Below are 63,645 nucleotides of genomic sequence, written 5' to 3' on the forward strand. Positions count from 1 at the left end.
GGCTTCCCTGGTAGCACTCCTCTTGCTGTGTTGTCTGGAAGTGGTGAGAGCAGGCATCCTTGACTTGTTTTTGTTGTCATGAAGACAGCCTTTCATCCTTCTTTGTAGCCTTCAGTGTAGGTTTTGTAGATCTCTGGCACTTTTTAAGGTGTTTCATTTTATTACAGTTAGGTTTGCATCCTTATGTCAGAAGGAGTTGAGCTTTGTCAGCTGGTTTTTCTTCATTCTTTCAAGTTTTCAGCTCCTTTCCAGATGCACAATGTGCAGGTATTTTCTACAATTCCTTCCAGTGCCATTTCACTTGCTGACGGTGTCCTATGAAGGACAACATTTTCCTTTCTAATGCTGATTCACTTTTAAGTTGCACATGTGGATGAGGTGCAGTGAGCTGGTTGTACACCTGTTTCATTGCATCTTAATCAGATCAGGGCACTAGCTCTTCCATTTCTAACATTTATCATTTCTTAGGGTCAGTGGACTGCTCCCCAGCTTTATTATGAAAACCACAGTGACATGTTGTGCACTATGGCCACCTACTCTGCTGGAGAGCAGAAGTGCTGGCTCCTCCTGAGTGGACTCTGATACCCAGCCCTGCTGTCCCCTCTCCTCTCTCCTCCTCATCTTTGGTGAATACCCTTGTACTTTCTGTGAAGCCAACTTGGAGCTTTGCTGTGTAAGAACACACAGTCGGTGTCTCTCTCTCTTCCTGACTTATTTCACTTAGGATGGTATTCAATAGTCCTGGCTTCGTTGCTGCAAATGAAAGGCCTAAAAGCTATTTTTGGTGAAATTAGGTTTATCTATTATTCTCATGAATCAAATGGATGGTACTATATCCCAGAAATCATCCCCAAATCCAGTGTTGTGAGACATGTGGTCTGCATTTTCTTCTAAGAATTGGTGAGGTTCACATCTTACTTCAGGACTTTGGTCCCCATGGATCTCATGTATGCGTGTGCTGTGAGGGGAGCATCTGACTTTAGGTGCTGCCATGAACATCCAGTTTCCCAGCCATTCATTCTCCAGAGATCCTGGTCCCCTGGAATGACCGTGGCCCCTTGAGAGACATCATTTCCTTCTGTGTATCTGCATGGTCCTGGGTCCCCCTGTCCTCCTTCACTGCTCTGTGTGTCTGCCTTTAAACTAGTTCTACACTCCCTTTGTTACTCCTTTAAAGCAGGTTTTGAAATCACTTTACACTTTATTTTTCTTCTTCCATTGTTGAGTTTCTTTCAATTCCACGTGAATCTTAGAATAGTACTTCTTATTTTGTATAAAAATGTCATTGATACTATGAAAGGCAGTGAATTGACCTATGGTTGATTTTTAGGCAGATTTATAATTCTTTGAGCTCAAAAATGGTAGATATTTTTATGTGTGTCATTTCTTTCAGAAATATTTTGTGGTTTTTGTAAAGTCTTCTTGGTAATTTCTAAATACTTTTACTCTTGATCTTCTGTGATGGCTTTCAGGTTGCTCGTGTTTTAGTGGATGTAAGTGTGTTGTGTTTATTGTGGTGGTGTACAGCTTGGCTTTATTTTTTAGTTCCAGGCATTTGCGTTTTCTTCTTCAGCGCATGCACAGTTTAGAATTTTCTACTTACGAGATCATTTCATGGCTTTGTTTCTAAGAGCCTCAGCCCTTCCTCCTCCCTGACCTAGGCAGGAAGATTAGGGGGAGCTGGGCTCAGTGTTTCTTTTTCCCCACAAGTTTTTGCTGATAATGTCTTGGGTGACTCAGCCTTGGAGAAGTAGTTTCCTTTGAATGTAGGCTCAGGAAGATAGAGTTCTCTGGGTGTGCTGGAAATGGCTCCTTTTCCTCCCTGTGCTGGCAGCAAAGGGCAGTTTTTTGTGATCTTGACTGTGTGAGCCTGGCAGCAGTTCAGGAGGTAAGACGTGAATTTGTGAGGACCCCTAAGAATACACAGAAAAAGTCTCTGGGCTGCAGGTCATGGTAAATTTTAGGTGTGAGGAAATACCACTAGACAGGCAGCCGTCCTGCTCTCCCCACTACCCACATCCTGCCTGACTGAGGGGCGCTGGGCCTGCAGTGGGTGTCAGTGCTCATCTGCTTGGCCTTCTCCTGGGCTTCTCTTCACCCAGAGGTGGTCCTTTCTCCATAGGCAGCTTTCACCTTCTGTCCCACGTCTGGCTATTTCCCATTTGAGTCATATGTTGATTATTCTCACTCTGGGCCCTGGTGTGTGTGTGCACGTGCTCCATCTCTCCGTGTCTCTCTCTCTCTGTCTCTCTCTCTCTGTCTCTCTCTCTACTTAGGGGCGCTTAACCACTGAGCTACATCCCCAGCTTCTTCTAATATTTTATTTAGAGCCAGGTTGTTGCCCATTTGCTCGGGGCTTTGCTACGTTGCTGAGGCTGGCTTTGATCCTGCATTTGATTGTCCTGCCTCAGCCCCCTGAGCCGCGTGCTCGGCACCCTAACTCTCTGTGTCGCATATTGTAGGTGTCTCCCCTCTTGCAGGTGTTTTCATCTTTTTATTCCTCTAATTTTAATGTTTGAATTTCTCATTCTTCATTATTGCTTACTCTTGTTATGTGAAAATGTTTTCCCTATTCCTCTAGGAAAATATTTCCTGTAAGCTTCTGAAAGTGTTTTAGTTTTGTATTTCACATCAGAATCTGTAATGAATTCATATTTTGTCTGGAATGGAGGGAAGTAATGCATTTTTTAAAAATTAGATACCAGTTTGTTTTGACTCATCTTCTGAATTGCTTGTGAATGTCTCCACTTGTATACCTTACGTTATTACTCATCTATATGAATTCCAAGGCACTGATTTTTTTTTCTTTTGTTCTCTCTGTTTATTGCTCTGCTAATTCTATGCTGTTTCCAATAGTATATCTTAGATGTTCTGTATTTATAGTCACGATGTTTAAGTGACACCAGACTATAAATAAAGAACATCTAAGATATACTATTGGAAATAGCATAAGATTAGCAGAGAGATAATTAGATAATTAATCAGAAGAAATTATCAACTTAAAAATTCATTTTCTTTCTCACCATTGCACAAACACCAAAGTGTGTTTACACAGTCCTAGAAGGAATAGCGTATTACAGACCTAGGCTAAGTGGAGACGGTGCTTCCCAGGTACAGCCTTGCACAGCATCTTACGTAACAAGATACCAAAGGTGATCATGCAGTATGTTTGTTTGTACCACCATCACTATAAACACATCAGTTATCTCTTTACTACGGATAACCATGCATATGTAGCATTATTAACCCCAAATGTCTTTGACCAAAACATAGTCATGTGGCACATGAGTGTATATTGGAAAAGCCAACAGTCTGCTGTCTACCACAGTTGGATAGGTGTTACACATTTCTTATTTTCATTTGGCTTGGAAAAGTACTTTCTGGTGATTACTAGAAATTCTGTTTGTTAAATGTCAGTAAAAGTATTTGACACTTATCCAACTGTATCTTGATATTAATCAGAATAAATTATCAAATTGTTTATTTATCACTGTTGTTGCTTACTAGTTGATTAAATTTGATGTTGAGTAAAGCACCTTAAATTCTACTTATTCTTTTGCTGTAGTCACACAGGATGAGCTCAATCCCCAGTTACCATATTGTGAGTACCTGGATGAAATGTGGTCTACTAGGGCAGTTCCTAGACTCTTTGCTCAGAGGATTCTGTTTTGGTAGGAAGGATTTTGAATTTTTTAAGTTCTAACATAATATTGGAGCAAAATAATAGAATTTCCAAAGGAAAGCAAAGTTTCATTAAATACACTCTTACACTGTGATTCAGCCTTACTGCTTAGTTCGTTGGGATCCCTCTCCATCCTTAGTTCCCCTTCCAGCAAAGATGCAACTTTTGTCAGTAGGCATTTCTTACAGTAGGTACTATCAGGACTAATATTAACTCTCTTCTGCACATGAGGTAGTATGGCTTCATTATATCGCTCAGTTGGTAGAATGTTTGCCTGGCATGCATAGTGACCTGGGTTCAATCCCCAGCACCCCCAAAAAAGGAAAAAAAAATGATGTGCAGACATGCACCCTTTGAAGACATTATGGGTGACCCAGGAGCATACCTTACTCTTTGTTCTCCACAACAAGAAGAGTATTTTTGCTCTGCTCTTAATTTTCTAAGTACTTTCATTCTTACATAAGAATTATTCTGTTTGAAGACTGAGTACGGATAGAGAATACAAGTTTTGATGACCAAGTAATGAAAGAGATATTGGAGGCCACAAAATCATATGAACATCTTGCATGTAGAGAGTAGATTCTTCATGCTGTCATTCTCTCCTGGCCTGCACTGTACTTTTGTAATATTTTAGACCTCAGTGGCCTTTGAGGATGTGGCTGTTAACTTCACCCAGGAAGAGTGGGCTTTGTTGGATCCTTCCCAGAAGAGTCTCCACAGGGATGTGATGCAGGAAGTCCTTAGAAATCTGGCTTCTATAGGTAAGAATGATAACATTTATTTACATAATCAAATGCAGATTATGTGGACTTTTATTTTTCTTCTCACAAGTTAAGAATGTGTACTTTACTCTGGGAGCAAATGAGGCCAGATGTCATTGCACTTAGCAGTATGATTCCTATGATTTAGTCTCTTTTTTTTCTTTTTTCTTTTTTTGTGCGTACTGGGAATTGAACTCCGGGGGCTCCACCAGTGAGCCACAGTCCCGGCCCTATTTTGTACTTTATTTACAGAAAGGGTCTCACTGAGTTGCTAAGTGCCTTGCTTCTGCTGAGGCTGGCTTTGAACTTGTGATTCTCCTGCCTCAGCCTCCCATGCCACTGGGATTACAGGTGTGCACCACAGCCGGGGTTGTAATTTATTCTTAAACTACATTAATTCATAATGATTATTCTGGGCCAACATTTTAGGAAACAAATGGGTGGACCAGAACATTGAAGAACAGAACACAATTCCTGGGAGAGATCTAAGGTAATTTATGCTCCCAAGAGGAAGCAGAATCCCTTAAGGGAACTGTGCATGTCTTATAACTTAAAGAACTAGCTAACAAATCAAATAAACGCAAATGAAATATTTTTATTCCTGGAAATTTTGTATTGGAAATGTGAATTTTAAGGAATAGGATTGAATTTTAGTATGTTCAATATAATTGATACGCTGCCAGTACTATTTGCTGCATTTGTGATACTACTCTTTCAGTTCTACCTGTGGGGAATCAGGGTTGCAGACTAATCAGTGCATTTACCTTCAAAGTTTAGACATGACTGTAAATCCGGACTCCCTGATGTTAGTAATGATATACTTCTAAGGCTTATTAATAAATACAAAAGAAATAAAGAGCCAACCCTTAATATTGCTTGTAACTTTTTATAGAAATCATTGTAGGCTCTGGAAAATTAAAATTAGGTACTCAGTGTGGAAAAACCTTCAGTGAGATTTCAAATTTACTTTAAAAAAGGATATTCCTACTAGAGTAAGTCCATGTGAAAGCAACTGTGTAGACACATCTTCCTGTTACTTTTTATTTTAATAGCCACATCATACCATCTGAGAATGAGGAGAGTAGAAGGAAGCCATCTGAACTTAAACAGAAGAGAAAATCTTTAACTTCTCTCACGAGTATTCAAAGACAAGTAGCAGTGCACACCGTAAGTGGACCTTATAAGTGTTTGACATGCGGAAAAGAGTTCAGTTGTTCCAGGTCTTTTCGAAAACATGGACAGTCTCACTCAGGAGAGAAACCATATGGATGTGAACAATGTGGGAAAGCCTTCTCTTGTTACTTTTTCCTTCAAACACATGAACGAACTCATACTGGAGAGAAGCCCTATGAATGTAAACAATGTGGGAAAGCCTTCACTAGTTCCTCTTACCTTCCAATACATGAAAGAACCCATACAGGAGAGAAGCCCTATGAATGTAAACAGTGTGGGAAAGCCTTCATAAGTTCTGCTTACCTTCAAATACATAAACGGATTCATACAGGAGAGAAGCCCTATGAATGTAAACAATGTGGGAAAGCTTTTAATAAGTACAGTAATCTTCACACACATGAACAAACTCATACAGGAGAGAAGCCCTATCAGTGTAAACAGTGTGGGAAAGCCTTCACTAGTTCCAATTACCTTCTATTACATGAAAGAACTCATACAGGAGAGAAGCCCTATCACTGTAAACAATGTGGGAAAGCCTTCACCAAGTCCAGTCACCTCCACACACATGAGCGAACTCATACTGGAGAGAAGCCCTATCAATGTAAACAATGTGGGAAAGCCTTTGCTACATCCACTCACCTCCACACACATGAACGAACTCATACTGGAGAGAAGCCCTATCAGTGTAAACAGTGTGGTAAAACCTTCACTAGTTCCAATTACCTTCCAGTACACGAACGAACTCACACTGGAGAGAAGCCTTATGAATGCAAGGAGTGTGGTAAAGTTTTCATTAGTTCCGCTTACCTTCAAATACATGAGCGAACTCATACTGGAGAGAAGCCCTATCAATGTAAACAGTGTGGCAAAGCCTTCAATACAGTTGGTCATCTTCATAAACATGAACGAACTCATACTGGGGAGAAACCCTTTGAGTGTAAACAATGTGGAAAATCCTTTACTAGTTCTTCTTACCTTCAAATACATCAACGAATTCATACTGGAGAGAAGCCCTATGAATGTAAACAATGTGGGAAAGCCTTCACTACATCCAGTCACCTCCACAAACATCACCGAAGTCATACTGGTGAGAAGCCCTATCAATGTATACAGTGTGGGAAAGCCTTCACTAATTCCACTCACCTTCATGCACATGAGCGAACTCATACTGGAGAGAAGCCCTATCAATGTAAACAATGTGGGAAAGCCTTCATTAGTTCTGCTAACCTTCAAACACATGAACAAACTCATACTGGAGAGAGGCCTTACCAATGTAAGGAATGTGGGAAAGCCTTCAGTAGTTCTGCTTACCTTCAAATACATGAACGAACTCATACTGGAGAGAAGCCCTATGAATGTAAACAATGTGAGAAAACCTTCATTAGTTCTGCTTACCTTCAAAAACATGAACGAATTCACACTGGAGAGAAGCCCTATGAGTGTAAACAGTGTGGGAAAGCCTACACAACATCTAGTCACCTTCACACACATAAACGGACGCATACTGGAGAGAGGCCCTATGAATGTAAACAGTGTGGAAAAGCCTTTGCTAGGTCCACTCACCTTCATACACATGAACGGACTCATACAGGAGAGAAACCCTATCAGTGTAAACACTGTGGAAAAGCTTTCACTAAGTCCAGCAACCTTCACATACATGAACAAACTCACACTGGATAGAAGTTCTGTGAATATAAACAGTGTGGTGAAACCTTCAGTTATTCATCTGCATAGACAACGAATAAACTCATACTGAAGAGAAGTCCTACAAATGAATCTGGTAAAACCTTCAGTAGGCCCATTCACCTTAAAAAATATGAACAAACTCATAAGGGAAAGAAGCCCTGTGTTTGTAAATGGGGTAATAAAGTCTTTATTTCAAAGCATCAACTCATACTAGACGGAAACCCTATTAGAGGAAAGAATGGAAAATGCCTTACATTATTAGTTCCCATTGTACGCATGAAAAAATTTGTGCTGGAGAAAAGGCCTTGAATGCAAAAAAAAAGAGTAGCAAATCATTTAATATTTCTAGTCACCTTCAATGACAAGAAAGGACTCACACTACAACAAATCTGAATGAGTATATGTAAGTTCTTAGTTGCCTTCAGAACCATTTTGCTTGCTCTGGCAAATAAACCTCCTGAATGTGTGACATTCCATTTTCCTTCCTATGCATGAAAGTACTCATAATGGAGAAAAAGCCTTGAATGTGAAAAAGGTCTGATTTCCCAGTTTTTTTGAAAGACAAAAGACAAAAAACAAAACAAAACAAAAAACGGTGAAAACCCTATGCAAGTAATGGATCTTATAATGGCATCTGGTGTTCCAGTTTTCTTCATGTTACTCAACCTTCTATTGCTGTGTCAAAACACGAGAAATTCAAGTTAAGGGGAGAAGATTTCCTTTGGCTCACAGATCACAGGTTTCAGTTCATCTTGGGGTGGCTCTTTGGTTTGGTCCGAGATGACTTAGAACACATTGTTGGAAGAGCAGAGCAGAGCTGCATATGTAATGGCAGCAGGGAAAAGAGAGAGTGGAGGAGGAGGGCACCAGCAGCCAGATACCCAGTGACTGTTTCTGTTTAAGGTTACTGTTTTCATAAGTTGTCTAAGTGCAATGGTTAAAAAAAAAAAATTAGGCAGAAATAAATGTGACACATGCTTATGAATTATGTGATTTATAGGTCTCATATATATATATATATATATATATATATATATATATGTGTGTGTGTGTGTGTGTGTGTATTTATGTATCATAATATATTTCGTTTATTTCTGAGTTAAAATACTGAATGTTTAACTGTTATCATGAGGTTGAAATTTATCCATTCTGGTTTTTTGTTTGTTTTGTTGGTTGGTTTGTTTTAATTTTGTGATAACAAAAAAGATTTGAATCTGGGGCTGGGGCTGTAGCTCAACAGTAGCACACTTGCCTGGCATGTGTGAGACATAAGATTTGATTATGAGCACCATAAATAAATAAATAAAATTATAAAGGTTTGCAACAACTACTTAAAATGTTTCTCTTTTTAAAAAAAAAAAATTGAATCTATTATTACTTGTGTCTGTTTTCACTTTAAAAATTGTTATGGGAGTGCATAGGGTCCTAGAATTACATATCCTTAAATTTTTGGTATAAGACAAACTTTTAAAGTTTTGCCAATTTCGTAGGTTTTCACTACAAGTGAGAGTTGCTGAGACTTAGAATTTCTAATTGATGGGTATGATTTTCTATACAAATTGTATGAGCATATAAAGTTGTGTTGATGCAACTATTACAAATATGAACAATTTTTAAAAATTCAAAGATTTTATGATATGGATATAAAAATAAAAAAGCAGAAGGAAAAGAGTGAAGTGAGAGGTCTAAAGGAATATGTAACTATGAGCATGTTCTTATAAGATCTATTCATTTGATGAAACAGGTTTTTTTTTTTTGTTGTTTTGTTTTTGTTTTTTAAGAAAATTGGGTGGTAGAATCAGATTTTCTCTTAAAGTAGAACTATGGGTCGGGGCTGGAGCCTGAGCGCAGTGGGAAAGCCCTGGCCTGGCATCTGTAAGGCTACACCATGTGTGGTTCAATCCTCAGCACCACATAAAAATAGATAAAGATACTTTGTGTTCATCTGCAACTAAATAGATACTAAAAAAAAAAAAAAATTTAAAAAGTAGGATGGTGGATTATTCCTGAATGAGCTATGGGCACTACGGGGCAGATCTGCTGGATTAAGCAAGTTATAGATCCAAATAAGTCATAAAACTTTAGAGGAAATTTCGAAGTATTCATGCAACATGAATTTTGTAAAAGGAATTTTCTTAGTAGCCATGTTGACTCTAAGTTAGAGGAAATTATATCTAGATTTTTCTAAAAATTTGAGCATTAATATTTTATATAAATCAGAATTAATTCACTATACTAAAAATCACATAAGTTTTCTAGACCTAGTGTTAGGGGGAAAAAGGATGGAAGATGTTTTTTAATTTGTATTTTTTTTAATTTCTGAAAGTTTTTTTTTGTTTGTTTGTTTTTAAATATTCAACCATGTCCTGGACAGTAGTTTTACAGTTTAGAGTAATATTTTCCTTCAATATAATCTGATTTTTCTTAATGTGTCTGTATTGTTCAGGGTAACTGGACAACTTTATTCGTTTTTGTTGTTGCTGTTGTCTTGCTTTTTGTTTTTGTACCAGGGATTGAACTCTGGGGCACTTGGCCACTAAGCCACTTTCCTGGCCCTATTTTGTATTTTATGTAGAGATAGGTCTCACTGAGTTGCTTAGTGCCTTGCTATTGCTGAAGCTGGCTTTGAACTCATGAAACTCCCGCCTCAGCCTCCCAAGCCACTGGTATTACAGGTGTTGCCATCACGTCTGGCCAACTTTGCTTCAATTTTTTCTAAGAGTCACATATGCCCTGTTCAATGCAATGATTTTCTTATATAACTCATAAACTTGGGCACAAATTCTTCTAGTATCTAATCAAGTTTAAATTACTTAATGTGATTCAGCTTTAAGGTTATCAGTGGGCTTCTTGTAAAGAAAATCGCCCATATTGCAGGAAGTGTTTCTGTACCTTTTGTAATTGTCCTAGGAAAACAAAGCTTTTATTTTCTTTCAAAATAATATCTTGTTTGCTTTATTATTTTAATTTCTATTATTTAGCAATATGAGTCTTGAAATAGTTAAATTTAGGGTTTTATTTTCTTTTGCATTTATTTTCTTTTAAAGTTTTTCAGTTGTTACTGCCTTTGAATGAATATGATTTCTCAATGGTTAGTGTTTTAACTACATTTTAAAACTGTTTCAACATCTTTGGCAGGACTTCCCCAGAATCCAAGTTCTAAATTAAGATTTTTTTTTTTTAACTTAAATTTGGGATATTGCTGAGACCCCTAGATCTTCTCAAATGTTTATTTTATAAAAAAGGGAAATATTAAACTAATCAGGCTAATTTGATGTGTTGAATTGTATATGAACATTTTCAAATTATATAGTAATCATAAATCCTTTAAAAGTCATATTGATATGGATATGGTGTCAATGTGAGTATGTTGGAGAGTACCTGAAGTTTCTAAATGACTGTTGGTCCTGGCCTGATATTATTATTTGGAAATGATGCATACAAAGGAAATAATTGAATTGTATCTTAATTATGAAATTTCATCCAATTTTTAACTATATATGTTCTAAGTCATTGTTATAAATAAAGTTGTTATTTTGCTTTGTCTGTATATATAAACTTTGAAATCAGATTCATGGAAATGATTGACAAGTATGCTTTCATATAGGTTTCTGATCATCTTAAGACCCATGGCCTGAAAAAATATTTTCATTACTTTAATAAAGAAACTGAGTAACTAAAATTTTTAGATTAGAAAACAGAACAAGAATTAATTATATGATACCAAATTAACTGATCATTGTATCTATATGAGTTTTATGTGAAACATTATTCTTTATGTAAATGTGTTTGTTTTCAAGATTTAGGAAAACATTTTCTCAGGCTGTTTGGAGTCTGCAGCAATTTGCTGAGTGCTGTGATCTGGGTGTGGAGTAGGCATGTCTCTAAAGGTCCTAGTTTGGCCTCTTGGTCCCAGTGTGGTGACATGGGAGGTGGTGAAACCTTTAGAGGGTCCCAGTGTTGTGATATGGGAGGTGGTGATACCTTTACTAGTTAGAGGTGCTTAGACGTTTGGTGCTGTGCCCTTGCAGGGATTAGGCCTTCCGTGAGGGACCCTGATTCATGCTCATGAGGGGATTGGTACAGGAGCTAGAGCCTGGCTCCCCCCCGGCTCATCTGGCTTCCTGGTTGGTGAGGTGACCTGTTTCCCACAAGAGCTCCCAACATTGCCATTTACCAGGGTGCAATGCAGCCCACATGGCTGGGCCAGAGCAAGCAGCATGCTCTCAAACTCTCTCAACTGTGAACTAATGAACTTCTCTGACATATGGAGAGTGAATGGAGAACATGGTGCCAAGGAGGAGGCTCTTTAATCAGACTACCTGAGGGCAGGAGGCAGCTTTGGAGTTAGGGACCAGGCAGAGGTTACAAGAGTCTGGAGATGCAGGTAGAAAAACCCTGGTGTGTTCCAAGCAGATGGTTATAGGTGGCCCTGGGGAGGGCTCAGAAGATGAGCAGACCAGGTCCAAGACCTTAGAGTTTGGAGGAGGGGAGGAGAGCAGATTGTGATGGGAGTGAGGGCTCTGCTGGAAACTGAGCCAAAGACCCCCTGGTTTCACCATGGCAGAGAATCTGCCTGCATTGTGCCCATGGCCTGAGGCACTAAGACATCAAAGGAGAGGTCAAAGCAGGAAAGCATTCTGGCCACAGCCTGGGCACCATTTGTTGTGTTTACTGTGAAATGCAGGAACAAAGGAGAGCAGAGCAGAGTCTGAGCTGAGCTCTCACTCCACATGTGGTCCCACCATCACCAGCCACTGTGATGTTCTGCCACCAAGAACCCTGACCAGAACTCAGCAATGCCAGTGCCTTGTCTCTGGACCTGAGAAATGGACCTGAACAAACCTTTTTTTCCTGTAAAGTAACCTTGCATGCGGCATTTTATTATTGCATCCAGCACAGCAGCTATGATTGTGAACCAAAGTGGAAATGTTTACTTTTCCACCATGCTTGATACTCCAAAATTCAAAAACTAAAAACAAATTCAAAGTATTCTTACTTTTTTGGCAATGCGGTTACTTACAAGAGAATTTCCTCTTTATAACAGGGTAAAATTGAAAACAATTATTTTAAAGAAATTTTCAGTGGGATGTCATTTAAATTATTTATAGATACAGAGGACAAGACTAAAATCTGTCTTGGTATACAGCTTTTTAGGCTGAATTTTATTTTTCTTTTCATGATGCTGGGGATCAAACCCAGGACCTTTTTGTGAGGCAAGCACTCTATCAACTAAGCTATATCCCTAGCCAGTCTGAAAATATTTTTTTTCAAGACCAATATGATATGTAAGTATTCTCCAAGCTTCTATGCAAATAATCTGGTAAAACTTGATAAAACTGATTTTGCAAACAAATTGGTTTTTTCTCTGAATATTTTGTGTATACTGGCTTGATGGTATAGAGAAAATTATTTCCAAAGAAAAACTATAACACCCATTGTGGTTAGTGACACTACTCATTGTTTTCAAATTTATAATACATGTGTATAGATTTGCCTAGATCTGAAATTTTTCTCATCCCCTCTAATGTAGCTACACAAGTCTCACTTTGTCCCCTGGGTTCTTTCTGTTCATATAGGTTGCCTTGAATCAGAACAACTGCACTAACTGAACTGTTATCCTTCTTTTGTTTTTATTCTATATTTTTTCCTTAAAAACTTTGTACCTATTTTCTACCAAACTTGTGCAGAAGTTCAGCTGCTAACAGCATAATGCTAGCCAGGTTCCTTCAGTTTCTCACCAGTGTCCATCAGAGAGACAAGATTGAATGCAACCTTGGTCTCCAGGAAAGCAGCCTGAGCCACTCCTTCCAGGTCCCTTGCTGTGCCGGTGTGGCTTGGATCTAGACACTGAGTCCTAGTTGACAGTCACTTGTGTCTGAAATAGGACCAGACCAACCACTGGGCAGGTCCATCCTGGCACTGGGAGACAACCAGAACCAGAGACAACACGGCTGAATGACAAGGATCTTACAGAAAGATCTTCATCAAAGGCGGAGGTAGGAATGCTGTCTGCTTAAGATGGAGTCACTTGTCTCAACCCCTGCAAAAATAAATAAAGTCAGGAGGCTATGAAAGAAGGAATCCCATGCACTTATATCTGATAATAACTGTCAACGAGAGATTGTCAGGACCACAACCTTGCACAAACCCTGCTGCAAACACCTGCATTTATATATCATCACCGTATCTGGAAATGATAAGAGATCAAAAATAAAAGGCATTTGGGCTTTTTTCTTGCATCTCAGCATCATCTCTTCATTTTGAAAACGCCTCTTGATTTGAAAGTTGTTATTCTCTTTCCTTTACCTCATATAATCATGTCTTTTTCAAAGCTCAGAGCCCCAGGGACCACCATAGGGATGATATTCGAGAGGGTTAAATCTCATTAATCACTATGAGAAAGGAAGCAGTATTAACTCCTTAAATCAGTGAGAAACTGAGTGTTAACAAAGTGACCATTGTCTCTCAGATAGGATGTGGGATAGGAATTTTTTAAAATATTTTTTTATATGTTGATGGACCTTTATTTTATTCATTTATTTATATGTGGTGCGGAGGATTGAAACAGAGGGCCTCACACATGCTAGACAACTGCTCTCTACCACTGAGCTCTCTACCACTGAGCCACAACTCCAGCCCCAGGATATGAATCTTGAGCCTGAAATTCCAAAGTCTTAAACTAATTCCTACGTCTACTGTCCTTAGTAATAACAGGACAAGCAAACAACAGCAACACCAGAGGCTGTGGCTCTAGTCAAAAGAATTTGTGTGTAGAGCAGTTTGTATAGATCAATTACTGAAAGGGAAAAACTCCCAATAACCATTTCTCACAAGAAGGAGAACACCACCAACCTCCTAGGTTTCCTTCTTATATCCCCTTCCAAGTTACTTTTCTGTCCTCCCCAAAAGTATACATTTTCTAACTTTTGAGCGAACATTGCTTCTTTTTAAACATTCGAATGAAATCATACAAAATATTCTTTCGTTTGTTTATTATGTCTATTTTATATATATTTTGAATGTGATTATATTATTATATTCCATTTAAAGATATATAATGCATTTTGTTTATTTTATGATATTCATTCTTTGTTGTTTCCTGTTTGGAGAAGTGCCAAGTATTGTTGGTGTGAGATGTCCTTGGCATGGTGAACCTGTTGAGGCATTTCTGCTGCTCACGTAGCTGAGTGGAACCACTGGTGCACGGTGTGGGGGTCCTTCTCTGGCACATACTGCCTAGGATCTGTGAAGAGGGTTGTAGCAGCATGAGCACAGCAGTGCATGAGGGTTCCCCTTGCCCTGTGTCCTCACAGCATTTATATTGTCAGTGGATTTCACATTAGCCATTGCGTAATGGCATTACATGCTAGTTGGAATTTGGATTCTACTCAAGAGTAACAATGTAGAACAAGTTTCCATCATTCTTGGCCATTGTTTCTTTTAATGAAGCACCTAGTCTAATTTTTGCCCATTTTCCCCTACGAGTTGTTTATGTTTTTCTTACTTTTTTTTTTTTTTTTTTCTTATTTAGAGAGCAGGGGTACATGTTCCATACGCTCTTCAGGTCTGATTTGGAATCGATATCCTGATATCGATATCCTTGATATCCTGGGCCCTGCTCCTCCATCCTCACTTGGGCCCATGTTCTTCTCCACTTTTCCATGGGAGAACACTCGTTTAGAGAAGGGAACTATAAATATGGGATAGAGAAGGAGAAGCAAGATTTAAATCACGAGAGAATAAGACAAAAGAGGTCAAAGGCAACCCTTCTAAGGGCTAGTTCATCCATCCTCCTTACAACATTCCCAGAGGGTACTGACAGGAGCAGGAGGGTCCACGAGTTCCCCGGGTTCTTCTTGTGCCCTAGCAAAAGAGAGACAGAACTGGGTTTCTAGTGTCTACTTCCATGGAAACCTGAAACTAAGATGAGCATACACACCCTGATATAGACAGGGCTGCAGGAGATGAAGCTGTAGGTGCCTCCTGTACAAACTGGAGTGGGTTGTTACATGGGTATCATGTGACCATAAGTGAGGACCACTTTTCTCCATTGAGAACCCACTGTGCTCTGATTCCCTAAAAAGAGTGAGGCTCTGGTGAGACAGATTGCCAGAGCTCTTCCAGGCTCCATAACTGTGAAATAAATGTCTGCTATTTGTAAATCATGTAGGCTACAGCACTTGGTTTCAGCAGCCAGAGTAAACTGAGACCAAAGTGATACCTCAGCATTTGTGCCATTGAGAAGTGAGTCACTGACCACTTGGTGTCATGAGCTACTGGGGAGGCTGCCTACCATACAGCCTACAAAGACACATGGGTCAGATTCAAACTATAGGGAGATGCATTGGAAATTTTATTGCTAGAGTATGACAATATCTGTATTTCATCTAATTTCAACCTACATCTCACTGATGCAGAAAGGAAAATAAAACCCAGAAGGGAAGTGATCTGTCCAAGATCACACTGTTGGAACCAGGGTGGTTAATTTATTCCCTACTTCCTTACACTGTCTTGAAGTTCTTTATCTCTAACATTGTGAGTTGTCTAGTGTAACACCAAACCATGAGATTTAAATTTCATCTAATGGACACTTGAATTCCCTAGGAAGTCATTCACACTGTGGTCCCCTTCATACACGCTTGAGAAATTCACACAGACCAAGCCTCATTAGTGGCTCACAGGGAGGGCCACCCAGTTACAGCTCTGGGTGGCTCTCAGCATGGTTGCTGTGGAGCATACACTGGGCACTCACAGGTCTGTTTTCTGTCTACGCTGGGGATGGCTTCAAGAACTCAAGTGTTATGAGGCTCTTCATGATGACTTTGAATACTGGTAAGTGCTGTTGATACACAGCTAACAAAACACTTTGAAATGGAGTATTACGCAGCACTAAAAAATGACAAAATCATAGAATTTGCAGGGAAATGGATGGCACTAGAGCAGATTATGCTTAGTGAAGCTAGCCAATCCCTAAAAAACAAATACCAAATGTCTTCTTTGATATAATGAGAGCAACTAAGAACAGAGCAGGGAGGAAGAGCAGGAAGAAAAGATTAACATTAAACAGATACATGAGGTGGGATGGAAAGGGAGAGAAAAGGGAAATTGCATGGTAATGGAGGGAGACCCTCATTGTTATACAAAATTACATATAAGAGGTTGTGAGGGGAATGGGAAAATAAACAAGGAGAGATATGAATTACAGTGGATGGGGTAGAGAGAGAAGATGGGAGGGGAGGGAGGGGGGATGGTAGAGGATAGGAAAGGTAGCAGAATACAACAGTTACTAATAGGGCATTATGTAAAAATGTGGATGTGTAACCGATGTGATTCTGCAATCTGTATTTGGGGTAAAATTGGGAGTTCATAACCAACTTGAATCTAATGTATGAAATATGATATGTCAAGAGCTTTACAATGTTTTAAACAACCAATAAAAAAAATTAAAAAAAAAAAGAAAGAAAATACTAATTGTTTTTTCGTCCTCTGTTCCACACATCAGATTTTATTTTGAATTTTTTTTTCACCTTGTCCTTCACATACACAAATAGGAAATGTTGAGCCTTACTCGTTTGAATCCTGATCCTCATCCTCTTGTGGCTCATGGCGTTGTCACTAACTCTGTGTGCCTCTTGATCCTCTCCAGTGTGAAGCAAGTCTTCCATGAACCTGTAAAAGATCTGCATGGTGTGACATTCCAGCCAGGCACAAGGAGACTTTGGTAGACTGGCTGGAACCATCAATTATGGTTTGGATGTGAGGTGTCCCCCAAAAGCTCACATGTAAGAAAATGCAAGAAGGTTTGGAGGAGGAATTAACTTAGTGAGTTAATCCCTGATGGGATTAATTAGTGACTGGAGGTAGGTGGGGTGTGGCTGGAGAAAGTGGTTCAATGGACACATGGCTATGGGGGATATATTTTATATCTGAAGAGTGGAGTCTCTCTTTACTTTCTTATCATCTTGTAAGCTGCTTCCCTCTGCCACACTCTTCCACCATGATGTACTTCCTCACCTCAGGCCCCAAGGAATGGAGCTGGTCTTCTATGGACTAAGACCTCTGAAATCATGAGCCCTCAAATAAATTTTCTTCCTATACAACTGTTTTGGTTTGTTCCTTTTGGCCCCGCAGTGAAATAGCTGACTAAAACACCAAGATAGGACCATCTTCAATTCCTTCCTTTGCTCACACAGGGCTTCATCACCGTCCCGTGTTCACCAGACCAGCACTTCAGTAGATGAAGTGATAGTAGTGACTGCCACCTTGTTACAGTGTAGATGTTAGGTGTGTCCTCCCAATGCTCATGTGTGACAGTACAAGAAAGTTTAGAGGTGAAATGAGTGGGTTTCTGAGAGCCTTCACCCAAACAGCAAATTAATCCCTGATAGGGATTAATGGGTGGTAACTGTAGGCTGGTAAACTGTGGCTGGAGGAGTTGGGTCATGGGAGACATGGTTTTGAGTATGTATTTGTTGAATTGAGGCTTAGTTTCTCTTTGCTTTGTGATCATGCCTTGACCTGATTTTCTCCACGACATTCTTCCACCATGATGTTCTGCCTTACTTTGAGCACTAAGGAATGTAACCAGCCGTCTATGGATTGAGACTTCTAAAACAACGAGCCCCCAGCTTTTTCTCCTTTAAAATCATTACCACATCTTTTGGTCACAGCAGCAAAAAACCTGACTAAAGCTTACCTATTTTCCATATGATGGGATTGTCATTGTTGCTGTCTGACCATCAGTGTGCTCTTGTGAAATGTGTATTGGTACAGGACAAACTTCTTTTGAGTTTTTAAATGCACAAAATAGAATAAGACGTGACAATCAGGGAGCAAAGTGCCTGGCTTTGTGGGAAGGGCTGCTGGATGTATTATGGATAGGTATACTTATATTTTCTATACTTCCTTTAAAAAGTTCTCTGCCTAATAGTCCATGAATATCAATGTTTTAAAAATACATACACAAAAGCCTGTTTTCTCAGGTGTAAAAAGGGGGAGGGGGATGGGGGTGGGGGAGGTAGGCTGATTAGAACTGGTGGGAACCAGCTGTGGCTGGACTCTGACCTCCCACTGTCAGCTCCAGAGTCAACCAACCCAGACCCAAGTTAGAGGCTGCTACACCTCAGCCCTTGATGCCTTCAGGACATGGTGTGGGCTGGTCCATGGTAGGTTCCCAGTGTGCTGCAATCCCGTGACTAGACAGGTCAAACTGTCTGTCTCTTGGAGAAGTGTGGGAAGGCAAAAGGTAAGAGGCGGCAAAATGGTAAGTGGAAAGAGATGGGGGGAGGGCCCACTGACTGTGCCCCTCCCTGACTCAGGGGCCAGTACAGTGGGAAGGATTTAAAGGATTTGTCTTTTGAGGCAGCATCAGAGTAAATGTCCCTGTTCTTATAGGACAATTATTCTCAATTATTCTGAGGAATAATTGAGAATAATATTGGGGTAGGGTATTGGAGAAAATTTTTGACAATCTCAAATCTGGGCAGCAGGTGGAGGGATGGTGTGGACATTATTCATATATGTGAGCTGGTTTTCAATTTCCTGGTGTGGTCACTGAGCTTAGAGCAATGGAGAACAATATCTCAGAAGATGAGACCCACATCCAAATCCTGAAGGCTACTTGCTCAAACCATGGATTCTGGTTTGTATGCTAATTTCATTCCTGTATATTCAAAGGCAAACTACTGTAAACAAAAATTGCATTTGGGGATGAGCAACAAGGAATTTGTTGAGGGACTAAATATGCTGTATGATCAGATGATTCATTTAATCCACATTTCAGTAATTTATTAACATGAAAAATGAATCATTAGGTTTGAAATGAGCTAACTACTGAAGAAATAATAATAATACTTTACTTAGTTTAAGAAATTTGTAAAGTAAATCTCAGAAATTTGAGGATATAATGTTCTTAAAACATGAACACATTCAACCAGAGAAATGAGACAAACCAATGGATCAGAATAGAATTCAAAGAGACAAACCCACACAGATTGTTATTTGATCCTGTACAAGTATGCCAAATGCATTAAAAAAAGGACATCCTTTATTAAAAAACAAAAACAACAACAAAAAAAAAACTATGCTTAGGAAACTTGTTATTATCCATTTGTAGATCTCTGTCTCTGACTTGTACAGAGTGAATTCAAAATGGATGAAAGGCCTATCAATTAGATGATAAACTATGTAATTCCTAGGAGAAAAGAATCAACTCTTAACAGAGTTGCAAGGAACAATTTTCTCAGATTTCTAAATTTCTCTTTATTCAGAGATGGTGTCAATAGGTCAAATATCTGCTGTGGTTCATTTTTGGGTGGGTGGGGGGGTGGTGCCTATTGGCTAAAGGAAGGGTCTATGTTTTATTGCTGATTCATTAGGGTGGCACTGTAGTGTGGATAGGGAATTTCCTGTGGCTTGTTTTGAGGTTAGATGACCTATTAGGGTGGAGTGGTCAGGTGTGAGTTCCTTTTGTGTTCATTCCCTTTGTCTGAGGTCTGGGCTTTTAAATGACACAAGCTTCAATTTTACCCCAGAGAAGGCAGGTGTGGGAACAGCTGCAGAGGAGGGGATGTATCCTTGGACTTATTCTCCATATCCTTCAAGAAATATACCTTTATTTATTTATTTATGGCACTGGGGATTGAACTCAGTGCCACTGTCATGATGGGTGAAAGGTGCGACTTATGCAGTTGAGGAGGAGAAATAAAGAATGTCCACTGCTTCTGCCCTTTTCAATGCTTTATTCACTCAAATCACTCAATACAATTTCACTCTATAGGTTCTTAATCAAGAAAATGACAATCCTTAATGCTAGGCACTGCAATAGACATAATCAATTCAAAGCAAACAATTCTAAACACTGCAAACACACCTCATCACGGCAGACTTATTACAGACATTCCCCCTGTGTGCTAAGCTTGAGTGTCAGATCAAAAGTCTGAAGCCTTAGGCTTTAAGTCCAGAAGGTGTACTCACTCAGACAACAGTGATCAGGTCACGAACCAAGGCAAGCTTCTCCTGGGGTGGAGCTGATGGCTGCCTGAGGAGGCGGTCACAGGGAGGTGTCCTTTTCTCACCAGAGTCCAGAGACTGCTGTAGAGTTTGAGAGGTGAGAATAATGCAGAAGATCAGGCAGATGAGAAGAGCTGGGATGTCAGTCCAGGTCCTCATCAGGCTCTCAGACTTGTGTGCATCAGTGTCAGCTGGCTGAATGTTCATTTGCTCCATCATTTATACAAAGTTTTTGGGCTTTTGACCATCTGTCAATCCCTATCAGCTGCTACAGGATTTCTCAGTGATGTCATTCCTCCTGAGGTTAAAGCATCTGGTCTGGTGGTCCCCACCCTGATATTCTTGCTTCTTGCTCATATCAGGCAGAGGGCAACATGCCAAAGAGTTCACCCTGAGTTTGTCAGGGTGGGGAGAAGTGACTTGTTTGGGTCTGAGGGCCATACTGGAGAGCTCCATAGGTGTGCTGGTGAGACTGCAGGTTTCAAACTAGAGTTTTAAAATGGAGTTGCCTAGGCTAAGGCCTAAGGCCATCCTTACAGCCACTCAGCCCCTGAGCCACATCCCCAGCCCTATTGTATTTTATTTAGAGACAGGGTTTCACTGAGTTGCTTAGGGCCTCACTTTTGCTGAGGCTGGCTTTGAACTCTCAATCCTGTCTCAGCTTCCTGAGCCGCTGGGATTCCAGGTGTGGGGGCCTCTGCACAGGGCAGTACCTATACCTTTAAACTTTGGAGGTCAACAGTGGATACAGCTGAAGATTTAGGGTTCCCGTTGTAAGGTCCTTGCTTAGCACCTGACGTGACAGCCGCCACGTTAAGAAAAAGTTTCCTTCCCACCCGAAAAAGGCTCACCACCCGCTAACACTACCCCACCCTCCACCGCCCACATTCCTTCCAGCCAGAGGGCGATTAGCACTCCCCCATTCCAGCCCCACCCTTCACCGCGCGGGAGCACCCGCCCAGCTCGGATCCTCGAGCTTGCCCCCCAGAAGTCCCCAACCCCAGCTGCGTCCTCCCAGTCGGTGGGGAGGTGGCCTTCACTTGTCAGCGCTGACAAACACGCTCCGTCGGAGTCGGCCCGGTCTCGTCTTTCATTGCTCGCTCGCCCTGCCCGGTCCCTCGCCTCCCTTTCGAGTCGGCAGGGAACAGACGCCAGCTGGCTAAATGGGAAGCTCTCAGTGGGACAGCTGCGGACTGGGCGGGCGCCGCGGAGCAGCCCACGGCGCTCCTCAGATCCAGCCATCCACGCCCGGTGGGATCCCAGCGCTACTGCCGCGCTCAGGTCCCCGCACTGCAGGGAAGTCCCGTCTGGAAAGGGGGCTGGACCAAGAACCTGTCATTCGGGCCGAGTACAGCACCGATTGGGTGACGTAAGTTGTCACTCAAGACTAGGGCGGTGCGCGGAGCCTGGCAATCAGGGGCGCCGGGGAGGAACTATCCAATGAAGTGCGCAGAAGGCGGGGAGGGGCGGGCTTCCGTATTCTCGCGGGGTTTTCCTCCTTGCTCGCTGAGTTCTTCGCCCACTGCTTCCGCGTCTTCTTCCCGAATCCCCAGGTCCTCTGCTTAGCCTGAGTCCCCGACGAGCTCGGGTACCCGGGATATTCCTCCGGAGGACGGCGGGTCACCCCGGTGGCCCAAAACGGTGAGTGTGCGGCCAGGACTGGCGAGACCCGGTCACCACCTGCCTTGGGGACCCGAGTGGTGTGAGCTACGGAGCGTGGGGCGGATTCCCCACTGTCAGGTGGCCCTGGGCCCGCGGGATGAGTTGGATGACAGGTCCCTGAGGTTAGCTGCGGAGCGTGCTCGAGTCTGCATTGGCGGGTGGCCCTGGATCCTGGGTCTGCGGGTGAGTTTGGTGGCGTGTCCCTAAGGTAAACTGCAGAGCGCGGCCGAGTTCTCTGTGGCAGGTCGCCCTGGGCCCCTGTCCCATGGGTGGGCTGGGCAACAGATCCTTGTCCTCTGTTTCTCCTCCCTGTTGGCGACATCCCTGGGTCAGCTCTGGCCAGCTCATGTGGCCTGATGCTCCCAGGGTGTGTGGTGAGCAGGGGAGGGTGTCAGGGTTCTGGACTCAGGTGTGTTCTCTGTTAGCCTTAGGGGTCCCTGTCTGTCCCTGTTTCTCCCCAGGATTAACCTGTACGTCCTACAGACACATACTCCTAAATGTGCAGGAAACAGGGTATCAAGTCCATTTTCCATTCAAAGCCTGGCTCCTTCCAAGACTGGCAGCAGAAACCTGAAATTCCAGTTCCCTCCCGCATTCCCAGATGCCAGCTGCACCCTCCAGTGCACGCTTTGCCAACTATTTGTTTCATAGTGTTTTAATTGTGGTAGTTTCTCCTATTAGTGAATGGCACGTTTAAAATATTTTATTTTAAAAATATGGGTAAACATTTCCCAGGAGTGGAAAACAGAGAGGAATTACCTGGAACTTGTTTTTAAAAGGTATTTATGCCTCCCTTTGTCTTGGCCGTGCCTTGTCTTTGGGCATAGGTATCCTTTGGCCACCACATTGTGACCTATGTCTTCAATCACTGCCCTGTTCTTTTCTGGTGTTGCTGCAAGTTGCCCACAGCTACCCTGTGCCCTGCAGGGTGCAGGCAATTTCAGACCTTGGGTCACCTCCTCCTACAGGGCAGCCTGAGGTGTGGGGTGCAGCCTCTCAGGGGAGCAGCTGGAGATATCCAGGTCTGGCAGTGAGATGCTGGTGTTCAAGTAACATGACAGACATGGTTTCTGCCCTCCGGGTGCACTCAGAGCTTTGAAGGAAAACAGTTATCCCAAAGAGCAGGGGAAACTGATCCCAGCAAGGTGGAACAAAATGCTACAAAGCTCTTCAGCAGCAGGTGGGGGTTGGGAGGATGTGCCTGGTGACAAATGGCCTGACCTGAAGCTAGAGTCTAACAGGTCAGTGTCCGGTGGTGCTGCAGCTCCCTGGGTTTGTTGCCTTGGAAAGACTTGCCCACTTACTTTAGGGTCAGTTTTTCAGTAATTGTAAAGTGTAGCTTATTAGTAGAGCTGATTAGAAAATATTTCCAAAGGATAAGCTAGAGGTATAAGGCAGGGGGGAAAAGAGAAAAAAACAGAAAAACACACAAATATTAGGTCTTATATTCCCCTCTCTAAAAATTTTTACGTACTGTTTTTCTTCCCCAGAGTGAGTTTACTGCATTTCTTGGATGACTTCTATTTTTTTGCAGGGGAGCATGTTGCAAATTTAAATTAGAACTGCAGGCCTTTGCTTTGGGAATGATACCTGGGAATAGAATCAGTGAAAACCTCTGTTTCAGTGTGGTTGCAGAAATGCATGCATTTCCAGATGAAAGTGTGGTAGAGAAATTGGTATATACATATATATGTATATATCAATTTGTTATATATATATATATATATATATATATATATATATATATTTTTAAGTTGTAGATGGGCACAGTATCTTAATTTATTTTAGTGTGGTGCTGAGGATCGAACCCAGTGCCTTACACTTGCAAGGCAGTGCTTCCCCACTGTGCTACAATACCAGCCCCAAGAAGTTGGTATCTTTATCACAAAGATTCAACCTCACTATGTTGCTGAAGGCCTTGCTAATTGCTGAGGCTGGTTTTGAACTTGGGTTCTTATGTCGTCCTCTGGAGTCACTGGGATTACAGGCCTGCACTATAGCACCTGGCTAGTCAAAAATTTTTATGTACATTTTTTTTTTCTCCCTTTAGATGTGTTCTTTTTTGCAATGGGGATGGAAGAGTGGTTTAAACTATAATTCCAGGGCTTGGCCTTTTGGATGCTACCTGGGAAAAGAAACAGGGAAGATTTCTTCTAATATGGTTGCAGAAAGTGAGTATATTTCCCCAACCCATTGTGGTAGATGAATTGGCTCATTACAGAGATTCACCAAAGCATCCACTCCTGTAGTTTGCAGTGGTTTGGCAGTGGATGGGTCTGTTCTGTACCCTGTGAACTGCAGGTGAATGTTTAACACTGATTCTGTTGACCAAAACTAGTTAATTCCTAATAATAGTCACCTGTGATGATTATCAAATATTATCTTGGATATAGCATTGAGTAACATGTTTATTGTCTGAAAAGGAATAATTTTGATTTTCCTGTTGAAGTATTTAAATGTGAGTGTTTAAAATTGTTCCTCTGATAAACACAGACATAAAGTTTGAGTGATTTTACTGGGTTCTCTAAACACCAAATCTCTTCTGATTGAAAACTTGACTGAGGGGCTAGGAGTTGTGGCTTAGCGGTAGAGCACTCACCTAGCATATGTGAGGCCCCTGGGTTCGATCCTCAGCACCACATAAAAATAAATAAATAAATAAATGTTTAAAAAAAAGAAAAGAAAACTTAACTGAGAAGAAGAGATCCTTGATCCCAGTGACTGTAACTCAAGGCCAGACTTCCTTCTGCAAAAGGAGGTCATTGAAGGTCCAGTCAGAGCTTTCTGGGCAGCCTTTCCTGCAGAGGCCCAGGCTGCTCACACCAACCCTGGAAGGCTCCCTTATACGGAAAAGCTACAGAGCTCTGGAAAGCTGGGGATCCTCAGGCAGATGTGGTGGGGGACCGGATCGGAAGGCTAAAGGGAGCCCCTTTCTGAGGGTGCATATTGATCCCAGAGTGTGCAATGAAACAAGTGCAGATTTGGGTGAGAAGCAACTTATCTAAAGGAGCAGGAGGGGGGGAAACCACAGGTGAGCTCTGCAAGCACCCACAGCTCCTGCAGAAAAGGGCTGTGTCGTAGAGAGGGGCAAACAGGGTTAGGAAGAAGCTGGAGGGGAGGACAGCGAGGAGTCAGCCTGTTCTTAAGAGGCACCAGGAAGAAGGGTCCTATGTTGTCTCCAGGTGCCAGTGGGTCAGAGTTCAGGGTCCTGGAGGAAGGAGGGAAACTTAAGTCAAGTTTGATTAACAAGTATTTGTTCTGATTCCTGAAGAGAAAACTGTTCCCCTAATTGCTTATGAGGGGGAAAAAATAGGGGAGGGATTTTTAGTATCAGAGGGTGTCTGAGTTAAAAAGGGAGCATCTTCATGGGGCTGAGATTGTGGCTCAGTGGTAGAGTGCTGCCTGGCACTTGTGAGGCAGTGTATTCGATCCTCAACACCACATAAAAATAAATAAATAAAATAATTTTTTTTTTTTAAAAAAGGGAAGCATCTTCAAAGTCAGGATGGGAAAGGGGTCTCTGTGCAGAATTGCTATAGCAGAATTCAGAGGAAGAGATTTTCTTCATAGATCTTTCCCAGAATTCTCTTTGACTCTTCCATTTTTTTTACATATCTTTTTATTTTGGCCAATCATAAGCTGTATCCTTTATAGTAAGCTGAATGTAAGTGATGTGCTTTGCTAAAATCAAATCATTGAACTTCAGGAGGGGGTGATGGAAGTCCCCAGTTAGTAGTTCTTTGCTCGCAGCAGTGTGGCTGGCTGCCTTGCACCTGGCATCCATACTGGGGCAGTGGAGCTGACACTAAACCAGGGTTTGTGCTGACCCTGTTGGTGTCAGAATTAACTGTTGAATGACCAGTGGTTTTGGAGAATGGATTGGTGTTCATCAGACTCACGTTTTAGGTGTCATAAGGAGTTTCAGGGAAAAGGCCTCATAGGTGAGGGCCCTCATGTGCCTGATGGTGGGTGCTTGGGTGTCAGTGAGAACTGAGGTCCTGCAGGATGGAACATTTCACTCTGGGGAGAGGAGAGCACAGTTACCTTCCAGAACCAAATGTCCAGCTGCTCAGGTTTCCTCATTCCCTAGGAGGAGCCACCTAGGCTGCATTCACTGTGAGAGTTGTCCCCATGCTTGGGAATGTGTTTAGCTACCAAGCGGGGTTCCTGGAGAACTGGGGGTGACAGGCTGCTTATCTGAGCTTGCTTCTGATGTAGCCTTTATCAACTCTTACTGCCACAAAATTCCAGTTTTCCCCCAAGTACTTAGGAACCTTTTTTTTCCCCCCTCTAGGGTACTGGGGATTGAATTCAGGGGCACTCAACCATTGATTGACATCCTTATCACCTTTAAAAAAATATATATATATATATATTTTGATTTAGACACAGTCTCACTGAGTTGCTTAGTGCCTCCCTTTTGCTGAGGCCAACTTTAACTCATGATCTCCTGCCTCAGCCTCAATAGCTTCTGGGATTATAGGTGTGCCCTACCATGCCTGGCCAGGAATTTCATTTCTTCATTGAACTTAGTATTTTTATGTTCTTGGTTAACATTTATTTGGATAGAGTAATTTGATGTAAAGAAGAACTGAGAGTTCTTGATATAATTGTGTGTGTGTGTGTGTGTGTGTGTGTGGTGCTGGTGGGGATTCAAACTAAGGCCTCATGCATGTGAGGCAAGCACTCTACCAACTGAGCTGTATCCCCAGCCCTTTGAAATATATTTTTAATGCTCAGTGTAGTCAGATTCTAAACTCCCATATATCCCCACCCAAACAGAGATGACTTGGCCCTGGGCAGGCTGCCCTGGTCTCTGCTACCTCTTCCTGAAGGTGCGGACAGTGCCGATTCTTTCTATCATTCCTGGTTGTTTACCCATGTGTGAGGAAGCAGAATGTTACTTGGTTTTGTCTTATTTGAGTTTTCAATAACTTTGTGTTACCATTAGTACCCTATTACTGTGGGACCGTAACATGTAGTATGTGGTCTCTGTCTCAGTTGGTTAGACTCATGTTGCTGTTTTAGGCTGTGGTTCTCCCAGGTCCCTCCACTGTTTTTGCTTTGGGACCCTGACTTGTTTTGAGTGTAATTTTTTATGTTCTTGATAATTCCATTCTTTTTTAAAAATTTGGCCCCTAAGTATGCACACTTTATGTTGTACACATTGGGAAATCATCAGGCTATTGATTATGGATAAACTACATTGCACTGTATGGATCAGCTCTCTGGCCTTTAATCCTTGTGTGCATATCTCTAATACATGTCTGTTCTTGTTTACTTCCATGTGGATGTACATTGCTTTTTACTGAATACTATTTCTGTGAGCATTTTTTTGTGTATTTTCATGTTCTTGGAAAGGTTTTCAGTAATTTTCTAAAATGTAATTCAGTTAAAACTCAATTCAAATTTAATTCGTTTGTGAGGTAATTTCTTCTTTCCTTTAATATTCCCTCAACATGAATTTATTTTTATTTGTAAAGACTGAAGACATTTCCCCTGAGGTAGGGCAACCTTCTTGTACCCTTTTGTTGTTTCATGCAGGAGCCTCATTTTTCATAGATGTGAGTGTATCAATCTCTTCCTTTGGAATTTCTTTGTCTTCTTATTCAGAAAACCTATAGGACGGGGGGCATGATGGGTTTCAAGAGAGAAATACTTAGTTGTCCCCTCCTGGCCACCAGGGAATGAGTCCTCTAGGGGCCAGCTGTCAGAGCCTGGCTCCCAACTTGGGAATGTGCTTACCTCTCTGCAAGTGGGTTTTCATTCTGTACTGTGGGTGAAGCAGTCTCCTTACTTGAGGTGGTTCAAGGGCTTGCTTTTCCATTCATTGAATTCTTTTTTATTATTGCCATATAATTAGTTTTTCATGCACTTATTAATTGTATTTCCTGATTGTCTTTTTATTTTCTTGGGAGAAAAAGAGTTGATTGAGAGTGAAAGTGTGAGGAGGCCTTAGCCATGCAGCCTTGGCTTCTTCTCAAGTGATAGATGCCTGTCTCCCTCCCTTCCATTCTGGCCACACCTGGCACCTACCTTCTCTGAGGTCAGGGTTGGCTGCCTTGAACACCAAGGCTGTAATTCCTCACACATGCTTGTGTTTCTGTGCCCAGAGGAGCAGGAAGACAACAGAGCCGGCTGTGGAGAGCTGTCTCAGCCCTGCCTAAGTGGAAATGTCCCTCTGATGGGGCAGGTCCCCTTGCAGGGAGGAAATGCTGTCTAAAAAGGACTTTTGCCAAGACTCTGTCCTTCTGGCCTATTTACCCAGGACTCGGCTACATCTCCTGTCACTCAGGGCCCCAAGTTTGTGTATGTGGCTGGGGTATGCAGGGGTCTTATGAACCCTGGGCAGGTAGCAGACAGCTGGTGGGAGGGGGTGGTCTTCCACAGTCTCAGAGGCCTTCATCTCTCACCCTGTGCATCTCCAGGACTGTGTCTTCTCTGCTGCATGAGGCCCAAGTGGCTGTGTCTCAGATCTGTCTCCCTGTGACCTACACCTGCTGAGATCCATAGGAAGGATGTCTGGACTCCTCAGAAGGCAGGAAGTGGTGAGTGTGTGGGGCCAAGTCAGATCACAGGGGTGGGGGAAGGTGGGCTGTTTAGAACTGGTGGGAACCATCTGTGGCTGGACTCTGGCCTCCCAACTGTCGGCTCCAGAGTCAGATGCTGCTATAGCTCAGCCCTTGATGCCTTCAGCTTATGGTATGGGCTGGTCCATGGTGGGTTCCCAGTGTGCTGCCTGGTCTGCCTGATCTTTGGAAGAACCCTCTATGCCCAGCTGGACCTCAGTCCCAGCCCCTTAGTGTGCAGTGAAGGTAGAGGACCTCATGGATCCTGCCTCGGGTGTGGGTCTCCTGTGTGAAGGATGCTGGTTTGAGGGGTCCCTGTCCTTCCTTCCCCAAAAGTCACCCTGCTTTCCCCCATCTAGGGCCTGCTAGGGCTCTCAGTAGATCTTCAAAATTTCTGCTCTTTGATGACATTGCTGGAATCCACATTCTTCTCCAGCTCACAGCATTATCAACTTTCTGCTCCTCACACTACATTCAAGTGGGCACAGCCTCAAAGATGTGTCTTCTGTTGATGAGTTTGCCCTGTGGTGAGAGCAGTGCAGAGTCACCCGGAGCTCCACTGTGAAACAACTTCCTGTCTCTCTTCCTTTACCTTCCCCACCAGAGATGCCAGGATGTCTTTGTGTAGGAGTTTCTTTTGTACTCTTCTGGGGTCCTGTTTCTTTAGCCACTGTCCTGTCCTTTTCTGGGGCTACCTCTGGGTACCAAAAGCTGTCCTGTGTCCTGCAGGGTACAGGGAATTTTAGGCCCTGGGTCACCTCCTTCTAAAGGGCAACCTGAGGTATGGGGTACAGACTCTCAGGAGAGTAGCTGGGGGCCCATTGGCTGAGGAATGTGCTAGAACAGGCCTCATCTAGACAGATCCCTCCTAGCGATATTGTCTCCCCCAAGCCCTGTTCCCATCCCTTGGAGACAGGTGGACAGTGAGCCTGTGGATGCTGGTGCTGAGGGGCCAGGTCAGCAGTGATTCCTGCCCTTGCATTCTCTCATAGTTGTATAGGAGGAAAACTCTCCCAGAGCATAAGGACCACCCACTCCAGTGCAGTGCTGTGCAAACCTGAAAAGCCTCATAGACTGGAGTCATGGTCCAGGTCTCCTGGATCATGGAGTGTTTCAGTGAGCAGGACCAGGTGGGAGGATGCCCAGCTCATAGGGACCTTACCTGCTCCTTGAGCTTGAGACATCTGTGCTCCCTCAGCCCCAGCCTTTTCTGTGTTCCTCACTTTGAAATGAATGCTTCCTTATTTGAGACTCAGGTTTTCCTTAAATGTGAAATGTATTTATTCAGGGGTGAGCAAGGTGAAATATTCTTTTTTTTTTTTTTTTGAAAAGTCTTTTCTGTTATCATTTCATTCATTGGACATATTTTGGGAATTTAAGAAAAAAGTCCCTAATAGGCTATGGTGTCTTTTTCATGTCCTTTGTGGTATTGAGTGTCATACCCAGGGTATTGCTTACACTGGTATTTTCTCAAATTATACCCTTCTTTGGCTTTCTATTTTCTTTCTGATTTTATTAGTAGATTAGTTATACATAATATTGGGGTTTGTTTTATTTATTTATCTCCTTGCCAACAGGGAGTGAATGAACTCTTTACCACTGAGCCCCATTGCCAGCCCTTTGTGTTTTTTATTTTGAGGCTGTCTCAGTAAATTGTTTAGGACCTTTCTACTTTGCTGAGGGTCACCTCAAACTTTCATCCTCTGCTTCAGCCTCCTGGGTTGCTAGGATTGCAGCTGTGCACCACTGTGCCTGGCTAATGTTGTGGTTCAGTTATTACATAACATGCAAGCATGGGATGTAATGTTCTCCACTTCAGATGCCAGTAACTCCTCTTTCTCTCTCCTACTCTCTTCCTGTTTCCTTTCCTCTATGCTACTGGCCTTCCTCCTATTTATTTATAGTTTTTTTTTTTTCAAATTAATGCCTTATAGAGAAACATAATGGAATTTTTTGTTATATATTCCTACATGCACACAGCATAATTTGTTCAGTTTTATTCTACTCTTACTCTATTTTCCTGACCCTCCTCCCTTTCTCTCAGTCTCCTTGGTCTACTGTATTGATCTCTCTTCTACTTTCATGAGATCCCTCATACCCCACTTCTTCCCTGATTCTGCTCTAGCTGCCACATATGGGAGAAAACATTCAACAGCTGGCTTTCTGACTCTCACTTTTTGCACTAAGCATGTTGTCTTCCAGTTCCACCCATTTTCATGCCAGTGGCATAAGTTCATTCTTTAGCATTGAGTGAAATTCCATTGTGTTTGTGTACCACATGTTCTTTATCCTTTTATCTGTTGATGGGCACCTGGTTTAGCTCAGTACCGTGCATATTGTGGATTGTGATGACTGTCACTGTAGCGTGTTGATGTTACACTGGGCACTCTGGCTGCTCTCTGCAGGATGGTGCTGAGTCCCCAGGTTTGCAGCAAGGACACGTAAGACTTCCACAGAGCTTCCAGCCGTGTTTCACTGAGGTGCATCCTGCAGTTATGTGAGATTTGATGCTGTTGTAGCATCACAGTGGTCCTGCAGGTTTTCCTGGGTTTCTATGTGGAGCTGCTCCACTGCTGTTTTGGTGACCTCCTGCTCCCCACAACTGTTGTCATTCGTCATCTACATGGTGTTCCTGGTGTGATTTCTGCACCCTTGGTTACTGTTGACTTGAAGTAAGTTTTGTGCTCATGACGTGCTAGTCAAAGTGCTCTTCTCTTTTTCAAAGTTGTTTGCTATTCTCAGTCCCTTGCAATGTCATATGATGTTTTCAATTTCTAAAAAGAAATCTTCACTTAGGATTTCATTGGTAAATAGAATCTGTAGATTCTTTTGAAGGTATCACCACATTAATAATGTTAAAACTTTGGTCCATGAGCATGGGATGGTTTTTCTTTTGTTTGCATCTTGAGCTTCTTCCAACAAGTGTTGCGATTTAGGAAATAAGTTTTATACTTTTTTGGTGTGTTAGTTATTATGTATGTATTGTATGTTCTTATGTTATTATTCTATATTTATTCTTGTGGTGCTATTGTAAATGAAGTTTTGTGTTAATTGCATTTCAGTATTTCATGTGTACAGAAGTTGACTTTTTTTATTTTAAATTGATTTTTATTGAAATTTGTGTGTTAATTTTTCACTGCTGACCTTGGGAACAGATCTACCTCTTGGGTGTTTACAGGTTTTCAAAATCATTTATATTTCTACTGTAAACTTTGCAGTAAAGGATTTCATGAGAGCCTCCATTGTGAAATCACTTGGATTACCCCAACTTTGTGAAGTGATTTGGGATCCTGGAGCCACAGTGTGACATGGGAGATGGGCTTGGTCACTTAAACCTGTGAAAGTTGAGTGGATGTGAGCTGTGAGGACATTTGTGGGAGGCCTCCCTCTGTGCCTTTGTGTGTGTCAGAGCCCCACCACTTCTGAGGTACTGATCTCCGCCCTGTAGCAGGCTTTCTGGTAGGCACTGCAGTGATGAAAGCCCATCCGATGTCCCCTTCCACTTGCAGTAGAGGTTTTAGGGAGCAGGAATCCAGCAAAACCAGTCAGTTGGGCACCATGTCTGGTGTTCGCTGTTGATGGGGAGAGAGGTGGTGCAGGGCGCAGAGTGTGCTGTCTCCTCCCGTCTTGGTGCCTGTGGCTGCTGTGTCTTCCGGCGAGTGTGTCTGGGTCTGAGCCTGAGCCTGTGCCCACCTCTGTGTGCTTGGCGAAGTCCTTGATTTTGCTCAGTGTCTGGGGCTGTGTGAGTTGGCCCTGAGGTCTGGAATACCTTGGTGTTCTTCCTGGCTTCCCTGGGAGCACCTCTGCTGTGTTGTCAGAAGTGGTGAGAGCAGCCTTCCTTGACTTTTTCTTTTTGTCACCGTGAGAGCCTTTCATCCTGCAGTGGAGCCTCACATTTTCTAGATCCCTGTGGCTTTCTTCAGGGTGTTGTATTCTTTGCCAGGTATGTGTGTGTTTATGTCCTGAAGATGGGTTGAGCTTTGTCAGCGGCTTGTTCTTCATTCATTCCAGGTATTAACACCTCTCCAGAGGCTCGATGCACAGGTATTTTCTACAATTCCTTGGGGTGCCATTTTAATCTTCAGATGGTGTCCATGGAGGACACCATTTTTCCTTTCTATGCTGATGCACTTTTAAGTTACACATATGGACGAGGAGCAGTGAGCTAGTCGCGCACCTGTTCCAGTGTGCCATGATCAGATCAGGGCGTCAGCTCTTCCATCTGTTAACATCTGCCATTTCTTGGTGTCTGTGGACTGCTCCCCAGCTGAATTATGAAAACCACAGTGGCATACTGTACACCGTGGCTACCCTACTGTGCCAGAGAGCGGAAGTGCTGGCTCCTCTGAGTGTATCCTGTCACCTGAGACCCAGCCTCCTCCCCCAGCCCTGCTGTACCCTCTCCTCTCTTCCTCACATCTGGTGAGTACTCAGTGCTTTCTGTGACATCAGCTGGCAGCTTCCCCGTGTGAGGACACGCAGTGTGTCCCTCTGTGCTGCCTTCTTCCACTTAGCATGGCATCCGTAGTTCCAGCCTCATTGCTGCAATGACAGGACTAAAGGTATTTTTGGTGAAATTAAGTTTACCTATTCTTTCATGAATCTTATAGATGATATAATATCCCAGAAACCATTTCCAAATTCAGTGTTGTGAGACGTGTGCTCTGTGTTTTCTTGTAGGAATTGTGAGGCTCACATCTTACTTCATGACTTTGTTCCATGTAGATTTCAAGTATGCATGTGCTGTGAGGTGGGGTCTGACTTCTGGTGTTGATGTGAACATACAGTTTTTCCAGCCGTTCATTCCCCAGGGTTCTTTACACTTAGAAAGATCTGGCTCCTTCTGTATGGGTCAGCACTTCCTGGGTCCCCCATTCTCCTCCATTGCCGTATGTGTCTGCATTTAAACCTGTGCTACTATGTCTTTGTTTGTTTAAAATTTCTTTTTATTATGATTTGTTGTATATGACATGGAATGTATTACAATTCATATTACACATATAGAGCACAATTTTTCATATCTCTGGTTGTATACAAAGTATATTCACACTATTCATGTCTTCATACATGTACTCTGCATAATCATGTCCATCACATTCCACCATCATTTCTAACCCCCTGCCCCCTCCCTTCTCCTCCTTCCCCTTTTCCCTATCTAGTGTTTGTCTGTTGCTCCCATGCTCCCCCTCCCTACCCAACTATGAAACAGCTTGATGCTGGTTGTTTTTAATCTTTCTTTCTTTCTTTCCTTTCTTTTCTTTCTTTCATTTATTTTAGGGGTACCAGGGATTGAACTCAGGGACAGTTGAACATTTAGCCACATCCTTAGCCCCATTTTGAATTTTATTAGAGACAGGGTCTCACTGAGTTGCTTAGGGCCTGGCTAAATTGCTGAGGCTCACTGTGAACTTTCCATCCTCCTGCCTTTGCCTCCCATGCCGCTGGGATTATAGGTGTGTGCGATGCTGGTTGTTTTAATGACTCATAATAAAAGCTATTATTTATCAGGTGGTTAGTATGTGCCTAATCCTGTTAAGATACTTCACGTCCTAGATTTCTTTTTAAAGTCGTGTTGACTTTAAATATATGGTACAATTTGCCCTATTTAGTTTTATATTTATATGAATTTTGATAACACAAATATAAAAAATGACTATATACAGATAGATAGATACATAGATAGTATTACAGTCAAGATACAGAATGTTACTTTGTTCTCTTTTACTTTAGATAAATTAATTTTAATATATTTTCATTTAACCCAATGATTACCAACATAATTTGCAAGGAAAATAATTGTTAGTAAGATATTTCATGTTCATTTCTTTGTCCTAGTAATTCTGTGGAATCGAATGTCTATTTAACACATAGCACACCTCAATTTAGAGTAGACACATTTCAGATACTCACTGGCCTCATGTGACCAATGCCTGTCATATTGGCTCCTTTCTTCATCTTTCTCCTTTTAGCGATTCATGATGTAGGCTGCATGATAAGTCCCCTTGTGATGTGGTTTCTTGTTGAGTTCCATCAGAGAGGGACACCAAGAGATGAACTTAGAATATACAGGAGTAGAGCATGGTACTTTATTCTTCCTATAAGACTCTTTTAGACTGTGAGTTGGTTTCTACAAGTTTTTGGTGGGAATAGCTTCAGTTAGGTCACCTTCTCCTACAAGTTTTTCATAATAGCTCTCTCTTCTTTCACCTCCTACCTCTCCAAGTTTACAGAAGGAAAGGTGCTTCACAAAACTTGTTAGTTTCCCTCAACCTTGCCCTTATCTTTTATAAATACCTTATTAAACAATTTTTTTTAAATTTTTTATTGTGGGTTGTTCAAAACATTACAAATTTCTTGACATATCATATTCCACACTTTGATTCAAGTGGGTTATGAACTCCCACCTTCACCCCATACACAGATTGCAGATTCACATCAGTTACACATCCATTGATTTACAAATTGCCATACTAGTGTCTGTTGTGCTCTGCTGCCTTTCCCATCCTCCACCCTCCCCCCTCCCCACCTCTCCCCTCCCCTCCCCTCCTCTCTCTCTACCCCCTCCACTGTATAACCCTGAGGGTCTCCTTCCATTACCGTGCAATTTCCCTTCTCTCTCCCTTTCCCTCCCACCTCTCATCCCTGTTAAATGTTAATCTTCTTCTCCTGCTCTTCGTCCCTACTCTGTTCTTAGTTACTTTCCTTATATCAAAGAAGACATTTGGCATTTGTTTTTTAGGGATTGGCTAGCTTCACTTAGCATAATCTGCTCTAATGCCATCCATTTCCCTGTAAATTCTATGATTTTGTCATTTTTTAATGCAGAGTAATACTCCATTGTGTATAAATGCCACTTTTTTTTATCCATTCATCTATTGAAGGGCATCTAGGTTGGTTCCACAGTCTTGCTATTGTGAACTGTGCTGCTATGAACATCGATGTAGCAGTGTCCCTGTAGCATGCTCTTTTTAGGTCTTTAGGGAATAGACCAAGAAGGGGAATAGCTGGGTCAAATGGTGGCTCCATTCCCAGCTTTCCAAGAAATCTCCATACTGCTTTCCAAATTGGCTGCACCAATCTGCAGTCCCACCAGCAATGTACAAGTGTACCCTTTTCCCCACATCCTCGCCAGCACTTGTTGTTGTTTGACTTCCTAATGGCTGCCAATCTTACTGGAGTGAGATGGTATCTTAGGGTGGTTTTGATTTGCATTTCTCTGACAGCTAGAGATGGTGAGCATTTTTTCATGTACTTGTTGATTGACTGTATGTCCTCCTCTGAGAAGTGTCTGTTTAGGTCCTTGGCCCATTTGTTGATTGGGTTGTTTGTTCTCTTATTGTCTAATTTTTTGAGTTCTTTGTATACTCTGGATATTAGGGCTCTATCTGAAGTGTGAGGAGTAAAGATTTGTTCCCAGGATGTAGGCTCCCTATTTACCTCTCTTATTGTTTCTTTTGCTGAGAAAAAACTTTTTAGTTTGAGTAAGTCCCATTTGTTGATTCTAGTTATTAACTTTTGTGCTATGGGTGTCCTATTGAGGAATTTGGAGCCCGACCCCACCGAATGTAGATCGTAGCCAACTTTTTCTTCTATCAGACGGCGCGTCTCTGATTTGATATCAAGCTCCTTGATCCATTTTGAATTCACTTTTGTGCATGGCGAGAGAAAGGGATTCAGTTTCATTTTGTTGCATATGGATTTCCAGTTTTCCCAGCACCATTTGTTGAAGATGCTATCCTTCCTCCATTGCATGCTTTTAGCCCCTTTATCAAATATAAGATAGTTGTAGTTTTGTGGATTGGTTTCTGTGTCCTCTATTCTGTACCATTGGTCCACCCGCCTGTATTGGTACCAGTACCATGCTGTTTTTGTTACTATTGCTCTGTAGTATAGTTTGAAGTCTGGTATCGCTATACCGCCTGATTCACACTTCTTGCCTAGCATTGTTTTTGCTATTCTGGGTCTTTTGTTTTTCCATATGAATTTCATGATTGCTTTCTCTATTTCTACAAGAAATGCCGTTGGGATTTTGATTGGCATTGCATTAAACCTATAGAGAACTTTGGGTAATATCGCCATTTTGATGATGTTAGTTCTGCCTATCCATGAACAGGGTATATTTTTCCATCTTCTAAGATCTTCTTCTATTTCTCTCTTTAGGGTTCTGTAGTTTTCATTGTATAAGTCTTTCACCTCTTTTGTTAGGTTGATTCCCAAGTATTTTATTTTTTTTGAAGATATTTTGAATGCAGTAGTTGTCCTCATTTCCATTTCAGAGGATTTGTCGCTGATATATAGGAATGCCTTTGATTTATGCGTGTTGATTTTAAATCCTGCCACTTTGCTGAATTCATTTATTAGCTCTAATAGTTTCTTTGTAGAGCCTTTTGGGTATGCTAGATATAGAATCATATCATCTGCAAATAGTGATAATTTAATTTCTTCTTTTCCTATTTTTATGCCTTTAATTTCTTTCGTCTGTCTAATTGCTCTGGCCAGTGTTTCGAGAACTATGTTGAAGAGAAGTGGAGAGAGAGGGCATCCCTGTCTTGTTCCAGATTTTAGAGGGAATGCCTTCAGTTTTTCTCCATTCAGAATGATGCTAGCCTGAGGCTTAGCATAGATTGCTTTTACAATATTGAGGTATGTTCCTGTTATCCCTAGTTTTTCTAGAGTTTTGAACATAAAGGGATGCTGTACTTTGTCGAATGCTTTTTCCGCATCTATCGAGATGATCATATGGTTCTTATTTTTAAGTCTATTGATGTGGTGAATAACATTTATTGTTTTCCGTATGTTGAACCAGCCTTGCATCCCAGGGATGAATCCTACTTGATCATGGTGTACAATTTTTTTGATATGTTTTTGTATCCGATTCGCCAGAATTTTATTGAGGATTTTTGCATCTAGGTTCATTAGAGATATTGGTCTGTAGTTTTCTTTCTTTGAAGTGTCTTTGTCTGGTTTAGGTATCAGGGTGATGTTGGCCTCATAGAATGAATTTGGAAATTCTCCCTCCTTTTCTATTTCCTGAAGTAGCTTGAAAAGTATTGGTATTAGTTCTTCTTTAAAGGTTTTGTAAAATTCTGCTGTAAACCCATCCGGACCTGGGCTTTTCTTAGTTGGTAGTCTTTTTATGGTTTCTTCTATCTCCTCAATTGATATTGGTCTGTTTAGGTTTTCTATATCCTCCTGACTCAATCTGGGCAGATCATATGACTTAAGAAATTTATCTATGCCTTCACTATCTTCTAATTTATTGGAGTATAAGGATTCAAAATAGTTTTTGATTATCTTCTGTATTTCTGAAGTGTCTGTTGTGATATAGCCTTTTTCATCCCGTATGCTAGTAATTTGAGTTCTCTCTCTTCTTCTCTTCGCTAGCATCGCTAAGGGTCTGTCGATTTTGTTTATTTTTTCAAAGAACCAACTTTTAGTTTTGTCAATTTTTTCAATTGTTTCTTTTGTTTCGATTTCATTAATTTCAGCTCTGATTTTCATTATTTCTTGCCTTCTACTTCTTTTGCTGTTGTTTTGCTCTTCTTTTTCAAGGATTTTGAGATGAAGTATGAGATCATTTATTTGTTGGTTTTTTCTTTTTTTAAGGAATGAACTCCAAGCAATGAATTTTCCTCTTAGAACTGCTTTCAATGTGTCCCATAGATTCCGATATGTTGTGTCTGTGTTTTCATTTATCTCTAAGAATTTTTTAATTTCCTCCTTGATGTCTTCTATAACCCATTGATCATTCAGTAACCTATTGTTCATTCTCCAAGTGATGTATGCTTTTTCCTTCCTTCTTTTATCGTTGATTTTCAGTTTCATTCCATTATGATTAGATAAGATGCATGGTATTATCTCTACTCCTTTATATTGTCTAAGAGTTGCCCTGTGACATAATATATGATCTATTTTTGAGAAGGATCCATGTGCTGCTGAGAAAAAAGTGTAACTGCTTGATGTTGGGTGGTATACTCTATATATGTCAATTAGGTCTAGGTTATTAATAGTGTTATTGAGTTCTATAGTTTCCTTATTCAACTTTTGTTTGGAAGATCTGTCCAGTGGCGAGAGAGGTGTGTTGAAGTCTCCCATGATTATGGTGTGGTGGTCTATTAGACTCTTGAACTTGAGAAGAGTTTGTTTGACGAACATAGCTGCACCATTGTTTGGGGCATAAATATTTATGATTGTTATGTCTTGTTGGTGTATGGTTCCCTTAAGCAGTATGTAGTGTCCCTCTTTATCTCTTTTGATTAACTTTGGCTTGAAATCTATTTTATTTGATATGAGTATGGACACGCCTGCTTGTTTCCGAAGTCCATATGAGTGATATGATTTTTCCCAACCTTTCACCTTCAGCCTATGTATGTCTTTTCCTATCAAATGCGTCTCCTGTAGGCAGCATATTGTTGGGTCTTGTTTTGTGATCCATTCTACTAGCCTGTGTCTCTTAATTGGTGAGTTTAAGCCATTAACATTTAGGGTTATTATTGAGATATGGGTTGTTCTTCCAGCCATATTTGTTTATTTCTGTTACTAAACATTGTTTGTTTTCCTCTTTGATTATTCCCCCCCCCCTTTACTGTCCTACCTCCCACTGTTGGTTTTCATTGTTATTTTCCATTTCCTCTTCCTGTAATGCTTTGGCGAGGATGTTTTGAAGAGATGGTTTTCTAGCTGCGAATTCTTTAAACTTTTGTTTATCGTGGAAGGTTTTAATTTCATCTTCCATCCTGAAGCTTAATTTCGCTGGATACACAATTCTTGGTTGGAACCCATTCTCTTTCAGTGTTTGAAATATGTTATTCCAGGATCTTCTAGCTTTCAGAGTCTGTGTTGAAAGATCAGCTGTTATCCTGATTGGCTTACCCCTAAATGTAATCTGCTTCCTTTCTCTTGTAGCTTTTAAAATTCTCTCCTTATTCTGTATGTTGGGCATCTTCATTATAATGTGTCTAGGTGTGGATCTCTTATGATTTTGCACATTCGGCGTCCTGTAGGCTTCTAGGATTTGGGATTCTGTCTCATTCTTCAAGTCTGGGAAGTTTTCTCGTATTATTTCATTGAATAGACTGCTCATTCCTTTGGTTTGGAGTTCTGTACCTTCCTGTATCCCAATGACTCTTTTGGTCTCTTAATGTTATCCCATATTTCTTGGATGTTCTGCTCATGGTTTCTTAACAGTCTTGCTGAGCTGTCTATGTTCTTTTCCAGTTGAAATACTTTGTCTTCATTGTTTTATGTTCTATCTTCTAAGTGTTCTACTCTGCTGGTAGTATTCTCCATTGAGTTTTTAAGTTGGTTTATTGCTTCCTGCATTTCTAGGATTTCTGCTTGCTTGTTTTTTATAACCTCTGTCTCCCTGTATAGTTGATCCTTTGCTTCCTGGATTTGTTTGCGTAATTCGTTGTCGAAGTGATCTTTCACTGTCTGATTTTGCTGTTTAATGTCTTCCTTGATACTCCAGATCATCTGAAGCATGTATATCCTGAATTCTTTATCTGACATTCCATCTGCTGCAGCTGTTACCTCTTCTAAAGTTGCGTTGACCTGCATTGCTTGTGGTCCTTTCTTTCCTTGTCTTTTCATACTGCTTGCGTATCTTTCCTGCAGGTGCGGGCGGCGGCTCTGCTCTCTCCTTATTCCAGTTGGGGTGTCGTGGCTACCACGCCGGCAGGTCACTGGGCCTGTTCTGGGAGCTGGCGGCGGCTCTGTTCTGCCCCTACTCCAATTGGGGTGACGAGTGTACCACGCCGGCAGGCCACCGGGCCTGATCCGCCGGTCGGTTGCAGGTTTTCCTACCCTGCAGTCGCGGGTGGCAGCTCTACTCTGCCCCTACTCTAAATGGGGTGACGTGTCTGTCGTACCGGCAGGCCACTGGGCCTGTCCCGCTGGTCGGTCGCAGATCTGCCCACCTTTCGGGCACGGGTGGAGGCTCTGCTCTGCCCCTACTCCAATTGGGGTGTCGTGACTACCCCGCCTGCAGGACGCTGGGCCTGTTCCTGGCACGGGAGGCGACTCTGCTCTGTCACTACTCCAATTAGGGTGGTGTTTGTACCACGCCGGCAGGCTCCTGGGCCTGATCCGTCGGTCTGTTGTAGGTCTGCCTACCTTAGAGACGTGGGCGGCGGATCTGCCCTGCCTCTCCTACCACGCCTGCGGACCCCTGGGCCTGATCTGCAGGTTGATCACTGGTCTGCTCACCCTGCGGGCACGGGTGGCAGTTCCGCTCCACCCCCACTCCAATTGGGGTCACGTGACCACCACACCGGCAGGGCCTGATCCGGGCGTGGGAAAAGGATCTGCTCTGCCCCTACTCCAGTTGGGGTGACGTGTGTACCACACTGGCAGGCCACTGGGCCTGACCCACCAAGCTGTCACAGGTCTGTTTACCTTGCAAGCGCGAAGGGCGGCTCTGCCCTGCCCCTCCTACCACGCCCATGTACCACTGGGTCGCGGGTCTGCCCACCTGGCGGGTGTGGGTGGCAGCTCCACTCCGCCCCCTCTCCAATTGGGGTCACGCGGTCACCACGCTGGCGAGCCGCTGGGCCTGCTCCGGGGGCTGGCGGCGGCCCGGCTCCTTCCCTTTGGCTCGAGGACAAATTGAGGAGACTCGGGTGACTGAGCCTCACCCCCCTTACCAGGAGACCAACTGCTTATGTCACCGCTGGTATTGATGAAGATCTCTCCTCCACCGCTTTCTGCTGACATCAGATCTCTGCCATGTTGGTATCCTATGCGAATGGCAGCATTTCGTTCCCCTTGCCGGGCAACCCAAGCAACGGGTGAGTCCTGACCGGCCCTCAGCAGGACCCAGACCGAGACGCAGTTTCCGCGGGCTCCTAGCCCCGGTCCAGGGAAGTTCCGGGAGCCGGAACTCTGCCGCTCCGTGCTCGGTGTAAGCTCCTATAAGTGTAAGCTCCAAGAAGCAGCCCCCGCGGGCTCAGTTCCGGGAGCCGGAATTCGGCTGCTTAGTGCTTGGTGTATGCTCTGATAGTAGCAGGGTCCAAGTAGCAGCCTCCGCAGGCTCCGCAGACCTGAGCCAGGGCGGTTCCGGGACGGTTCTGGGAGCCGGAACTCGGCCGCTCCGTGCTTGGTGTAAGCTCCTATAAGTGTAAGCTCCAAGAAGCAGTCCCCGCGGGCTCAGTTCCGGGAGCCAGAATTCGGCTGCTTAGTGCTTGATGTTTGCTCTGATAGTAGCAGGGTCCAAGAAGCAGCCTCCGCAGGCTCCGCAGCCCTGAGCCAGGGCGGTTCCGGGACGGTTCCGGGAGCCGGAACTCGGCCGCCCTGCGCTCGGTGTTCACTCCGATAAGATCAGATTTTAAGAAGCACCCAGGCGCTGAACCCTAGCAATCTGTCTGCAAGCCGCAGGCGAATTGCAGCCTGAAATTACCTGTTCTATGGCTGAATGAGCTGCGGTCAGTCGAAAACAGGTATGGTGACGTCAGTTTACCAACATGGTGGCTGCTGGCCTCCTCTGTGGTCTGACCGGTGTGGAGAACTGAGATGGACCGCTTCCTTCCCCCATCTCGAACCCAGAATTCAGCCCTGAGTGCGGTGCTTGCGCGGCTGGCAGAAACTGCAGCACTGTAACCCTGCGTCTCTATCCCAGCGCGCGCTGCAGACTCTAGCTGCGGGGCGATTTGCTGAATAAGCAGTTTTACCCTCCGTGCGACAAACCTCTCGCGTTTGAGTCCCCGTAGCCGATCCTCGTGCGATGGAAATCCTTCCTCCAGGTTCCGGCGCACCCCACTATTGCTGGAAATTCCTAACAAGATATCCTTTAGCCGTCCTGACTTGTCATACTCCCACACAGTGAAGCAGCACACGGGGGTAATGCACTCCCCTCGCCTCCATCTTCCTTCTGCTCCTTATTAAACAATTTTTACTCTGATCTTTTTCATCCTTAAATCTTGACTACTGGATTTTAAATTATAAGAGAGTAAAATATACCTCCTCTCATATCACAGGCACTATATATATAATGCCAGATTAATTATATATTAAAATATAACATATAAAATACTAAATGTTTTAAAGAACATATTTATATAACTTTGTGAAGAGAAATGGAAAACAAAAAATATGAGATAAACCAAAACCTGAAAAATTAAATGATATTGTACTTAAAATTTTTATGTGAAAAAATTTATGAAAAAGAGTTGAAAGAGACATGAATTGTATTACAGGTCATTTTTGTTTATTTTTGACATTTAACTTGACTTGGTTCCTCCTTTGGTTGGCTTTTTCTTTATTTTAGTTCTTCCCTTTGCAGATTTTCATCATTGTTTTTAATTTCCTCCTCATGGAATATTTTTGCCTGCAATGTTCTGTAGTGCAGGCTTTCTTGCTGTAAATTCTTTTAGCTTTTTTTTTTTATCATAGAACGTTTTATTTCATCATCAAATTTGAAGCTTAATTTTGGTGGATATAAGATTCTTGGTTGGTATCCATTATCTTTTAGAACTTGGTATATGTTGTTCCAGGATCTCCTAGCTTTAAGAGTCTGAGTTGAAAAATCTGCTGAGATCCAAATTGGTCTTCCTTTATAGGTAATGTGATTTTTCTCTCTTGCAGCCTTTAAAATTCTAACCTTTTTCTGTATGCTAGGCATTTTCATTATAATGTGTCTTGTTGTAGATATGTTGTAATTTTACACATTTGGTGTCCTATAGGCCTCTTTTATTCAATTTTCCAGTTTATTCTTCATGCTTGGGAAATTTTCTGCTATTATTTCATTTAAGAAATTGTGCATTCCTTTGTTTTGAATCTCTGAACCTTCCTCTATCCCAGGAAATCTTAAATTTGGTCTTTTGATGGTATCCCATAGTTCTTGGATATTCTGTTCATGGTTTCTTACTATCTTCACTGTGAGGTCAACTGTATTTTCAAGATTGTATATTTTTTCTTCATTGTCTGAGGTCCTCATTTCCAAGTGATCTAGTCTATTGGTGATGCTATCAAGTTTTTTAATTAGCTTATTGTTTCTTTCATTTTGAGGATTTATATTTTTTTTCAGTATCTTTATCTCTTTCTTGAAGTAATCTCTTGCAACTTATATTTCTCTCTCATCTCTTTGTTGGACTGATCGAGTTTTGCCTGTATTTGCTCACTTAGGTTGTTCTTTAATTCCCAGATCATTTTAGTTATGTATATTCCAAACACCTTCTCTGATACATCATCTATGGTGCTATCTATGGATACTATTGTTGTGGTATCTTGGTTTGTTTGGGGCACTTTCCTCCCTTGTTTTTTTTATGATGTCTATGTGTCTTCCTCTCTTGATGTGTAGATCTGAGGTACGACAGCTTCTTCCCTATTGTCTTATAGTGTTCCTATAAGTTACCAATACCTCACCTTTAAGGGGGAGATCAATATTACAGCACTTAATGTACCCAATGTGCAGCCATAGATCAGTTAGCTTCTATTTTTATATTTACAGTTTTGTCACTATAATCAGAAATGATGAGTTTGGTTATCTTCTACCATATAGTCAATAGGTTTCTGTAATGGTTTACAGTTTCTAGGTAGAAGAGAGGGTGGGGCTTGGCTGAGATGTTTATGAGGTAGGATGTGAGAGAATGGAGGTATTAGATTATATGACTAATGAGAGGGTAATCATTAGTAGGAGAAACAAGAGATAGGGAACCCCATGCAAGACTCCCTGTCACCTCAGCAACAGGATAACTGTTATCACCCCTAGTAGAGATTCCTTTGGTGCAGCCAGGACCACAGGAACCTTGGTGATGTCTTACCAAGTCTTTATTGTTGTCTCTTGATAGAAGCTGCGATATCTCAGTTTTGTGGTGGTGGCAGCCTCAAGCCTATACGTACCCTGATGTTGGGCTTTGGAACCATGCTTTGGTGAATAAGGAACCACAGCACAAGGTGCCTTACTACGTATCTCTGGGCCTGGGACAGGCCTCTCCTCTGGATCTTTGGGCCTCAGTGTGGAGGTCGGGCCTTTCCTCCAGATCTGGCCGTGCTGTGACCTGCACACTTTGGTTACTGTAGTTTGAGCAGATTTTGAAATTACGAAGTGTTATGCTTCTTCTTTTTTCTTCTTCTTTCATTGTTGAGTGTCTTGCAATTCCATGTGAACATTAGAAGAATACCTCTTCTTTTTGTATAAAAATGTCTTTGGTATTTGGAAAGTGATTGAACTGACTTCATGGTTAATGTTTGGGGAGATTTACAATTCTGTATGCTGGCAAATACCAGTTATCATTAAAATGCATCACTTCCTTCAGAAGTATTTTTTAGTTTTTGTTGTGTAAGACTTTGCAGATAGTTTATAACCATTTTTATGTGGCTTTCACCTTCAGTCCCCCTCCTGGCTATTTTCCATTTTAGTTGTGCTTTTATGCATCTCACAATGTGCTGTGGTGCTCTGATGTCCCATGGATTACAGGTTTCTCCTCCACTCATTCTCATTGTTAATTCCACATAATTTTAATACTTTGAATTTCCCATTCTTCTTCCTTAAAACTATTCTTATGTAAGAATGTTTTCCCTTTTTTCTAGCAAAAAAATTGTTTTAATTTTATTTTCACAGCAGAATCTAATATCAATTAATGTTTGCCCATGGAATTGAGGAAAACAATGTATTTTTTCAATTAGATACCAGTTTGTCTTGACTCATTTTTTTTTTTTTTTTTTTTTTTTGGTGCCTGATATTGACCTCAGGGGCACTCGATTACTGAGTCATATCTCCAGCCCTATATTGTATTTTATTTAGAGACAGGGCCTCACTGAGTTGCTTAGCACCTTGCTTTTTTTGAAGGCGGCTTTGAATTTATGATCTTCCTGCCTCAGCCTGCCGAGACTCTGGGATTATAGGCATGTGCCTCAGAGCCCAGCCTTGACTCATACTTTAACTTGCATGTGAATGTTTCCACTTCTCCACAATACTTTCTATCTCTTTAGTCAATTTCCATATGAATTTGAAATTTTCTTTTCTCTTGGTCTGTCTCTTGGTTCATCTTTCTGCTAATCTTATGCTGTGTTTAATAGTATAATTTAAAAGTTTCTTATTTATAGTCAGGTGTCACTTAACATTCTGGGTGTTCTTCTTTAGGCTGCCTCATGACTGCACAGACACCACAGTGTATTTACAGAGTCCTAAAAGGAACAGCCTATTACATCCCTAGACTCTGTTGTTTCAGGGCTTCCTAGGTTACAGCCTTGCACAGCATTAGACTTTACAAGATACCAAAGGTGATCATGCAGTAGGTGTTTTTGTACAATCATTCCTACAAACACATTGCTTTTTTCTTTACTACTGATAACCATGTGTATGTAGTCCATTATTAACCAAAAATGTCTTTGACCAAAACATTGTTATGTGGTAGATGACTGTATATTATATAAACCAAAGGTCTGCTCTCTAGAACATATTGATAGGTATTACTTTTTTAAAAACTTTTTATTGTTCTTGGACAAATATTTTCTCTTGATGAAGCACCTGCAAATTCTACTTGATTTTCTTGGTGTTATCACACAGGATAAGCTTAATCCCTAGTTTCTATGTTTTGACCACTTCAATTAAATGTTGTCTACTAGGGAAGCTCTGAGATTCTTTGTTCAGAGGGTTCTTTTTCTTTTTGAGGGGTTGGGGGACTTTAATCCTTGAAGTTCTAATTTAAGAGTAGAAGAAAATAACAGGATATCTGAAGGTAAGCAAACATTCATTAAGTCCTATGTACTCTCTAAAGCACTCTGACTCAGTGTAAATGCTTAGTTTGGTATGATCCTTCCCAAATTCTTAGCTCCCCCTACCCACTAAAGTACCACTTTGTCAGTAGGCATTTTTCAGAATAGGTACTGTCAGGAGGACTAATATTAGTTCTCTTCTGCACATGAGTTAGTAGGGCTTTATTATTCCATGTATTAGACATGCACCCTAGAAAGACCTTAGGGGTGACCCAGGAGCGTGCCTTATTCCTTGGACTCCACAAGGAGAAGGGTGTTTTTGCTCTGCTGCTACATTTCTAGATAGAAAAGTAGCTATTACATTGGAATGCTTGTTTGGGAAGTGAGTGCAGATATAGAGTACAAGTTTCAAAAACCATATCAAGAAATAAATATATGGAGACCACAGAAATGTGAGAACATCTCACATGTTGAGAATAGAGCCCTCATGTTGTCAGTCTCTCCTGGTCTGCATTACATGTTTGTGGCATATTTTAGACCTTAGTGGCCTTTGAGGATGTGGCTGTGAACTTCACCCAGGAGGAGTGGGCTCTGCTTGATCTTTCCCAGAAGAATCTCCACAGAGATGTGATGCAGGAAGTACTTAGAAACCTGGCTTCTATAGGTAAGAATGACGTTTCATTACATAATGAAAGACAGAACACCTGGGAGGTATACTTTGCTCATGCATGTGGAATGTGGAAAAGGGAGTAACTGGGGAATAAATTGGGCCCAATGTTATTGCACTCAGCAGCATGAATATCATAATTCTGTCTTTTTTCTTTTTTCCATCTTTTTTATTAGTGCATGATAGTTGTCCAAATTGTAAATCTCAAAATGCATTCTAAAATCACGATGATCCATAATGACTGTTCTGGGTCTACATTTTAGGAGACAGATGGGAAGACCAAAATGTTGAAGATCAGAACACAAATCCTGGGAGAGATGTAAGGTAATTTGTACTCATAAGAGGAATCAGAGCCCTGAGGGAATTCTAGCTTTTCCTATAATTTTACAAACAAAGAAAACAAGCATGATATGAATAATGTTTATTCTTTTTTTTTTTTTTTTTACCAAAATTAACCTTAATGTAAAAGACATGTTTAGTGTTTTCAAAATAATTGACTTGTTGACTGTGCTAGCAACCTGTATTTAATAGCACTGCTTCATTAGCAGCTGTGGAGGAGCAGTTTTGCAAAGTAATTGTTACATTGACTTTCAAACAGAATACAGTGTAGACATGACAGAAAACCAGTACTTTCCCTGACATGGGTAATAGTGTAAGTCCAATGCCTGTTAATAAATGTAAGAGTATTAATGAGCCAGCCATAAACTGTGCTTGTAATTTTTATACAGAAATCATATGGTAGGCTCTGGAACAAATTTGAAAGGTGCTCAGTTTGGAAAAAAACCCTCAGTGAGATTCTATATCTTAGGGGTTTTTTTTTTGGGTACTCATGATTGAACCTCTGGGGCACTTGACAACTGAGCCACATCCCCATCCCTATTTTTGTGTTTTTATTTAGAGACAGGGTCTCACTGAGCTGCTTAGCACCTTGTTTTTTGCTGAAGCTGGATTTGAACTCGAGATCCTTCTGCCTCAGTCTCCTCAGTCACTTGGATTACAGGGGTGAACCACCGTGCCTGGCTCCAAATCTTAGTCTTAAAGGATATTTCTGGTAGAAAGTTTATGTGAAAGCAATATGTGTGGACAGATCTACATATATTATGTTTTCCTTAATAGGCATATCATATCTCACTGTGCAAACAAATCATATAAGAATGAGGAGTGTGGAGGGAAGCCATATGAAGTTAAACAGAACAGGAAATCCTTCATTTCTCTCACAAGTGTTCAAAGACAAGTGTCAGTGCATGATGTCAATGGACTTTATGGATATTTGACGTGCAGAAAAGAGTTCAATTGTTTCAGGAGTTTTGAAAAATGTGGACAATCTCATACTGGGGAGAAGATATATGGAAGTAAGCAACCTGGGGAAGACTTAACTTGTTCCAGTTCCCTTCGAAAGTATAATAGAACACATACTGGAGAGAATCCTTACCAATGTGAAAAGTGTGGGAAAGCCTTTGCTAGATCCAGTCACCTTTGTTCACATAAAAAATCTCATACTCTAAAGAAGCCCTATGAATGTAAACAATGTGGAAAAACCTTCCCCTGGCCTTCTTCCCTTCAAGTACATGAACGAACTCATACTGGAGAGAAGCCTTTTAAATGTAAACAATGTGGGAAAGCCTTTGCTAGATCCAGTCACCTTCGTGCACATGAAGAAACTCATTCTGCAGAGAAGCCCTATGAATGTAAACAGTGTGGGAAAGCCTTTGCTACATCCAGTCGCCTTCGTGCACATGAAAAAACTCATACGGTAAAGAAGCCCTATGAATGCAAAGAATGTGGAAAAGCCTTCGCTTGGCCGTCTTCCCTTCAAATACATAAACGAACTCATACTGGAGAGAAGCCTTTTAAATGTAAACAATGTGGGAAAGCGTTTGCTACATCCCGTCACCTTCCCTCACATGAAGAAACTCATACTGCAGAGAAGCCCTATGAATGTAAACAGTGTGGGAAAGCCTTTGCTGCATCCAGTCATCTTCATGCACATGAAAAAACTCATACTATTAAGAAACCCTATGAATGCAAACAATGTGGAAAAGCCTTCCGCTGGCCCTATTCCCTTCAAATACATAAACGAACGCATACTGGAGAGAAGCCCTATAAATGTAAAAAATGTGGGAAAGCCTTTGGTAGATCTAGTTACCTTCGCTCACATGAAGAAACTCATACTGTAGAGAAGCCCTATGAATGTAAACAATGTGGGAAAGCCTTTGCTACATCCAGTCACCTTCACTCACATGAAAAATATCATAGTATAAAGAAGCCCTATGAATGCAAACAATGTGGGAAAGCCTTCCCCTGGCCCTCTTCCCTTCAAATACATGAACGAACTCATACTGGAGAGAAGCCTTTTAAATGTAAACAATGTGGGAAAGCCTTTAGTTGTTCCACTTATCTTCATGTGCATGAACAGACTCACATTGGAGTGAAGCCCTATAAATGTAAATAATGTTTAAAAGCCTTCACTTCTTCCTCTTCCCTTCAAATACATAAACAAACTCATATTGGAGAGAAGCCCTATGAATGTAAACAATGTGGAAAAGCCTTCCCCTGGCCCTTTTTCCCTTCAAACGTGAACAAACTCATATAAATGTATACAAATATAAATAAATTTAAACAAAGCCTTTATTTTACCCCTATCTTCATGTGCATGAACAGATTTACATTAGAAAGAAGCCTTATGAATTAAACAACGTGGGAACACCTTCACCTGGTCCTCTCACCTTCAAATACGTAAACACTCATACTGGAGAGAAGCCCTATCAGGGTAAACAATGTGGGAAAGACTTTGCATCATCCAGTTACCTTCACTCACATGAAATAACTCATACTGTAAGGAAGCCCTATGAATGTAAACAATGTGGGAAAGACTTTGTATTAAGCTCTCAGCTTCACAAACATAAAAGAACTCATATAAGAAAGAAGCCCTATGAATGTAAACAACCTTGAAGAGGTTTGGCTATATTCAGTCAGCTTCACTCACATGAATGAACTTATATAGGAAATGAGACCTATGAATGTAAACAAAGTGAGAAAGCCTTCACTAGGTCCTCTTAACCTTCAAATACATAATTAAACTCATACTGGAGAGAAGCCCTATGAATTTAAGCAGTGTGGCAAAGCCTTCACGCAGTCCATTCCACTTCATCCACATGAACGAATTCATACAGGAAAGAATGTTATGAATGTAAACAACATGGGAAAGGCTTTGCTTCATTTGATGGCTTTTAGTCCCATGAAAAAACTGATACTGGAGAGAAGCCTCATGTATGTAAGCATTGTGGTCACACTTAGTTTTACCATTCATCTTCACATGCATGAACAGACTTACCCTGGAGAGAAGCTCTATGAAGATAAATAATGTATTAAAATTTTCATATTTTCTCCCTTTTCCTAAAATATAAGTGAACAATCTCATAGAGGAGAAAGACCCTATGACGTAAGTGTTGTGGTAACAACTTCAATAGTTTGGCTTCTTCAAATACATAAGAAAACTCATAATGGGAAAAAACATTATGAATGTATACAAGGAAAGCCTTTACTTCTTCCTGTGGGTTTTACATACATATATTTATTCTAAAGAAGAGTCATTTGAATGTAAACAGTAGGGCAAAACATTTACAAGTTGTGATTGTCTTCATGTACATGAAATAAATCATACTGGAGAGAGGCCTCTTGAATATAAACAGTGTGGTACACCCTTTGCTTATTCCAATTCAGTTTGAAAACACCAGAGAACTCATACTGCAGAGAGCCTGTATGAATGTAAACAGTCTGGAAAAGTTTAGTACTTCCACTCACCTTCAAGAACAGATGCACTTATACTGCTGAGCAAGTATAATGTAAGCAATGCCGGAAAGGTTTCACTTATTGTTATCAGCTTTAAATCATAAATTCATACTGGATAGAAGTATTATGGCTGTCAAAATGTGTGAAAGCCTTTAATTGATCTTTCTACCTTCAAATACAAGAACAAACACACTGGTGAGTGTTATGGTTTGAGTCTAATCAATATAGATTATAGATTGTAGATATAAGATATTGATAAGCAGAATAAATAAGATAAAAAAATAAGTACTATGGGATAAATAATGTTAAATTGCCCTGTAATAAGTTAGAAGTAAGCATAGAACATAAGTTCATTAGGAGTAAGCCTAAGTAATAGTAGTAAATCATGTAATTGTAAGATTTAGGATTTAAGCTACAGGAAATAAAATATAGAACAGTGTGAGGTGATAAATCAGTAGGCCAGTAGAGTTATAGATAAACAGATATAGATAAGGTTAAATCAATATAGCCATAGACAAATATAGATTGGTATAGCCATAATGACTCAATTTTTATAACTCCTCTATGAACTCTCATATAAGTTATTTTTAAGATGCTAAAAAAAAAAAATTTTGTTTTTCTGTACTTGAGCACAGGATGTAAACCCATAAATGTTCTCGAACCCAGGATGTAGTTGTCTGTTTTTGCTCCCTGCTTTCTCAGCACTTGTATCCTGCTTGCTTACAACTTGCAGATTCTGTAGGATGTGGTTTTCTTCCTTAAATACTCTGGCCATAGACAATTTGAAGCTGTTCTCCCATAGGGTTGCTTGGACTCTGTTAGGGGTCTCTGGCCAGATAATAAAGACTCTCAAATTTTCTTTAAGTTTGGACTTAGAGAGTTTTCTGAGTGATCATCCCATAACAGTGAGAAGCCCTTTGAATATAAACAAGGTAGTGAAAACTTCATATGCTGCAGTTACATTCAAAATCAAGAAGTAACTCATATTAGAATAATGCTATACTAATATAAAGAATCAGAAAAGTGGTGCAGTTCCCTAATAAGCCTTAAAGAAATGGTAATGTAGAAATGCACTTTGCATGCAAAAATTGTGGCAAATTTTTCAGTTTCCCTAGTCATCTTCAAATACATGAAAGGATTCACATGACAGAAACTCTGAACATTAAAACATGGTAAGTCAGTTTCCCCACTTGCTTTCAAAGCCATTTCACTCACAGTAGGGAGAAAACCTTCTAAATGTGTGATATTTACTTCCTATACATGAAAGGTAATGGAACAAAGAAATGTGTGTAAGTGTCCAATTTTTCCAATTCTTTTGAAGAACATAAAACAATTTGCACAGGGTGAGAAATTCTGAAAAAGAAATCGGATACAGTCTTCACATGTTCCAGTTTGATTTATGTGTCAGACTGGATTTCCACTGAATTGACAATAATAGTAGAGAAAAATCAACCTCAGGGAGGGAAGATTTATTTTGTCCATGACTGGCTGACTGCCTTGCTTTAGGCCTGAGGTGGAGCAGAACATAATGTGGAATGGTGTAGGAGGGTAGACCTACTTACCTCATGGCAGCTGCGGAGGAGGGTGAGAGTGAACCAAGCCCATCCCTAGTTGTCTTACAGGTTTGGATTATGCAGAGTGCAGCTGTGGCCTTTCTATTTTCTGTGTGTCTGCTTCCCTTGATACTGTAGTGTGCAGCCTTGATGGGGTTTATATCCTTGGTGCCTGATGGTACAGGTACTGATTGGTAAAGGAAGAGGAAACAATGGTGTTTGCTTCCAATAAAGCATGGGAGAGGCTACCCCCAGTGTTCTGAGGGCAAACTCCTTTGTCAGTGTGGGTTTCCTTGGCACTGCTGTTTGCCATCATTTCAGAAGTCGGATGAGAAAAAGTTTTGATGTCCTTGGAGAAAATGACACTGCATTGTGTACTATCCTGAACAAGAATAAATCACATTTCCTGAAGATTGACATGATGACTTCCATTGTAGGTTACTGGGCAGCAAAACTCTTTCACTTAACCACACAGAACATGAGCATTAGTGGGGATCAGATGAAGATAACCTGTGCAACCTGCAAGTTTGCATGAGTAACTATCCCCAAATTTTCAGAAGCAATTTGTGTAGAAAGAAGAGGAGACAAAGGGCTTTAGTGTAGTTCAGATGGTAGAGTGTTTTGTCTCCCATGCATGCACAAGGCCCTGGGTTCAATACCTGGCACACACACAAAAAAGTACTTATGTGTAACATGCAGTTCTAGCAACCTAATAACAACTGACCTGCTCACCAAGACCCTTGAGTACAACATGCTATGCCTCCAGCTCAACAAGTGTGCTGATCCTCTGGTATCAGGTACTGGATGGCTCTTCAGTTGGTCTTGAACCAGCCCACTTCCTCCCCACCCCCACTTTGTTGCTTATAAATCTCAAGAATACATGTAGAATGTGGACATAGAAGAATGAAAAGCAATCCCATGAGATGACAGGCCAAACTGTCTCTTGGAGAAGTGTGGGAAGGCAAAAGGTAAGAGGCGGCAGAATGGGAAGTGGAAAGAGATGGGGAGACAGCGCACTGACCATGTCCCTCCCTGACTCAGGGGCCAGTACAATGGGATGGAATCTTTAAAGGATTTGTCTTTTGAGGCAGCATCAGAGTAAATGTCCCTGTTCTTATAGGACAATTATTCTCAATAATTCTGAGGAATAATTGAGAATAATATTGGGATAGGGTATTGGAGGAAATTTTTGACAAATCTCAAATCTGGGCAGCAGGTGGAGGGATGGTGTGGACATTATTCATATATGTGAGCTGGTTTTCAATATCCTGGTGTGATCACTGAGCTCAGAGCACTGGAGAATACTATCTCAGAAGATGAGACCCACGTCCAAATCCTGAACGCTACTTGCTCAAACCATGGATTCTGGTTTGTATGCTAACTTCATTCCTGTATATTCAAAGGCAAACTACTAGTAAACAAAAATTGCATTTGGGGATGAGCAACAAGGAATTTGTTGAGGGACTAAATATGCTGTATGATCAGATGATTCATTTAATCCACATTTCAGTAATTTATTAACATGAAAAATAAATCATTAGGTTTGAAATGAGCTAATTACTGAAGAAATAATAATACTTTAATTAGTTTAAGAAATTTGTAAAGTAAATCTCAGAAATTTGAGGATATAATGTTCTTAAAACATGAACACATTCAACCAGAGAAGTGAGACAAACCAGTGGTTCAGAGTAGAATTTAAAGAGACAAACCCACAGAGATTGTTATTTGATCCTGGATAAGTGTACTAAAAAGCATATTGGAGTAAGGACAGCCTTTATAAAAAAAAAATGTGGAAAATCATGATGAGCTATACCACTTTTTGGTATTTACTGTAAAATATTGATGTTTGGATATTATAGTGATACCTGCATGTCCAGGACTATAGCAGCACAATTTAAAATATGGAACTGGCATCAATGTGTATCAGTGGATGAATTAATACAAAAAATGTGGGGTAAATCCACAGTAGAAGCTCATTCAGTCATAAAGAAGGATGAAATTGTTATTTACAGGAGAATGTATGGAACAGGAGAATATATGTGAAGTGAAAAAAGTCTACTCAGAAAGTCAAGGCTCATGTTTTCTCTGGGGTTGAAGTTACAAAGAGGAAAAGAAGGGGGCTGGGGATACAGCTCATTTGGTAGAGTGCCTGCCTTGCATGTCCAAGGCCCTGCGTTTACTTCCCAGCACCAAAAAAAAAAAAAAAAAAGTAAAAGAAATGTATAGAGGGAGATCTTAAGAGAATCTGAGATCAGTAGAAAAAAGGACCAGACACAAGGAGGAGGGAAGGATAAGGAAAAAGAAGCGATGCTGGGAGGGTAATGGCAAAGTTATATTGTTCTACTTTGTGCATGTTTGACTGCCTTATAACATCACAGGATTACGTGTAAGTTTCATGCACTAAGGAGAATACAGGAAGAAATAAAGGGTACATTCCAGCTAATCTGCAATCCCAGTGTCTGAAGTTCTCTGCATCCTATTCCTCCCCTCCTGTTGGAGGCGACCCCAAGGAGGAGTTTCCCTCTCAGGCCAGTGCCAACTGGGAATCACAGCATGCGTGAGAAGGCAAGTAGAAAGTGAAGGTTGCAGGTTCCCTCTGGGGTACCTTCATCCCCAAATTTGGAAACAGTAGCCAGCTCCAGGAGAGTTGCTCCCTATGTGCATATCCTGACCTATGCTGGGTTGTGTTGTTCATCTACTTCCTCTATTAGACTGCGGCAACTCATGGTTGTGCTATTAGCATCCAAGCCTATGTCACAAGCCAGTCCTCATTACATAGGGCACCTGATTGTTTCACAAGAGAAATATTGAGAAAGTGGTGACATAACATGTTAACATTGTTTTAAGTGAAATAAGAAATTACTTTATTCTGAGGCAAATGTGAATGACTGTGGCCTTGGCACACAGATTCATGTTACACTTAAAGATTTGTTCCTCCATTGAAGAGTTTTGATGAACTTCCTTACCCATGGAACAAACATGTCTGTGAATCAGTAGGTTTACCAGATTTTTCCTTAGGGTCCTTATGTAGGCAGGCAAGGAAACCTGCTTATAATTTTCAGAAATAATCTTGTAGAATTTGTAGCTTTAAGATTGATACAGGGAAGAGGTTGGCTAAAATTGGTGATACGTTTTCATAATAATGTAACAGGGATTTTAGATAAGATACAAAGGTTGAAAATAAACAGATTTTAAAGGCTCTAAGATAGCCCAAAATAATTATGGTTCTTGACATGCAATATTCCTCTCCTCAGTCATGAGGGTCTGCTCAATCAAGGCTTTACACTGTGCAGGATCTCCAGTACGTATGCAGCTTCAGAGAAGTTCAGCTTCACAGTGGACCCTTTGGGCTAAGTACCACAGTGTGCATGCAGAGCTTGAAAGGCTCGATCATAGCATTTGATAGAGAGTCTGAGAGAAAAGATCGTAGTCTTCAGGAAAAGGAAATAGTTCTAAAGCCATCAAGGAAGCAATCCCTGCATGATGTTAGTGATACTAGCCATTGTGAGCTCGTTCTCAGCTTTAATCATTTCCATCCTCTGCATCTGACAGCATTTCCCTCCAACATAAAATAGGTCTAATGTATCTTAAAAAGTGCCAATGATCAAGATTATATTGTGAAGAAAATGTGAATGTGTGGTCCAAACCAACCCCCAAATCCTCTCTGTATATCATCATACTTTAATCAGACTGACAATGGTTTTCCCCTGTATGTACAACTACCTGTACTTGATGAATTATTTATTTGATGTTTGGAGTATTTAAAATAATTTATTATCTATTGGTTCTATTTTTTTTCCTGTCCAATTTGAGTCTGCATTCATACAGTCATGTGCAATAGCTAGTTCTAAGAAAGGTTCATCTTTCTTTAATATCCAAATCATTTTAATTCTTATTCACTCTATATGTGTACTTTTTGTAAGATTAGGTTCAAAATCTTTGGGAATCCCATATGACAGTCAACAGAGTAGAAGTGACGGTGAGGTGGTATAAGTCTGAATGTGTCATAGTGCTCCCAAGCATTTTCTGCATCTGATGATAGTATTTATATCATCTAGAATTTTGAATCCACCAATTTGTCCTGTAAATAGTAGTTTGCTTTGGTGATTGGGTTCACGTAGGGTTAGAGCCCATACTTTGGGATGTGTACCACAATGACAAGGAGTAAGGATAGGTTTGTTGCATTGGGAAACAGGTTGAGCTACAAGAAATTAACCATTATACTTATCATATGAAATTTGTCATTATAGTCTCCAGGATAAAACATGCGTACTTCCTTTTTTCCTTTCAATAGGAAGGAAGTTTGTTTGGGCTGGAAAGGTTTCGTGTATGAAATAAAGGCATTTCCAAAGGGGATTTGTTATGGTTTGGATCCATGGTGTGCCCCAAAAGTTTCTGTTAATGCAGGAATATCTAGAGGTGAAATGATTAGATTATGAGAGCTGGGATCTTATCAGTCCATTCTAGTTTGGATGGACTGACTGGGTAGTAAGAGCAGATAGGTGGGACATGGGTAGATATGATGGGTCATTGGGAGCGTGTCCTGGAAGCATTATTCGTCCTGCAGCCACCCCACTTCTTTAATCCACAGTTGGCTCTTACAACCAATTGTGCTGCCTCACCTTGAGCCCAGAGCAAGGCAGTCAGCCATCTAAAAATTAGACCTCTGAAACCAGGAACCCCAAATCAACCTTTCCGCCTTTATGTTGTTTTTGTTGAATATTTTGGTCACAGTGATGCAGAAACTGACCAAAATAGAGTTCCTTTCTCTAGATGTGATTTAGATTTGTGATGTCCCACATAAGCTCACATGTGTGACACTGGAAGTAGGTTTAGAGGTGAAATTATGGGGTGATGAGCATTTTTACCTGATTAGCTCACTAATCCACTTTAATGGATTACCTTGGTGGCAACTTAGGAGGTAGGGTGTGGCTGGTGGAGATAGGTAGCTGGGGATGTGGCTTTGCAGGTTATATTTTGTCCTTGGTGAAGGCAGCCCTCTCTTTCTGCTTCCTGACTGCTATATCCTGAGCTGCTTTTCTTCTCTATGCCCTTCTGACGTGGTGTTCTGCCTCACATTGGGCCCAGAGCAAGGTAGTTAGCTGTCCATGGACTGAGGCCTCTGAAACTATGAGCAGCAAATAAACTATCTGCTCTAAAATTGTTGTCAGATTTTCTAGTCATGGCAGCCAAAAAGCTGATTAAAATAGTAGATTTAAAATGTGGTTTTACCAAGCTAAAACCTGGATTTTTTTCTTTAAATGTAATAATGAGGGAATTATTACCTGGGGTTAATGTAAACTTTGAATCTTTCATAGTTTCAGTTTTTGTCCCAGTAAAGTAGGAGATTTGAGTTAAAAAACAACAACAACAACAACACATTTGTAACAACACATGATTAATGTGTATATAATGTTATAATTTGTAGTTAATTGAAACTGTTGTTTATCATCATTCTAAGAAAAGATGAGGGGCTGGGGTTGTGGCTCAGTGGTAGAGCTTGCCTGGTATGTGTGAGGCCCTGGGTTCTATTCTCAGCACCACATAGAAATGAATAAGATAGAGATGTTGTGTCCATCTACAACACACTCTCTCTCTCTCTCTCTCTCTCTCTCTCTCTCTCTCTCTCTCTCTCTATTTCTCTCTGTTCATACACACACACACACACACACACACATACACGTACATCTAAGTTGACACATTTTCTGTTCTTTAGTGATCCAGTCATCTTTCCCATCCTGAGGCTGAGAGACACGCTCTATAAATGGAAATTTCCCTTATAGACATCATTTTTAAAACAAAAGGGTCTCAAACTGAAAACAGTAGTTTTTGAAATCTTATTTTCATAGATCATTGATTTTCCAATCATTTTTTGGTACCAGGAAGGAACTCAGGGGCACTTGGCCACTGAGCCACACCCCCAGTCCTATACTGTATTTTATTTAGAGATAGGGTCTCACTGAGTTGCTTAGCCCTCACTTTTTGCTGAGGCTGGCTGTGAACTCATGGTCCTTCTGCCTCAGCCTCCTGGGCTGCTGGAATTACAGGTATGTACCACCGGGCCCAGCTATAATCTGTTTTTTAACTGTGTTAAGAAATGAGGCCCATTTTGGCTGCCACAGTAGACCAATCCCTTGAATGATGAACTGTGCAAATGAGAGAGAACTCATCTAAGCAGAGTTCAGATGTGAGAAGATAGGAGCAGCCTTCACTCTGCCTCTGGAGGATGGGGGAGTTGAGGTCATTGTGGTGTGCTGTCATCCTGACTCTTTATATTGTGTGTTCAAGAAATGGCAGCATTAGCATGAGCTACGAAGTGCTTTTGACACTCTGATGTGAAAAGTTCACCCACTGGACACACATGCAGGCCCAACTGAATAACTATTGATTTTTACTAATTTGAGATAGACAAAGTAAAGAGGGACTGCTTGGCTAAAAGCCATGACCCTTTACTTCTGCCTAAAGATGTCCTGTGGGTAACTAAGCAAGATAAAGATTGGCATATCTGCCTTCATTTTGTATCTTTTCTCTTTGTTACTGTAAACATTGGGTCAGATTCCTGTTGAGTTCTGCATATAGGCATGCTAATCATTTAAGGAGTACTCACCAAAACCCAGCTATGAAGGTTTATCAACCCCAAATTTAGCTGATCTTTCTATTCCCCCTCAAGATGGGCAAAATTTGTGGTTTCCCATTTTGGACCCCTGGAGTAGCCTCTAGAGATTTTAAATTTTTGTCATAAAATTTCAAGAATGATGCAAGGGAGGCAGATCACCCACAGTGGGACCCTCCCTTAAGCAGGAGCTGTCCTCTCATGCAGATTGAATTGCCTCTTCTAGGATCACAGGTCTGATAGACAAGCATCCTGAGCATCAAGGGGCAATTTTCCCTCAAACAATAACATTCTCTCAAGGGAGCCTCCTCACAGAAGCAGGACTGAGAGGTGATCCATGACTGCTTAAGTATGCAGACCTCTCAACCTGCCCCCGTCCTTCCTCCACACCTGAAGCTCATCTCAGCAACTGGAGGACAGATCGGAGATGCTGGTTTCCTTTTGATTTCCCATTGTGACCATGTTGATTAGTTGTCTTTCCAGCTTTGCACAATTACACTTTCTTTTTTGGTCATAAGTGGCCGCGTGTAATTAGTTAGGGCTCCCAGAATGAGGCATCTGGTCTAAGACTCCCATGACACAAGTCCAGGAAAACAACTGGGTGGACCACTACTATTGTGACCCTTATGTCAGAGGTATCATCTACAGCAAAGTCAATAGGATTATACCCTCAGCCTGATGCCCTCTAGAACAGAGTATAATAACATTGTTGGTGAAAGAAGATTTATTTGTTTTTCCTCAATTTCAACTCCATTAATGGTATTCATGGTGAATACATTGTATTCGCTGAGTACTTTGTATGCTTGGAGTCAACATGGGTACTTATAATATTGCCTTCTAGTAAGATACTAATTTGTTCTTTCACACTGTCTTCTTCCCAAAAAGAAGTTTGCAGTATGGTAAAAAACAAAATAAGAAACAGGTCAACAGTGTTAGCAGAGCACATGGTCAGAAGGTCTTGCAGAAGAGAGGGCTCATGATAGATATGGGAAAGTAGCCAACAATTAGCTATTACTTTTATTAATGGGGGATTTGGGACATTTTATAAACTCCAACCAGAGACATACTCTTTAGAAGGGGACCAGTCTAGTTGAAAAGTAGATTCCCTCAGAAGGCTAGTATGAAAGTGGAGGGTTTATCTTCCAGTGCTTGGGTGATTTACAATGGAGGTAGCTTCTCAAAAAACCGAAGACTCTTTAGTTTGTGGCTTACAATTTTGGTTTAAAAATATATGAGGTGGTCCTCTTAATCCCTCTAGCCATCTCAGTCATAAGTATATATGTTTGTTAAAAGCAAGAAGGTGTGTGTATAGGGGTATTCTTCTCACCTTTGTTAGTAGTTTTTTTTTTGTTGTTGTTTGTTTGTTTTTTTAGAGATATGACATTTGTTTAGTCTTTTAGAAGAAAAATTCACCTCATAGATTTTGAGGCATTTGTTATCTCTTTTATTTTCTCAAATGCATTCTACAGATTTACAACATTTTTAGGGTAAAACATCTCCAACCTGACACTAAAATTCTATTAAGTAAGACTGACTTCATTCTGTGGCAATGCACAGGTTCCACAATGGAGAAGATTTGGAATTTTTTCATTCATATATATGAATGCTTATATATGTATAATTATTCCTGTCTTCCTAGACTTTATCTACCTGAGACCTGCTGCTGTGTACAGTCCAGTTTCTGTCAGGCCCAGTCTGACATAGAGCTCAAATCAACTTTCTGGCATAACCTGAATTTTAAATATTCATGTAAATTCAGAACTCATGAAAAGTTTTGCTGAGATTTGAGAGAAACTTCTGTGACATTTCAATGTATAATGAGAAAGCATATATATAGTGAGCTTATGGACTCCCCAGGTTTCCCATGCCTGGTTATTTGAGCTAATAGCAATTCACAAATGAGACAGAACCAACCTGTTAGTGATTTAGGGACCTAGCAAGGGGTCACACAAGGAATATTTAAAAGGTGTGTCCAGAAGAAAGGCAAATTAAGTATTTAATTCTCTAGGAAGTCCTTGGTGGTTAATTAGGGTTTGGAATTAAGGTAACCTGGTTTGAATTTTGCTTTCTAATGTAGAAATGAGAACACAGCCCACTAGACACAAAAGCTGGTAATCTCCACAGGATGTTGTATTATCTGCCCCGGTGGCCTCCCCTGGATAGGGAAGCATCGTTTCCCATCATACCAAGATGGAAGATTCCAGGGTTCACTTAAACACAAGCTGACTTTGGAACTGAAAGAAGGCCTTATGTCTACATGGAAGCATGGGTTGCCATCTGGATGGTGGGTGGGGAAGCAATGACAGTCATGCCATGTCTTCTTCCTATAAGGCTGAGTTCTGGAGGCTGCTCCTGTGAAAAAGAGGGAGAGACCCTGTGGAGACCATCTCAAGACACTGATTCTGGGCAACAGAAGCACCTGTTTTCCATGTTTTCATCCTCCATAGTGGCTCAAATGACTTGCTTGTCTTACATGATTGTGTGAGATGTGTTTCAGTTTGACAGAACTTTCCTTGAGAAGATGCAGCCTTGAGACAGGCCCTGCCATGAAAGAAGAATGCAGGTGGCATTTCCTCCTAGGCCTCATCTGGTGAGACAGGAGCATTGATGGAGGGTGGAAATGACCACTCCCTTCCCTGAGCAACAGAGGATTGGGATGTGCGCATGCCTTCCTGAGATACCTTCTTTAATTGTGGAAGTCCTGATCCCCTCCTTCAGTCTCCTGTGCTGTTGCTAACAGGGCTGTTCCACTTCACACTGGTGGGGCCAATTGATGAGGGAGGGAAGGTTGAGAGGCAGTAGTGACACAGCCAGCCTTGGTACAGGTCTGAGTTAATCTCTTTGTTGTCAGAAATGGTCCATGCTTCAACTTAGGATGGACCACAGCCAGGGGAGGGATACACACTCCTGAGAACACCTGCCTCAAAATCATCATTTCCCCTACTAAATTTGTGCTGTTGAAGTTTATAATGAAAAAAGAAAAACTAGGTTTATGATTTGATTGAGAAAACTCAGTGGTTTTCCTGGGGACACATTTTGGCATCTGAGTCATCAGCCTCATTTTGAAAATAAGGGTTGGCTCACCAAGACTTGCCATTTGACACTTCAAATCTCACCTCAACATATTCGTCCCTCTGTGTTCCCAGATTCAAAACTAATTGTTGTGACCTTTGACCAGTGTTACTCACTTTATTATATTAAAATCATGACTTCAACCCTTTAATGTCAGATCTAAAATCCTATAACCATGCATCCGCAATTCACTCTGTGTCTGTCAAAGTGACATCCTCCAGGCTGAACTGCTTCCTGAGTGACATCCCCCATGCTGAACTGCTTCCTGAGTGAAGGAGCATGAGTGATGAGTGAGCTCTGGATTAGAACACTACTTCTTAAAGTCTGACTTCTTAAACACTGACTATGATCCCAATCAGCATGTTTATCTGAACAATTTTAATAAGAGTCTTTAATGCACTTTGGTTTGAAACAACTGTATAGAAGAATGACTGTAGTTTTATCCCCGATGAAAAGTGGTTGCCCACGTGTGTGGCAGTATCTCCGGTTTATATAAGGTCTTTCATAAGAATGTAAAGAAAGTATCGATTCATTGTTCCAAGCATAAAAAAAGAAGAAAGCCATCAAATATTTTCACACGATTTGTGCCTATCCAAAAGGAGCATAAATAATGATGCTTGGAGCTGATCCCACCATGTCAGATTGGCTTTCTACAGGGTTTGGTGGGCCATGGCACAGCATCCTACTCTACATTCATGTGTCAGAGAATCCTTCTGGAGTGGACACTGAAGCATTGGGAAGATACAGTGGCATCCCAGATGGGAATGCCATGTGAGTGCAAGGTGGTGGTACTCCCTTGAGAATGAATCATCAGCCTACCTGGGTGAGGTCCTCCATCGGCTTCAATGCACAGACCTGAAAGGAGGTCTGAAAAGAAAAGTAATTGAATGAAGCATTTTTCTAGAAAATATTGAAACCCTCAATTATATTTTACAACAAGCTGTAATCAGTTAAAGTAGATGAGGGGCCACAAAATTTTAGTGATCCTAGTCCTTCCTTTATCTGACCACTGAAGGTGCTTTCCTGACCAAACAAAATGGGGTTTGTTCTAATCAGCCTAGTGAACTTCTAGATTCATAATTTTACCCAGTGATAGTTATTGAACATAAGATCCCAAGTACAACACATTTTTTTAAGTTATGAGGCTTCTTGTTTATTTAGTTTTATTAAGTTGTGCTAGTGATCAAACCTAGTGCCTCACCTGTGCTAAGCAAGCACTCTACCACTGAGCCATAACCCCAGCCCCACAACACATTTTTAACACAAAGATATCTCTGCATTTTCCTTTTTAGCTTACTACCTGTGTGTGTGTGTGTATGTGTGTGCACGTGCGTGCGTGTATGTTTGTGTGTGTGTTTGTGTATGTAAATATATTTTTTGGGAGGTGGTACCAGGGATTGAACTCAGGGGCACTCAACCGCTGAGTCACATCCCCAGCCCTATTTTGTATTTTATTTAGAGACAGGGTCTCACTGAGTTGCTTAGCACCTTACCTTGCTTTTTTGCTGAGGGTGGATTTGAACTCATGATCCTCCTGCCTCAACCTCCCAAGCTGCTGGGATTTCAGGTATGTGCCACTGCACCCAACATACCCAGTATATTTCTTTGCATGTAAATTGTCTTTATCTTGGTGCAGTTTAAAAAATATAATTCATCCCTGACCAACCAAATCAGCAGCCAGGAGCATTGGCATTGCTCTATATCTCCTCCCCTCCTCCTCCAACCCCTCCACCTCTGCCTCCACTC

General features: G+C 41.3%; 2 protein-coding genes across 2 annotated transcripts in view; both read left to right on the forward strand.

Annotated features, from left to right (window-relative positions):
• The window catches only part of LOC124082528 (zinc finger protein 709), a 22,272-nt gene extending 8,728 nt beyond the window's left edge, over positions 1-13,544 (forward strand). The window contains exons 3-5 of the mRNA XM_046429002.2: positions 4,317-4,443; positions 4,873-4,933; positions 5,496-13,544. Of these exons, the coding sequence (XP_046284958.1) occupies positions 4,317-4,443; positions 4,873-4,933; positions 5,496-7,296 (1,989 nt within the window). The 3' untranslated portion in view covers positions 7,297-13,544. The remainder of the gene's footprint in view (positions 1-4,316; positions 4,444-4,872; positions 4,934-5,495) is intronic.
• An 8,272-nt stretch (positions 13,545-21,816) lies between these two features.
• LOC124082607 (zinc finger protein 709) lies at positions 21,817-52,631 on the forward strand. Its single transcript, XM_046429110.2, has 6 exons — positions 21,817-21,957; positions 24,029-24,149; positions 28,407-28,526; positions 46,740-46,866; positions 47,133-47,193; positions 47,986-52,631. Exons 3-6 carry the CDS (start codon positions 28,497-28,499, stop codon positions 49,319-49,321), a joined length of 1,554 nt encoding a protein of 517 aa, XP_046285066.1. The 5' UTR covers positions 21,817-21,957; positions 24,029-24,149; positions 28,407-28,496; the 3' UTR covers positions 49,322-52,631.
• Positions 52,632-63,645: the final 11,014 nt, after the last annotated feature.

The sequence above is a fragment of the Marmota monax genome, unplaced genomic scaffold (genome assembly GCF_021218885.2).
Source record: "Marmota monax isolate L192 unplaced genomic scaffold, Marmota_monax_Labrador192_F-V1.1 WCK01_AAM20220418_F8-fsc00035, whole genome shotgun sequence".
NCBI lineage: Eukaryota > Metazoa > Chordata > Mammalia > Rodentia > Sciuridae > Marmota > Marmota monax.

What these genes read in the sequence shown, in the direction of transcription:
- LOC124082607 (XM_046429110.2), top strand. Translation starts at nt 28,497, where the DNA reads ATGTCTGGACTCCTCAGAAGGCAGGAAGTG. An exon ending in TCCTCAGAAGGCAGGAAGTG is followed by an intron (nt 28,527 to 46,739) that starts GTGAGTGTGTGG and finishes GGCATATTTTAG; the next exon opens with ACCTTAGTGGCCTTTGAGGA. An exon ending in AATCCTGGGAGAGATGTAAG is followed by an intron (nt 47,194 to 47,985) that starts GTAATTTGTACT and finishes TTTCCTTAATAG; the next exon opens with GCATATCATATCTCACTGTG.